The sequence below is a fragment of the Panicum virgatum genome, chromosome 9K (assembly GCF_016808335.1).
Source record: "Panicum virgatum strain AP13 chromosome 9K, P.virgatum_v5, whole genome shotgun sequence".
NCBI lineage: Eukaryota > Viridiplantae > Streptophyta > Magnoliopsida > Poales > Poaceae > Panicum > Panicum virgatum.
In genome coordinates this window covers 17554597-17615544 of record NC_053144.1, presented here as the reverse complement: position 1 = coordinate 17615544, position 60948 = coordinate 17554597, and the positions used below count along the sequence as shown (strand labels likewise).

Sequence of the window (60948 nt, the reverse complement as noted above, 5' to 3'; positions counted from 1 at the left end):
AAGAAAAATGTTAAATGGGCCGAAACTGCAGCTACAGCCATCTTCCATGAAAGCCCAACTTCTCCCGACCATCCATCTCTGATCCAACGACTCAAATCCATCCGTAGACGTATAAATAGGCCAGCAAACCCGTCAGCCGCCCTCCCATCCATCTTTAGATCCCGCCGCCCCTCCGCATCCGCCGCACCCCGCCGCCGCCCCTCCGCATCCGCCGCACCCCTCCGCATCCGCCGCACCCCGCCGCCGCCCCTCCGCATCCGCCGCACCCCGCCCGCCGCCGCCCCTCCTTCATAGCTGCTTGCAAGGGGCCGAGGGTGCAAGGGCACCGCACGCCACGCCCCTAGTGCCTCCTCCCTGGGCGAGCTCCGTGTGGAGGCTGATCTAGAGCATCTCCTCCATCGAGCTCCGACCCCCTACCTCCTCCGCACCCCTACACACCTCGCGCCTCGAGCTCCGTTCGGTTCTACGGGATCGCTACGACGCGGCGCGGCTTTGCCCCCCGGTGGAGAGATCTTGCCGCAGCAGCAGCAGCCGGAGGCCGGTGCTCCGGTGGTCGAGGCCGAGCGGCGCCCGCCGACCGCCATGGCTGGCAGCGACGAGGTCAACCGCAACGAGTGCAAGGTGCGCGCGCGCGGCACTGCCCGCGACCTCCGCCCCCTCCCTGCCTGCCTCGTTGCTTCCACTACGCTACTGGCACTGCTACTCATAAACTGCGGCGGTGCAGAGCCCCTCTCGACCTCCGTCTCGCATCGAAGCGGCCCTCCCCACCTTCCCCTGCTGCTCCGCTGCCTGGCCATGGACGGCTAGTCAGCTCTTGATCCGGTCGCAGCCTTAGATCCGGCCGCATGGGTGGGTGAGGTGCCGGGCTGGCTGCAGCTCCAACTCGCGCATGAGAGGAAGGACATGGAAGCATGGCCCTCCCAAGCTGCTGGCCACCAACCCCGACTGAGCAAGGTACGACCACCTCTAGCAGTTCAGGTATGCATCCATTATGTTCGATGAAATGTATGTGTGGGTGCAATCGTGATTATTAGTAAGCATGCATGTGCTTGGACAACAGCAATTGATTTGTGTTAAACTATTTGCATCCCCATAGCAGAGTCGTGGTGGTGGAGAATGACCACAACAATGACAGCTCCCAAGTCGCAGGATGTCTAGTGGGCAGAACCGAGGTACATTAGATAGATACAGGATAGTTGTTGTCTTCATTTCTGAAAATGAATGGTTAATCATCAGATTCATTTGTAGAACTGCAATTCCATTTTACAGATAATTTCTCTTTTTCTTGATGCAATCCTCCTGTTTGTTATTGCCGTTCAAACTATTGTTTGTTCCCTTGATTGTTGTGTAACTTCATTGATAATAATGGCATAAGAATTTTATCATCAGTGCATAATATATCTTATCTTAAATTAGCTTGTTAACTTTAAGGTTGTACATGCTATCACTGGATACTTGAGTTTGCCTATTGCAGGGTGCTGTTGATGTCCTTTAACTTATTTTGCAAGCATTCAGCAAATTACTTATTGCAGGGTGCTGCTGATGTCCTTTAACATATTCACATATTTGTAAACCCTTGATAAATACAATTGCTTTTGTCTTATATTTTATTTCCTTGCAAAAGTTGGTCTGAGCATTATAAAGCTGTATAGTTGTTACCCACTGATTGTATACCAAGAAGACATAATTGTTAGGTAATCATTTCTTCCTTTTCACCTACGGGCTTTCAGTTATTAGTTCCATTTTTACTTACACAACAATTGTTTGTATAGGCTAAAGAGACAAGCAGGTGTTACAGCAACATGGAGCAGCACTAGCATGGAAGCTAATATGCATTTGTATTAACCAGCTCAAGTGGATTTAGATTGATTCAATTGATACATGTATGTTGCTGGAAAACTTATGTTGTATGCATGTATATTTGTGCTGGAATTGCTTATGGTAATTTCTCGCTCGAACTTTTGTTTTGATAAGTGAGTTGTGAAAACCGGTTATATGGGTTGTGTATAAAGTTAAATTTGGTTAGTTGCTAGTTAATTGTGGGTTGAGAATTAGGCCCAACTTAGTGGCCCATTCTGAATTGGGTCCATCCATAAATGGGATGGGATGCTGATGTCATCATCCATGTTAGCTGCCATGTCATTGCCAAGTCATCTACCATGTCATTGGCCACGTCATTGCCATGTCATCAGCCACGTCAATATGCACGTCATCATTGCTATCCACGTCATCGTCAAGTCAACAGCCACGTCATTCTTTATGTCACCATTGTGTGACATGGCAATTAAATCTGTGACGAAACTTATACTGTTCGTGACGTTAATTTTCGTCATAGAAAACGGGCTTGGGTTGGGCTTCGGGGGCCCGGGGACATTCTATGACGGTTTTAAAACGTCATGGATCAAGTAATCTATGACGAAAATTTAAGGAACGTCACGAGGTGTGATCTGTGACGCTCAATACATGACGTTATTTGAGATCGTCATAGATACTGTTTTATGACGGTTTTTCAGTGATCTGTGACGAAATTCAATCGTCATGGATCAACAGATTTTTTGTAGTGGAAAGACTATTCATATGAGTCTATGACAATGCAGAAAACCCCCTGGACTTGCTTCAATTGCTGCAGGAGGTCCCTGGGCTTAAGTTAAAGCAGAGGAAGCGCTCAGGGGCTCGATTCCGGTGAGAGAAGGCCATAGCGGCGGTTTGGAAGTGGTGGGGAAGCACGAGAGGCTCGAGAACTACCTGTGGGTGGTTTCGGTTGGGATCGGGGATGACCAGAAGTGGGGGCGCGACGGAGCAGTGAGCGGCGGTGCTCAGCGGGGCGTTTCCGCATGCCGGCGAGACCAGGCGGCGGCAGGGCGGCGCGGTCCTGCGACCAGAGCGGTGGCGCGAAGCAGGTGCGCCCGTCGGCGCTGCGCAGGGGCATGCGGAGGCGGCCCACGGCGTGCAGCAGCATGCCGGCGGCGGCATGGCTCGGGAACGTTGTAAACGCGATGGAACAAGGCGAGCACGAGCATCAGTGAGTCGAAGGGAGTCGATTCTTATACCTAGGTTGGAGGGAGAAGGGCCGGAAGGACGGATCGACGTGCAGCCTGAGTTTCGTTGAAGTTTAATGGAGGCCGGCGGTACGGGGGCTGATTTCCGGCCGAGGTAGGCTTCGGCCGGGCTCAGGGAGGGGCAGCGTAGGTGCGGAGTGGGGCGAGACGGTTTGGGGCGCGCCGAATCGGAGCGGGGCAGTGGCAAATGGCCGGTGCGGCGGCGGCGGCAGCGGCGGCGGACATGGCAGCCTATGGCCGCGGCGAGCTAAGCAGAGGGAGGGAGAGCATGCATGCGAGGGGGAGGAGCAGCGCAGGGGCTCAGTCCCAGCCTTATCCGCGTGACAGGGGCGGGGAGCAGCACGGTATGGCGAGGGACGCGCGGCGCTCGGCGTGCGCACGGACGGCGCCGTGGCCAACTTGGCCACGGTGACCACGCACCAGGATGAGAGAGCAGAGAAAGCTACACGTGGGCTTGATATTTTTAACCTAATTTGAATCTTCAAATTTCGTTTAACACTCCTAATTGAGGGCTAATTGATTGAGGGTGTTACAATCCGGTCCGAGAAGATGTAGACGGCGGCGAGCAGCACGAAGGAGCGCTGCATGTAGACGCCCAGCATCTCGTACCGGTGCGCGCCGTACGCCTGCCCGCACAGCGTCTCCACGGCGCTGCCCATGCCCAGCTGCCCTTGTCCGGCCAATTCGAGCAAAGTGATCGATCGATCAAATGACCAATCGGCCGGCACCTAGATAGCTAGCACGACGGCGTACGGCACGTACCATGAGGCCGTAGGCGAAGACCTGGATGCTGACGTTGCCGAGGGAGGCGGCGGCGAGCTCGAGCATGCCGAGCTGGCCGCAGAAGATGCGCGTGGACATGGACATGAGGTAGTTGATCATGTACACGGCGCAGGCGGGCGCGGCCAGCGCCACGAGGAGCCGGAGCTCCGCCCGCGCCGCGCGCCACAGCCGCCGCGCCGGGCGAGCCGACTCGTCCGCCAGGATGCGCTCCAGCTCCGCGTTCACCCCGTGCCCGCCGCCCCCGCACGACGGAGCCGCGCGCGCGGCGGCAGCTTCCGACCCGCCGCCACCGTCGGGAGGCGGCAGGAGCGGCGTGTGCTGCTGCAGGTCGCAGCTCGCCGTGCCCATGGCGCGCGCAGCAGCCCGGTGAGTGGCGGACGTCCAAGTGTCCTCCAGCTCCGAGCCAATGCAAGCACTGTGGCAGGTCTAGTACAGTAGCCCGACGCGTGCTGTGGCCTGCTATAAACATAAGGTGGAGAGGATAGAAGAGGAGAGAGAGAGGAAATAGCCAGTTTTGACACAAGAATTAAGAAATTTGTGAGATAGATGAGTGGGTCATGTATTAATGATGGGGAGTTAAATCACTATACAAGTGGGCTGAGAGATGAGCTGCAAAGAGTCTTGCAATCAGCAATGAGCTAAATTATTAGCCTTGCTCTTATGCGGAATCAGTGAGGCTAGCGGCCGGCCGTCTGCAGATACGGAGATATTCCATGCTCCATCACTCCTCCGTTGGTCTCTCTACGATGGGGAAGTCATTATAGCAAGGACGGGTTTACAAACAAGCAAAGTGTACTTCTTCCACCCCATAAAGATTGTTTATTTAGAAAATTTCAGATATATTACTAGAATTAGAAAATGATCATGTTACCCATAATTAACTATAGCTATGGTGATTGAAAACCACGCTATTTATTTGCTTACTTAGATTCTCAATAAATGCAATGTTAGACTTTGCTAAAGTTTTTGGCACAGTGGAGCATTCTGCAATGTTAAGCATAATGACCCACATGGATTTCCCAGATCAATGGCTGCTTTGGATGAGAATGATTTTTCATCAGGAGCCTCTTCTATCCTTCTTAATGGTGTTCCTGGCGAGCAGTTTCATTGTAAAAGAGGATGAGGCAAGGAGACCGTCTACCCCCGTGCTTTTTGTTCTTGCAGTTGAATTTATAAAATATGTTGTTAATAATGCCTGTAGATAATTTCTACATATCTCAATTCTACATCCTTCCTCAGATTTCCCAATTATTCAGTATGCAGATGACACACTCATGTTTATGCAAGCATAGGCAGCCTAATTGTCTCATCTCAAGGCCATTCTGGATGACTTTGCTCTCTCCACTGGCCTCAAAGTAAACTTCAGTAAGTCTTCAATGTTCTCCATCAATGTTACTGAAACTACCATGGTTAATCTTGCTGCTGTTCTAGGCTGTCAAACTGGATCTCTGCCATTCACTTATTTAGGCCTACCAATGGGTACAAAGCCGAGAATGTCAATCTAACACCTTTTAACGGACAAGGTTGAGAGAAGTCTTTCTGTTGCTCCTCTTTACTGTCTTACACAGGAAGATTGGAGGTGATCAATTCAGTCATCACTCCCATAACCACCTATACCATGTGCACAATTAAGCTATCAGCTGGAGTCATTGAGAATATTGATAGAGCCAAAAAACAATGCCTCTGGAGAGGCAACAATTAATCACTCAAATCGAGGAGGCAACTTAGTGGCTTGGCGCAATGTGCAAAATCCAAAAACCAAAGGGGGCCTTGGCATTTAGAATTTAAGATTGCAGAATGATGCCCTTCTTCTGAAACAACTCCATAAATTCTATATGAAATCTAACACACCGTGGTGCACTCTGATTTAGTCAAAATACTATCAAAACAAAGTCCCATGTGCTACAAAGAGAAGTGGGTTCTTTTTGGCAGAAGAATATTCCGAGACTCAACATACAGAGAAATTGCCAAATGCACGGTGATGGTTCAACAGTGACCTTCTGGGATGATTTCTAGTCTGATGTCTGATCTCTGGTTCAAACTTGGAGTAAAAAAAGTGAAACAAATTATAATTTAGAACGGAGTGAGTATTATTTATCACATTATCTAGCTACTTTCACCTACCTATTTTGAGATTATATACAGACACAATGAATCCTCCAACAACCTTATAATTAGAGATCCAAACAATTCTACTATTTATAATTTATGATGCTAATTCTTAAAAAAATCGTGCAAATAGGGTGTAACCAAACTAAACATGAAAGATATTCAAATCATTTGGTGGTGGGGAAGCATGTTTTTGTATGTGATAACATGGTTTGAGGTGTTGCAAACGACTTGTTGTGTGACCCGAGGTATATTTTTACGCAAAACAATTTTTTTGGAAAAAAAAGTGCCTTGCCCCGATGTACAATATTAATGGAGCCTATTTATTACAACCAAATCATTCACTACAAGGGACAAAGTGTTAGTTCTATTGTACTACCAAGGACAAAAATAATGCAACAGAATTCCTGTCCTGTGGTTGCGATATGAATGATGAGTATGTCATCGTTGCAAGTAATTAAGTAGCTACCGCAATGGTTCAATACTACCATTGCCACGAAACCTAATGTTGTAGGATGTGTGCAGCAACAATTTTTTTACGGCAGTAATTCCTCGGTTCTTTAAATGTACAATTTTGTAGGCTTCTTTACAATTTTTCAAAATATTTTGTCATTCGACAACTTCTAGACAACTTTGGTACGCTTTTTCTAGTATGCACTCCCTCTTTACTTGCAGCATTAATTAACTTATTTTCATATGCATTCGCACATTAGGTCAGTCTTAATAGAGTGCCATGACATTAAATATCAACAATTTTGCTGATATAGTAAGGAGCGAGAAAGATGTAATTTCACGAATGTGAGAAGAATTACATCATCATGAAACTCATCTAGCACGGTTATCTAGTTCTCAGTATAGATAACTGTAGCCATAAAATTCTCACTAAGACTAACATGTACTATATATTGTAAAATAACTCATATGTCCAAAATACTAGCATGCACGTAAACTAGCTCATCAAAATGCGGGAAGCGCAAAATAATGTCAGACCTTGTGAGAGATAGATCCAATCTTATTCTTACCTACTCCGATCAGTTCGCTTTATCTGGCAATTCATCGGTCAGAATCACGCAACATGGACTCATCATATGAACGAATTATATCAGTCACTAAACTGAAGTGACACTGGATCTAAACACGGCCCCAGTCATGAAGATGTGATCTATAATCTTACTAGTACTAATTGGATGCTTCTTTTGAAGCCTCCAGATGAAACCACCTGGAATCCTAGGTGGACTGTCTGAAAAATAGAGAAATCCTACAAATTCTCACAAAAATAAGAAATATACGGCCATCAATTCGACAACTCTAATCATAATAGTCATTGGATCTGTTATTTTTTTAATAAATTACCCACATTTGCCATTATAAATATAGACTAAAGTAACCCCCTAAATATGTATCTAAATTACCCACATCTGCCATTATAAAGAACTAATCTAAAGTAACCCCCTAATCTTCATATAAATTAACCACTTATGCCATTATAAAATAATATCAAATAATGTCACACCCGGTTTTAAGGTCAAAACCGAATGCATATCTATATGTATACCAAGATCAAGTTTCATACATATAGATACATTATAAGTGAATAATCAGTAATAATATTACGAAAAAGAGAACTAAAACACTTAAAAAACAACTATCAGAGTTATACAGCTTATCCTGGAAACGAAGACTTCGAACTTCACAGGCAATCGACTGGGATTGCGTACGCCTAGAACTCAGCAACATCTTCAATAGACTTCATCACAACTTTTCCCTTCTGAGCAGCAGTAAGCAAAGGTGAGTACACTTATAGTTGGTACTCAGCAATGCTACAAGAAATAACCAGAAAATTATTTAATTTCATCTTTAAATTAAATTAATCATGTGAGGGTCCAAGCCGCTCTTAACCGTGAGCACGGCTGATATATCAGTTTTACACTCTGCAGAGGTTGTACACTTTCACCACAATTCGCGTAAAAGTTCAAAGAACTTTAAACCCAACCATGCAAGTGTGGGTCAAGCACCATATCACACTTCCTTAGGTATGACTGCATAGGGACGCTATAAGGCTTTTCCAAAGAATCACTATATATAGGCACTGGTCCCTTGCTTTCTGCGGTACCTCAGAAGACGAAGCTTACTTCACCCGCTCCTCAAATTTCGATAACCCAAAATCCACAAATCAAACACCCTAGACACGACATATAGATCATCTAATTACTTAGCCAAGACCAGAGCCATATGGTATTGTGGTTGTACGGTTTTCTTGGGTGGTTCTCCAAGTTCCAATTAAATCAAGTATTCTCATAAATAAGCATAGATAGAAGTATTGTTAGGGTCACTTGCCTTTCTCAAACGAAAAGCTACTCTTACTGCTCTTCAGCTTTTGTTCACTCGAACAACTTGATCTTCAACCTTCGAACGGCGTTTCTTCTACTCGAAGCAATCAACGAGCAAACATACAAAGCAAACAAGAAGATACGTCTAAGAATAATACACCAAAACAAAAGAAAAGCTTTAAAAGAGCATACTAAAGGATAAGGCTCACTGCTACGGTTACAAGAACGCAAGAAATGCGGAAAACGGAGCTAAAACGGCGATTCTATGGGATAAATGGTGAGTCAGGGATTTATTAGTCACGATTAACTAAAGAGTTAAGGACTAACAGAAAAGATTTGTAAGACACAACAAAGTGTACTCACAGAGAATAACAAAGTGATAAGGCTACTGCACACGTTGTAAGGATCACGTGAGCGCAAGAATCGATGAAAACGGAGCTAAAACGAATAAGTTATGGCTAAAACAAGATTCTAAAGACTTGTTTGCGAAAGATTTAAACTTCCAGGGCTAGCTCTAAAGAAACCAGGGACTAAAATGAGATTAAACCTAAACTACAGGGGCTAGCTTGCAAAACTACGCACTAAGGATGGCGGGTCCTATTTTGGAAAAGCTCAGGGTTCTTTCTGCAAATAAAAGGACTTAAACAGAATTATTTTTGAACAGAGCAGGACGGCGGGTTGGTTACTAGAAAACTTAGGGGCTCTTTTGCAAAACTACCCTGGGTTGATCGGTATTTCGTTTGGTTGACTCGGATAAGATTGGATCTAGACCCTTGGATCGTGATCGGACGGCTACGAGCGGGTCAGGGCGAGCGGCGGAGGCGCTGAGCGCCGGCGACAGGGGTTGATGGCGGCGCGCGGCGGCGGCTTCGCCGGACTTCGCCGAAAACGGTCGTCCGGGGCTCGGCTTCGAGCACGGGTAGGTCGGGGAGCAAGCGCTCAGCACGGGCAATTGATCTAGGGCAGCGGCGCGGGCTAGAGCGGGCGGTGCAGAGCTCATGGAGGCGCACAGCGGGGCGGCTACGCCGGCGAGCGGGCACGAGCGAAACGGAGCGCGAGGAACGGGAAAACGGGATTGGAGAGCTCCTATACCTCCACGCGAAGCTCTGTGAAACCTCGAATTCGCCCTCGAAGCAGTGGAACGGCGGCACGGCGGCGGACCCCGAGCTTCAACAATGGTGCGACGGCGCGCTAGGGTTTGCGAAGCGAAAACGGCGGCTGCGGCTCCTCGATGGGGTTCGAGGGCACGCGGGCCGTTGCTTTTATAGGGCGGAGCAGACCGCCTTGGCGTGCGGGCCAAGGGCAGGCCGTGCGAGCGGGGCGCGACCGGACTCGGACTCAACCAGAGTCCTGGTCGAGCGCGGCGCAGGGAAGACGGCCCCGACAGATGGGGCCCACCTGTCGGCGGCAGAGAGAAAAAGGAAAGGGGCGGCCGCCGGGTTGGGTTGGGAAAAAAAAGAAGTGGGCCGGTGGTGGGGGTTTCTGGGCCACGGAAAAGAGAATGAAAACGGGCCGGCGGGAGAAAAAGAGAAAGGGGAATGGGCCCGCGGGGAAAAAGAAAAAGAATGAGAAAGAGAGTGGGTTGGGCTGAAAACCAGAAAAAAGGAGATTGGTTTTGCATTTTTGAAAAGGAAGCAAACAAGTTCAATACAAATTTGAATTCAGAGAATTCAAATTTAAACTGAAAAACACCCAAAAAATGCAATGCGACATGAGTGCAAAGTGCAACACAAAAAGAACAATCTTATTTAATTTAAAAGACAACCAATTATTTTTTTGTACAAAATTCCCTAAAAAGAAAATAAATATTTGGAAAAATTTAAAATTATGAGAAAATTGTTGATTTATTTTTAATTTTAATCACATCCTAAAATTCAAAAATTTTAGGGTATGATAAAATAACCTCCTAAATTTTTAGATATATTATCCAATGATAACATAATAAAAATTAAAATGAACCCCAAATGTATCAAAATTATGTTATTATAATAAAATATTAAAGCGCATCAATACAAAATTCTAAAGTATCATTCCTATCATTACTAATACATTATTAATGTTATTATTTATATAAGCATACTAACCATAATGTGTTTGTCACCATATATTCATGTATAAGAGAAGAGATAAGAATACCAATTTTATGTTGTTCACATAGCTCAAACAAAGTGTTCAAACATATATGGAGGTGTGATGTGAAGTGAGAAACAATTGTTAGTAACTAAACTTATCACATTTATCACAATTACATAATGATAAATATGTATCTTTGCAGTACTAGATTAGAATCTATTATCTTATTATTTGGCTAACAAATGAAGCCTCCACGTTCGCTCTCAAGGTCTAGAAATTCTCATGTTAATCGGAGAAAAATAGAAAAATAAAAATTACCCACCACTGCCAATATGATAAAATTTTGCCTAAAATATTCTTGTGCCTAATTAAAAATCGCCCACCAATGCCATTATAAAAAATTAAATATAAAATACTATTTAACTATGTATCAGTTACAAATATATACTATTAATAAAAACTAAAGCTAACAACAATCAATCAAAATAAAAGAAAAATAAGAATAATTATCTGCATAATAATATTATTAAAGCTCAACAAATCAAATTATTATTATAGGTAGATCATAGTTGAATTTTTTTAATCAACAATAAGACATAATTAACGATAATGAACAGGATGATGTATGGTAAAAAAAATTTGCAAATATTTGAATTTTCAATACTAGCCGCGCAAATGCGCGGGCTATACGCCTCGTATTTAATTAGTTAAAGAGAGTGTGAGATAGATAATTATTAGATATCTCTAATTAGCCCGTGTGGGAGCACGGGTTGATAAACTATGAGAACAATTTTGACATTAATGACTAATCCACTCAAGTAGGACAAAGAATTGGGACAAGATGCTGACTGCGAAAGTGAAAGGTAGTAGAAGAATGGACGACAAGCAACAAAATATTTATTTCCTGTCGTTTTACCTGAGATGATAAGTATATCTAGAATTCTTCCAACAAAGCTACCTACCACCCTTAGGATCAGATCGATCGATCTCTTTTGTTTTTCCTTCACGACTACATTCTCATAGTTTTGTATTTAAAACTCCAAAACAAAACTTTGAGTTTATGTTTAGTGACGGAGCGTAGCCATTTTCTGAGTGGTCGACATCAAGCTGAGCTGAGCAGGTGGCCAAGCAATCGCATACAAAGCTCGACAACAAAATTAATTAATACTGGTTCAGTGGTTCGTACACAATCATATCGCTGAACAACAGATGGGAACAACATTCTCGAACGGAACAACTACTTCCATTAAGCATTCGACGCAGGAGAATCGCTGGCCACAAGGTCCTCGACGCCTGGAGGCACATCAAAATTCCTTCTTTGCTGAGCAGATCAACGGCGCAACCGTACAGTTCTTATCCCGGCTTCAACTGCTGGCCCAATAGTAGAGGACCCCATCCAAGTCCCATTCTTCGGGTGGCAATAGATGAGGAAGATTTCATTCCACTCTTACTCCAACAATTGAGGAGTTTTATCTTCCCACTTGTTCAATCTTTTCTGCGCTTCTTCCACCTGAAATCAAAGGACAAATGGCATGCATTTAATTATTAATCCCTCTATTCGCACAATGAAAACTACTGAAACTTAATTTCAATGTCTGCACAGAATGCAAATGTGTGTGTGTGTGTGTGTGTGTGTGTGTGTGTGTGTGTTTATAAAAAAACAAGAAGCACAGTTAGTACATACCTCTTTCTCCCAGTTGGTCCTGAATGTCACCCACACCAGGATCAAGGTCTGCATCAGTGTGCCCCCGATCATGCCGCTCCAAATACCCTGCATATTGTTTTGAACAGTAGTCATCATCAGAGGCACGCATCTATCATACATAGATCAGATCAGAGATGCAGTGATCAAGAATTAACAGTGTCCAGCAGGGATGTTAGTTACCGCCGCTCCGAGGTCGAAGTAGAACCCGAGGAGGCACCCGAGGGGGATGCCGACAATGTAGTAGCAGCCGACATTGACGTACGCGACGAACGCTTGCCATCCGCAGCCCACGGCCACCCCTGTTGTCATTCCAAACATTTTTGTTTCTTGTCAATGTGTGCTGTGGAGTGAAGGATTACTCAGTTCTCTGCTCTGCTGGGACACTACACTACTGACCGGAGAGGACGGGCTGGATGCCGTTGAGGATGAGGGTGAGCGCCAGCAGCGGCGTCAGCTGGGACACGGCCTGCGACACGTCCTCGCCCTCGGTGAAGATGTAGCTGATGTAGTCCCGGCACAGGAGGATGACCACCGAGATGAGCACCGACAGGATGAAGGACAGCACCGTCACCACCACGACGGAGAACGCCGCCGACTTGGGGTTGCCGGCGCCGAGCTCATTGCTCACCCGGACACTGAAAGTGTTGCAAAATTAAATTGATTTTTTGTTCTTTTACCATTTGCATTGATCTTCTGGACGAGTTCATCAGTTTGGTTGCTTCAGAATGGAAATTGTAAGAGCTTTACTTTACCTGGCAGCTGCATTGAACCCAACCGAGATCATGAAGACCCACCCTGAAATCGTCATGCTACAATACAAGATGCAAAAAAACATGTCGTCAGTCTTCTGAAGAACAATGCATCACTTATTAGTTCGACCATGCTAAAAGATTAAAGAAAAAGAGAAGGACAAGCATTGTACCAGACAGAGAGTGAGGCCAGTGCAAGCTCAGGGTCCTTGAGGAGGCCGGCGATGAGCACGAGTATCTGGAAGTACCAGGTCTCGAGGCAGAGCATGACGGCGGAGGCGATGGAGAGCTTGAAGAAGCTGGGGAGGCCGGAGAAGGCCTGCCAGGAGAACCCCGTCCAGGTGAGCCTGCATCGCCGGCTGGTGGCGATGTAGACGAACTGGGCGGCGACGATGACCCACCAGCTGAGGCTGAGCGTGAGCGAGGCCCCGAGGAGGCCCAGTCCGAGGCGGTAGACGACGAGGTAGCTGAGGACGAGGTGGGCGGCGAGCGTGGCGGCGGAGATGTAGGCGCTGGGCGCCATGATGCTCTGCGCCTGCATGAACTTCTGGATGGGGAAGTTGGCGGCGTAGGCGAAGATCTGCGGGATGAGGCCGTAGACGAAGACGGCGGCGGCGGCGGCGATGTCCGGGGACTCGCCGAGGAGGACGAGGATCGGGCGGGAGAAGGCGTAGAGGGCGGCGAGCGGCACCCCCGTGGCCATGAGCAGCACCGTGGAGCGCTGCAGGTACACGCCCAGCATGTCGTACTTGTGCGCGCCGTACGCCTGCCCGCACAGCGTCTCCACCGCGCTCCCCATCCCCAGCTGCAAGCACACGGCATGTCCATCGTCGTCGGTCAGTTCCTCTTCTTTTTTTGCTACCACACAGTGATCGGCAAGCAGACAGCAGGTAGGAGTAGTAGCTAGCTAAGCTAGGCTACGATACGAGAGCGACGCCCAGCAGCAGATCCTGTCTGGCGCGGAGACACGGAGTCCATGGACGTCGGCGTCAGGGCGTCCCTGTTCCATGAGCGGACGCCTGCTGGGGAAGGGATGAGGAGGATCGGAGGAGGAGCCAAAGGCCAACTTAGCTTGCTGCGCTGCGTGTGCAGTGGCGTGGCGCGGCTCCGTTTGGAGCGTTCCGGCTGCCGGCCGGGCCGGGGCGTCGTCGCTGTTCGGCCAGGGAGGGCGTCGAATCAGCCGCGGAGGGGCAGGATTCTCTGCAACCTGCGACGCTGGCCCGCGCGGACACTTGCGTTGGGGGTTTTGTGCTTGGAGTATGTGAGCGATCACTTCGCTACTAGCTATCTATCTAGAGCAGCGAGCGAGTGATCTAGGATGGATGCTGGGTAAGAAGATGCCCTGCACCGGGATGCTGTTTCCGGCTACCGGACGAGGGCACGTGTTCTCTTCAGGATCTATCATGTGCTCGTGGACTAAACGAGCTAAGCTAGGAAAAGAACCCAGGGACCGGATCGATTTTATCTACCCACCCTTCATTTTACTGGCATCTGTCAGCAGCTGATGAGGCGTGTCAGATATCTCTTTGTCCCTAACTTGAAATCGTGAGTTCAAATCCAAGGATCAAATTAAACATACAGACATGGTAAGGGTTACCCACTAAATAAGCTAAAATGTACACAACAGGGAGTGAGCCGGGAAGCTAGGTAGCTAGCTAGAAAAAGTATGTAATCTCATTCTCCGGGGCTCCACCAAAGCATCTCGTTTGTGGATTTCAATATTCTGTTGGGCTGGCTGTGGCTGGTGGCCGGTGCTGATTTGCTGTGAGAAAAAAATAATGTTGGCTGGCTAGCTGGTGCTGATTTGGTGTGAGAGAAAAAACATTGTTGCTGGTTACCAACAGAACGGAGCGAATGCGCAATTAGATATTACTATATATATGGATGGGGAATTAGTTAGAACATTAATCCTAGTAATTAATTGTGATCCCTTTTCCCATGTCTCTGCCAATTCAGTGATTCACTCAGCCCCACATTTGGTGGCTCTCCTTTTGGTAAAACCATCTATTTGGCACGATTGCGCATGGAAGGAACTGAAAGAAAGATACCCAATCCGATCGGTACTGCGCAGAGATAGATGGTGCAAGCGGCCGTTCGTCATCCACACCGCATCTCCGATCTAGTATATATGCGCAGTACAGTATGTAGGAGTAGCACGTACCATGAGGCCGTAGGCGAAGACCTGGATGCCGGTGTTGCCGAGGGAGGCGGCGGCGAGCTCGAGCGTGCCGAGGTGGCCCGAGAAGATCTGCGTGGACATGGACATGAGGTAGTTGATCATGTAGACGAGCACGGCGGGCGCCGCCAGGCGCACCAGCAGGCGCATCTCCACCACCGTCGCCGCGGCCATCCGCCGCCGCCACGGCAGCGCCGCGTCGCCGAGGATGCCCTCCAGCTGCCCGCTCGCCTCCTCCCCCCCGCGGCTCCCCGCCGCCGGGCCCCGCAGCAGCGGGCTCACCAGCTTGCTCTCCCCGCCGGCCATCGCGTCGCCGCGATCAGGAAGTAGAAGATCGACGATGCTTGCCTGGCTCTCTCTCTCTCTCGTGCCCCGACGACGACAGCGAACTACCCTTGGCCGCTGGGGGGATCGGTGCGTTGGGGCTGTGCCTGTGCGCGCCTGCGTGGGCTGGTATATAAGCAGCAGGCTCTCGCTCGTGGGGCGGGCGCCGGATCAGAGGAGAGCGAGCGACGAGGACAGGTTGGGTGGACGAAGTGAACTCAGGGTGGGGTAGTCTCCTTTGGCACACGTACGTGGTGGGAGTTTGGTTTGGGGGTAGCTGCTACCTCGCGCGCGCTCCCGGCCGGCCGGCTGCCAATGAATAATGGCCGTTGCGGCGTCTGCGCGCGAATTGAACGCGACGGAGGAGAGCTCCGGTTGCTGTCCCGCTCGATCGGCACTGTTTGCTAGCGGTGGCAGCTGATCGATCTCGTTTCTGCGATCGGAGGTAGCCAGCGAGGAAGCCGGAGGAGGAGGAGGCCGTTGCGAGAGGCACGGCTCGCGGCCGTGTGGTGCGTGGGATCGGGTACGGGTACTGGGGCGCGTCAATGCACGCCCGGCCGGCAGGTCACTCATCAGAGTCAGAGCACGCGCAGCCGGCACGTGCGCGCAGCAGATTGATGGTGAGATAGGGAGAGGCGAAAGGAAAAAAAAAATTGCAGCTTTGCATGGCGAGGCCTTCTTCCGCGCGGGCGTCAGTGATGACTGATGAGCGAGCGCCGTCTCGTCGTCTTGCCGAGGATCTGGATCGGACGACAGGGGCTTGGACGACCGCCAGGGCTGGGGCTCGGAGCTGTAGCTGTAGCCAGCGGCGGCGGTGTGGTCAGTGATGACGACGCTCGGACCTCCCGGCGGCGGCACGGCTCTCGCGCGTCACCTGTGACGTGGCGGCTTGTCTCGGCGCCTGACGGCGACGCCCGGCCTTGGCTTCCCCGTTAGTTGGGATTAGCAATGAAAACGGACGGAAACAGACAGGAAAATCTCATTTTTACTTTTGTTTCTATTTTTTTTTTGCGGAAACGGGATCGGGTTCGGAAAATACGAGTACAGAAACGGGGTCGAGTTACGCAGAAGTACGGAAACGAATCAATACAGATGTTGAACCGGAAAGAATAACGCGATCAAATATTCTCGAGTATATATTAATAAAGTCACAAAATAATATACACGTACGAAGTTATTAGTCCAATATTCACTAGTATACCATGTGTTAACATGTTAACATACACACTTAGTGATTGGTATGTTTTTGAACATATCAATTTTTAGACATATCTTATGTAGATTAAAAATGGGATGAAAAACGGAATAAATACGGGTCAAATCCATATAAAAACGGGATTTCTCGGAAATGGACGGAGAAACCTCATTTTTACTTCCGTAAATACGGAAACAGAATCTCATAAATATGGAAACGGACGGACAAAAATAGAAAACGAAACGGGTCGGAACGGGAATATTTCCGTCCGTTTTCAACCCTAGTTGGGATCGCTGAGGGGCCGTGGTGGTTTCCTCCTCTCTTCGTCTCTGCTTGGGATATTGATTTTTTTCTCTTTTTTTGTCTCAAAAAAGTATGTATCGCGCCACATTTGCGTGCAGCATGATTAGCAGGGGAGGAAAAGTGGTCGTAGGTGTTAGATTCCATTGATGATTGACCACGACGCTTTGACGTGGAATATACATAGATTTTTCTTCTTTTTTTAAAAAAAAAGAGTATGGCCGCCACCAATCAGGCCGCGCCGTTGGGATTTCCGAGGCCGTAGCAGCAGCCTCTTCTGCGGCAGCCAGGCGGCGAAGGGCGCGCCGCACGTTTTAGATTTTTTTTTGTTGAGAAAAGTCCATTTGACCTATGAGCTTGTCACCGAATCTGAAAACCCCTGAACTCAAATACCAGAAATGTCGCATCCCTCATGTCTTCATACCAGGCAAAACACTCCCCTGATACAGGTTTAGGGCGGTTTTGACTCTAGTCGCCGTCCACGTCAGCCTGCCTCGCCACGTCATCTCCTTCTCCTACCTCGACTGCGACCGCCAGCCTCCCTTGCCGCTCCCACCGGCTGCTGCTGCTGCAGCTCGACGACGACGTCGCCACGTTGATCAGGCCAGTCGTGCGCACTTCGCGGCCGCCGCGCGCCATGGTCGGCAGGGCCCCCGCGCCGCTCCCCGAGGACTTCCCATGGCGGCCACCGCCACCACCTCCACCTCCAACCCATTCCTCCCGGCCTCCTGCAGCGCGTACGGGAGCTGCGCGCCCTTGCAGGCCGTGCTGCCGTCGCTCAGCGAGGCCGCGCCGCCTCTACCAGAGAAGCCGCGCCGCCGCTCCCTGCACCAGCCGCTGCGCGCGCTTTTCCCCGCGAGGGCCGTGACGCTGCAGGTCCCTGCCCGGTGGCCGCTCCCGCTCCTAGCTGCCCCTCGTGCTGCCGCAGCCTCTGCCTCCGCCGGCTCACAGCTGGCCCGCGCGCCGCCGCGGCCTCCGCTCCCGCCGGCCCATCGCGGGCCGGGGCCAAAGGGCGGACGGTTCGCCCTTTCAACTGCGGCCCAACGGGGGACCGCACCTAGTCGGCGGCGGATTTGGCGAGGAGGGGCTCCCGTGCGGCGGGGAGGCGGGCGCGGAGGCCGAGCTCGAGCGTGGCGAGGAGGAAGAGGAGGTAGAGGGCGGAGAGGAGCGCGCACTGCGGGCACGGGGAGAGGAGAAAGGCGAGGTGGCCATGGACGGAGGACGCACCGGGCGCTGGCTGGGTGGCGGCGTTGGTGTGTTTCCCCACGCCAAGGTGGCCGACGGCCATGGAGGGCAGGCGGCTCGGGTCGTCATGGAGGGGATGCTATGGCCAACGGCTTGCGGATTCAACGGTCAGGGAAGGCGGCCGAGGTGCCGGTGGTGCTGTGGGAGGTGAGAATCGAGCGGGGTTGCGCCATAGCCGGTGGATTTGACTCGGCGGCGGCGCTGGGTGTTTGGATACAGAGGCGGCGCGGTGGTGTGTGGGGCGAGCGAGGCGTGCGGCGCGGAGGAGAAGTCCGAGGCGGGGGAGGTGTTGGCGGCGCTACGGGCGGTCGAGAGGGAGATGGAAGTGGCGACGAGACCGATTTCGGTGGGGGTCATGGCCGGAGCGAGCTGCGGAGGCAGAGCGGCACGGAGGCGGGCACGAGCACACACGGCGTGGCTCGGTCTGGAGGAGGGAGAAGGGTGCTGATGCGCGGGCCCAACAGAGAGATAGAGAGAAGGGTGATGTGGCGAGGGTTGAGGTGGAGAGCTGAGGTGGACGGCGACCAGGTCAAAACCACTCAAAACGGGTCTAAACCGGCCTGGGGGTTTTGTCACTACTAGAAAACAAGCCTTAGGTCCACCCCAAAAGTACCGGTATGGAGATGAACCGATACATACCGGTACTTTTGGTGTGGATGAAATCTTTGAATGAGCCTTAGGCACCTGTTGGTATTATCAACCGGTACCTAAGGCTCTCCATAGGTACCGGGTGGTAACTTTTATATTAGTACCGGGTGGTACCTCCAACCGGTACCTTTAGACGAGCCTTAGGTACCGGTTGGTACCGTACCTTAGGCTCATCCATGGGTTACTTCAAAAGGAAAGCATCTCCTTCTCAATCAGAAGAACTGTGTAGCTGAGATGGTAAAGGAGCAATGCGCAAGACTAGAGGTCGCGAGTTCAAATCCCAGTCAAAAGAGAATATTTTTTGTGAATTTTGGAGGCCTTAGGTAACTGGTGCCTTAAGGCATTTTTCTAGTAGTGTGTGCCCGGTTTGAATAGTTGGGGGTACCGAAGATTTCTGATTTTCAAATTGAGAGGGGTATTTTAAACTCGTAGACAAGTTCAGGAGGGTCAAACGCACTTTTCTCTCCTTTTTTTGATCGCCGTCACGACATTATTATGCTTCGTGCTTTTCTCTTTCGTTCCTTCACATCTTTTCGCAGAAGCAACAACAATAAAAATAAAAAGAAATGCTCGGTATACCATCAGGTCCAACTACCAGAGCTGGGGCCGCCGCCGGAGACGATGGTTGGTATACTGTGCGCGCCTGCTAGAGTAGTGGAGCACCAGCCGCCGGCTGCCGGGAGCCGGCGCCCTTGGCATTTTTCAGATAATTATTACATGTGCGGGTGCCATTCTATTTTTCATTTGTGGATTTTTGATATCACACTTGAACCTTTTATCTGATAATTCTATATTAAATGAACCAGTGAAGAAAAGGAAAAAATTGCATAGTGGAATCTACCTGGTGCTGTAGTGGTGAGGCCAAGTTTAGTTTTTTAAGTTTCAGTCATAAGTCTCGTCACATTGCAATTTAAACACCAATTAGCAGCACTAAACATAGACCTACTACAAATTGATTTCATAAGTCGTGACTTAATCACGAGACAAATCTATTAAGCATAATTAATCCATAATTTGACCACTAATTACTATAGTAACCATCCGCTAATTGTGTATTAATTATACTTAACAGATTCATCTAGAACTCTAACTGCAACTTATGCAATTATTTTATATTAATTTGACATATAAACATTCGAATTGACATCTGAACATTCGATGTGGGACAGCTATTTAAAAAAACAAACGAAGCCGAAGTGTGGAAGTGCCATCCCATTTAGTACGGTGATGCACATTTGACATGTTCCATTATTAATGAGCACGAGACATCCTCCCTCCGTATTGGTAAAAAAGGTCATTTTGAATTTGTCTTAATTCAAATAGTTTAAACTTTGACTATAAATAAATTCTTGTGGGTTGAGTTTGAAAATGAGAAAGCAATGTAAGTAGATTCAGCTTGAAATTTAGTTTTGTAAAAATATACATTGGCTATATTTTATAAATTTTTTTATAGTAAAAATATAGTAATCAAAGTTGTTTTTAAGACCATGTCGGTATCCAAAATGTACCAACTTGGAGGGAGTGTTGACCTAAGCCTTCGAGATATTTGTGAGCTGGCTCATCAATCATATGGATGCATGGGTAGGTAGAGACATGTTAATCTCCCTAATAAAACCATTGATCTCCTTGTCGGCATTCCCTTGATTAATATCAAGATTTGACCAAGACTTAATTAACAATCCATATACTCATTTGATTTTTGGCCCGACAATAAAAAGACGATATCTCCTTAGTTTAATCCTTCATCGGAGAATACATAAGACTTATTTCATTCTATGGTGCGTCACAATATAGGGGACTTACTGTCTTCCCATTTATTCAATCTTTTCATGGCTTCTTCCACCTGAAATTAATAGAGTAATCACGTGTAAAATCATCTGTATGTTCCTCACAGACTAGAAAGGAATACACTTATTTAAAAGTACATTTATGTAAAAGAATAAAAAAAATGTTAGTGAAACTTCTTCTTTTTTCAAAATGCATGCAAAATGATTGATTACATTTATCCAAGCACTGTTTCACTTATGGATCCCACATAGTATGTTCTAGCGTTATGTATTGTTTTTAAGTATATTTTGAAGAAAAACAGCCTATATTTAAAAAGTGGAAATATAGAAAATAGAGTTATAGGGAAATTGAATTCTAACAATATTTCAAGTTTTGAGAAAGTATTTTCTTATATTTGCTAATATTTTTCCTAAATGGTTTTTGTGCTACTTTGATGAAAGCAGGTTTAAACAATTGAAAGCTTGTCTACACAAAACGAAAATTGGTCTCTTGATAGTAAAACCATAGTCAATGTACCTCTTTGTCCCAGTTGGTCCTGAATGTAACCCATACCAGGATCAAGGTCTGCATCAGGGTCCCCCCAATCATACCACTCCAAATACCCTACATTACAAGGATGTTTTCATATGTCTAAGTTCAAAGACATGATAAGTTCACCAAAATGAACTAAAAACCATGGACCGAGGTTTTACCGCCGCTCCAAGGTCAAAGTAGAACCCCAGGAGGCACCCAAGGGGGATGCCAACAATGTAGTAGCAGCCGACATTGACATATGCGACGAAGGCTTGCCATCCACACCCCACAGCTACCCCTGCTCATAATGAAAACAGGACCACGTGCTGATGCGTAGTGTACTAGTGTGAATAATGTGTGATGGTTTCTGCTTCTGCATACCCGACAGGACCGGCTGGATGCCGTTGAGGATGAGAGTGAACGCCAGCAGCGGCGTCAGCCGGGACACTGCCCGCGACACGTCATCGCCCTCGGTGAAGATGTAGCTGATGTAGTCGCGGCAGAGGAGGATGATCACCGAGATTATCACTGACAGGATGAAGGACAGCGCTGTCACCACCACGACAGAGAAAGCTGCTGACTTTGGGTTGCCGGCACCAAGCTCGTTGCTCACTCTGACACTGGAATTAAGAACACACGCGATCGAACAGTTTGCATGACGTTAGTCTCACTGCAAGTTCAGCTGTATAATTTCAGGAGAATCCTAACAGGCAAAGAGAAAAATGCCTTCTATTTACCTTGCTGCTGCATTGAATCCAACTGAGATCATGAACACCCACCCTGAAATTGTCATGCTGCAATAATGCGTAATCGCAATTCAGTCATCTCTAGCTTTGAAAAAAAAAATCAGTCATCTCCATATGAAAAATGCTCAAATTCAAACACGACATGTTCGTGGACGTGGGAATATTACCAGACTGACAGCGAGGCCAATGCAAGCTCGGGGTCCTTGAGTAGGCCGGCGATGAGCACAAGTATCTGGTAGTACCACGTCTCGAGGCAGAGCATGACGGCGGAGGCGGCGGAGAGCTTGAAGAACTCCGGCAGGCTGGAGAACGCCTGCCAGGAGAACCCCGTCCAGGTGAGCCGGCATCGCCGGCTGGTGACGATGTACAGGAACTGCCCGACCGCGATGACCCAGTTGCTGGCGCTGAGCATGAGCGAGGCCCCGAGGAGCCCCAGGCCGAGCCGGTAGACGACGAGGTAGCTGAGGGCCAGGTGGGCGGCGAGCGTGGCGGCGGAGATGTAGGCGCTGGGAGCCATGATGCTCTGCGCCTGCAGGAACTTCTGGATGGGGAAGATGGCGGCGTACGCGAAGATCTGAGGGATGAGGCCGTAGACGAAGGTGGCGGCGGCGGCGGCGATCTCCGGCGACTCGCCGAGGAGGACGAGGATCGGGCGGGAGGAGGCGTAGACGGCGGCGCGCTGCATGTAGATGCCCAGCATGTCGTGCTTGAGCGCGCCGTACGCCTGCCCGCATAGAGTCTCCACGGCGCTACCCATGCCAAGCTGCAATTTCCATTTTCGACCATAAGCCACGTCTACGCAGTTGGCTATCAGATATGATTTAAAATAATCTAGCCATACGCCCAGACTGAAGTGAAAACAAAAAAGTTTTCTATTTTACGTCTATAACTATTTAAGGTGCGGTGCTTTCCTGTTTTTACAACTACTAGATACTAGATGTATTGGAAGTAGTTGCTCTGCAATACTCCTTCACTGACATGTGGGACCCAATGCACTCGGGCCCACATGTTAGAGGGTCTGTGGGTGAGTCCCCTAACACTCTGTTCGCTTCATCTTCGCTGCATCCAGTCAACATTATTTCTCTCACACACAAAACCAGCACCAGCCAGCCAGCAATATTTTTCTCTCACAAAAAATCAGCACCAGCCAACCGAACATAGCCTAACTGTACGGTAGAAGAGAGTCATCCAATAGTATTATATATCTCTTATGCTACATTGGTCATGAGTCATGACTCATGACTATAAAGTTGACATCATATAAAGATACGAATCCATTGGTACCAATTTACACCTTATATATTACTATTACTAATTGGAGGTTTCTTTAAAATCTCCACCTAGAATCCTAAGTGGACACTCTAAAGAAAATAGAGAAATTCTACAAATTCTTCAGAAAATTAGAAACATACGACCTCAATATGAAAACTCTAATCCATTTAATATGTTATCTTTTCTAATAAATTATCCACATCTGTCATTACGAAAATAACTTCCTAAACATGTATCTCAATTACCCATCTCTGCTATTATAAAAAAATCTAAAGTAACCCCTTAATTTTCGTGTAAATTTCTCATCTATATACCATTATAATAATAATGCGAATAACCCTCTAAATTTGCATATAAATTATTAAAAGTTAAAGTAGCCCCTAAATCTAAATCTAAATTATATTTATAACAAAATATTAAAGTACATAAATATAAAATTCACTAGTTCTATTATTATTAATATATTATTTATGTTATTGTTTATACAAATATTACCCACAATATATGTCACCATATATTCATGTATGATGGAAGAGATAAGGATACCAATTCACAAACAAATGGTTCAATTAAATATATATCAAACACATATGGAGGTGGAGGTGTGATGCAAAATAAAATTTATTGCAATTAGATAATTGTAATATATATTTTAGAGTATGTGTTAGAATATTTAATAGAAAGATGGATAATTATAATTATTAGTAACAAAATTTATTTTTATATTAATCTATCTTATTATTTGGCCAACACGTTCGCTCTCAAGGCCTAGAAATTCTCACGTTAATTGGAGAAAAATAAAAAAATAAAAATTACCCACCACTGCCATTACGATAAAAATTAACCTAAAATACCCCTGTGCTTAATTAAAAATCACCCACCAATACCATTATGAAAAATTAAATATAAAATATCATTTAGCTATGTATCAGTTACAAATATATACTATTAATAAAAACTAAAGCTAACAACAATCAATCAAAATAAAATGAAAATAAAAATAATTATCTGCATAATATTATTAAAGCTCAACAAATCAAATTATTATTATAGGTAGATCATAGTTGAATTGTTTTAATCAACAATAAGACATAATTTACGATAATGAACAGGATGATGTATGGTAAAAAAATAGTAGAACCTTTAAGTAAGGATACAACAACATGCAAATTTTTGAATTTTCAATACTAGCCGCGTAAATGCGCGGGCTATACGCCTAGTTCTAATTAGCTGGTGCGGGAGCACACAGTTGATAGGCCAGTAACTTATCAATGTTTAGACTACTAGTTGATCAAAGATTAAGAAGGCTAAGTTTCGAATTACACGCATGGCTTAAAAGATGTGGCAGTACACACATCACATAAGCATTGTGCTCATACAGCTCGCTGAAAATGGAAAAATGGCATCACAAATCACTAGTGCTTAAATGCCCTGGAGAAGGAGCAGTTCGGTCACTAAGATGTTTGAAGTTGCGGACAAGAGAGTGAGAGTGAAAGGAAAAGTGGAAGACATGCGTGATGACTTGAGGGGGAAAATTCGCTGGACAGACGGACAAGACACCAGAAAAAAACACACAGATGACTGGGAGTGGGTGGTCATCAATTCATCATTGAACAAACCAACTATACAGTAGTATATTAGGCCGTGTTTGGTTGGTTTTCATGAAATTTTTTCCAGCTTTGACCACTAATTTAGAGTATCAAATGAAGTCTAATTACAAAACCACCTCCACAACCCCCGTGTAAATCGCGAGCCGAATCTAATGAGACATTTGACCGCGCGATTAGAGGATGGTTACTGTAGCATCAATGTAGTAAATCATCAATTAATTACCGTCATTAGATTCATCTCGAAAAGTTACATCCGTCTCTGAAAAGGTTTTGCAAATAGACTTCATTTAGTACTCTATGTATATGAGATTTTTTTTTCGAAAAATGTGCACGAAAAATGTACTACGAAAGGCTGCACAATTAGTGATTCACTGCGTTCGGCAGGTGGTTACAGCTCCAGCCCAACAGTATTTTTCTCTCACACCACTCCAGCCACCAGCTCCAGCTCCAGCCAGCCCAACAGTATTTTTCTCTCACACCACTCCAGCTCCAACATCCAACTCCAGCCTGCCGAACACAGTGAATCCGTAGGCGAAGATCTGGATGCCGTTGTTCCCCAGCGAGGCGGCGGCGAGCTCCAGCGTGCCGAGGTGGCCGGAGAAGATCTGCGTCGACATGGACATGAGGTAGTTCACCGTGTACACCAGCACGGCCGGCGCCGCCAGCCGCGTCAGCAGCCGCAGCTCCACCGCGGACGCCGCCAGCGCCCGCCGCGGCCACGGCCGGGACCCGTCGCGCAGGATGCCCTCCAGCTGCCGGCTCACCCCGTGGCCGCCATCGCCGCCGCCAGCTGAGGTGGTCGCCGGCCCAGAGGCGGCGGCCAGCAGCGGGCTCTGCAGCTTGCTGCCGCCGCCCGCGGCCTCGCCGGCGCCGCTCATGACGTTCTCTCTCACTCGTGTAACCGGACAGGGATTCGGTGAGAGCTTAATTGTGGGCTTGCTTGTGTTATGGCGTGTGGATTTTTATAGCGTGTGCAAGCAGCCGGCAGCGAACAGCCTCGATAGCGTGCCTTAAGACCAGTGCAAGTGTACGGCTGGTGCATTATTGTGCAATGTGTGCGAAACTTGTGGATAACCTCTTTTATTTATGTTAATTTGTACTGTATGTGAAAGTTGATTGTACAGGATTACAGCAGATTGGCAAAGCCTCCTTGCAACAGAGAACTAGAATTTTTGGCGCAGCCTTGCTGCGCCGTACTGAGTTGGGCCAGTTGGTGTCCACATTCTTATACAAGATGAACAGTTTTTTTTTTTTACATTTGAGTTGGGCTAGATCTTACTGATTATTTAGTTCCCATGTTGAAGTGATCTGCAGTTAGTAATGATCAGTTTTTTGAAGGTTACTTTTCCAGCATAGTCAAGAGTACTTAAAAACTTGAAACAATTAGAAGAATATAAAACAGAGTGTTAAATTTTGGAGGACATCATTTCCATATATGACGACCAAGGAGAGAGACGAACACAGTAAAACAGATGAGTTACCAAATGATAAGGTGGATATTGATCCTCTAGGAACTATTTACAGCAAAAGATGCACCGAACAGTTCTATCGGTGATGATGGCAGTTTTGTTGTCCTGCTCTGACCATTCTTCATAGGAGCTGCTATATACAACAAAAGGTAGCTCCTGTTTGTTTATATTTGAGAAACCGTTTACAGCAAAAGATCTACCCAACACTTGTATGGGTAATGATGGCAGTTCTGTTGTTCTGCTCTGACTATTGTTCATAAGAGGTGCTATATACAACAAAAGCAATCCAGCCAACATAGCTGGTAGTTTGTACCCAAAAGCAATCCACTTCATATGTAGTTTTAGATTGTGAAGGACGATATATCCTGAAAAGGATTTCAAATAAAATAAAATTGAAGTCAGTCTAATGTTTTGAATTTAGAATATAGATAACGTTAGTGTAGTATGTGATAATATGTAGATTAGCTGGTTGAGAGGTTAGGTGAATTTGCATACCTTACTGTTTGCTCTTCCCTTGCGAGTGTGTTCTTTTAATTTGTTTCAAAAGGGTATTGTCGTCATTGCTATCGTTGGAGTCCTATGTGTAAGTAAACAAATAATGAGTGATACATAGCACGATATTTTCTGCAGTTCATTGCATAGAAACAAGTTTGGGCAAAGATATTGTACCTGCTGATTATCTTCAAAGTCTTTAAAATTCCTTTTGTTTGTATTTTCATTCTCACCCCATGTGCTGAAAATGAATGTAAGTTTCAAAGTTATAAGAACTGCAATGATTTTCATTTCATCATTGTGATCATGGAAATATTTAGATTTGTATAGACATACCTAGTTTTGTCTATTTCCATATATTGGATATCTTCTGGTAGCTGTGATTCAAAAGGTGAGTGCTGCAAATTAATTAAAAATTTAAATGCAGTGGTTATATAGGGTTATATTAACAGAAAATAAATGGATTTGTAACTATAGTCTAGAGCATACCTGTATCTCCATTTTGTTTATTGCTATAGGGACCAAAGGTGGTAGATTAGCAAGTTCAAAAGTTGAGGTTGAAGTGGTTCTGAGGTTTTCCTCCTTGCTGATTGCTGGTACATTAGCTTGTCTGCCAAACCTCTGTTTGATCATAAGGACTTCAAATGATGGTTCTCTCTTTTGGATGCTCTTGTTGGACAAAACTCTGATAATGAAGGTGAATTTTTGCCCAACCAATGAAGTTATCTCTGGTGGTGTTTCATTTTTACCATAATCATTTAAGAGTTTGTCTACAGATTTTCCAATTAGCTGCAATGCTCTTTGCTGGAAAAGCATGAATTCCAAGCTGTAGGTGTTATCGGTTCCAATAAGAGGTATTTTGTACCTGAAAAATGGTTATATTCAAATGTAAATCTGTTTTCTTTGTTTTTTTTCTTTTTATGAGCAGTAAATTGGCATGTAAATTAATCTTACTTGTACTCATATTGTGTGCAGGGACATCCTGGCTTTGTGCACTCATAACTCTTTCCATTGAATCTTTGTCTTGAATTACAGATCTTGCAAGCGTGATAATATCAAGATTGCCTCTCTGCAAGACCAGTAATTGTAACAGTGCATTCATACCTTTGTCCCTAATAGGAAATATGAGATTTGTTGTTATGAGCATTGTTGAAAATATAAATTAAATGAAAGTACGAAATTTAAAAATAGGAAGGGGCTATTGCGTTCTTACCCCTGCTTTGCTCGCGAATTGTGATTTTACCCCCACTTTACGCAACTTTGTGATTTTACCCCTGGTTTTTGAAAACGAAGATAGACTTTACCCCTACTATGTTAACAGGACGTAACGGTGTTAAATGGACAGGTAAAATACAACTATACCCTTGCATTTTTGCCCCTATTGTTATGAACAGTTTGTGATTTTACCCCCATTTTGACATAAACCATATAGCTGTAAAATTTGACTCCATGGACAACATTATATCAGACACCACAATAATTTTCCCATAATTTTATCAACATAAATCAACAAGATTAAAACTGAGCAATAATTTTGACAGCATCGTAACATAACTTGCATTTATAAAGTCTGGATCACATGCATAGATAAATAAGATCCATCATAGGTGCAGCAAAAGCAACATCATAGGTTAAGCAACATCATAGGTTCAGCAAAAGCAACATCATAGGTGCAGAAGTACAACACTAGATGGCATCCACGTGCATATGCACCAAAAGCATCAAGGGACCCAAGCATCAACTACTAGAGAGGTATTACATGCCCATTGAGAATAAATTTATGCATCTATCCCTAACAATGCAGCCAAGCTTCTGGATCTCCCTCTTCCTATTGTTCCACCTCTTCCAGCATCTCTTGTTCCTGTTTCACTTGTATTGGCCCTTCCCCTTTCCCTTCCCCTGCCTCTTCCCCTTCCTCTTCCCCTTCCCCTTCCCCTTCCCCTTCCGGATCTAGCATCTTCTGTTTCTGTTTCACCAGCACTTGCACTTCCCCTTCCCCTTCCTGATTCAGCACCTTCTGTCCCTGCTGCACTTGCACTTACACTTGTACTTCCCCTTCCTCTTCCTCTTCCCCTTCCCCTTTCACTCACACTTTACAAGAAAAAAAAGGAAAAAATGGTTCAGTCAACAAGTACAGTAACTATGTATGCCCAAATAAGTAAGTAATTGCATGACTCACGTTAATACTTGTGAAGATAATTCAGTTTGTGAAGATAAGAGCTTTCTCTTTTGACTAGCTGTGAGGCCTCCTTGGCAATGCTTAGCTGTGTGGCCTAGTTCATTACATTCAGAACAAAGCCTCTTTTTCTTACTTGTGCTTGCTTCATCATAGGACTTTTCTAGAGTTTCTTGGCCTCCCTGGTTTCCTTCTCAGTATAGGCTTATGGATTTTGTAGTCTAAGTTGACACGTGTCCATCTATCCTTGGATGTCTTTTTTTTTCTCGAATACGCAGGAGAGCTGCGTATCTTTGTATTAATAGAGAGAGAATAAGTCGGCCCCTTACAAGCAGCACACCTCACTCCGAGCCGAGCTGTGAGTGGCTGAGATACAGAAAGTTAGGTTTCTTACAAGTAAAAGAACACTTGACCACGAGACCCACTCAGGACAAAAATAAAGAAACTTATCCTAGCCCACTGGCTTGACCAGCACTCAAGGAGTTAAGGCTCCGAGCGCCTGCAAGACACCATAAATGGTGTTCATCCTTGAAAGCCTGAAACAAGTTGTCCAAGCTCGGTCTGGCACCCTCAAAGATGCATGCATTTCGATGTTTCCAAATGATCCAAGCACCCAGCACAACCAATGTATTGAAACCTTTCCGTTTGTCTTTCTGGATCTTTTTGGCACTCTTCCTCCACCAATCTGAGAAAGAGAATTCATGTCTTGAGGGGACACAGAGCTGCCAACCAAAACTTGATAGGACGCGAAACCAGAAATCTCTGGTGAATACACAAGTGGTGAGTATATGTTGGATATCTTCGGCTTCCTGATCACAAAATAAGCAGCGTTCAGGATGAGGGAGATTTCTCCTAGCCAAACGGTCTGCTGTCCAACATCTATTTCTTACAGCTAACCACAGAAAATTTTTGCACTTTGCGGGTGCCCATGTTTTCCAGATTCTGCGCCAAGGTTCAAATGTAGTTGCTCCATTGAAAAAGGCCAAGTATGCCGACTTAGCTGTATACTGTCCTGAGACATCGAATCTCCAAATGTGAGTGTCATCCTCTTGAGTAAGCACGAAATCAGATAGAATGTCTGTCAGCTTGAACAATTCATATAGCCCGATTAAAGATAAACCTCCTTGTATGTCATGCGCCCATCTGTGGTCAACCAAAGCATCTGCAACTAGGCGTATGTTGCGAGCACGTGTCGGTACCGCAGCAAACACCGTTGGTGCGAGATCATTGATCGAGTTACCATTAATCCATCTGTCTGTCCAGAATTTAGTAGTAGATCCGCTACCAATTGTAGTTTGCAAAGCAATCTTAAAAAGTGCAGCCACATTGGCGTGTATAGGAATATCCAGGGACAGCCAAAGTTTGCTTGTATCAGTTTTTCTGAGCCAAAGCCATCTCACCTGTAATGCCCAGCCCATGATCTCAAGATTCAGAATCCCCAAGCCACCCAATTCTAGTGGTCTTTGCACCTTTTCCCAAGCTACCAGGCAACAGCCACCCTGTACTTCTCGCCTTCCCTTCCAAAGAAAAGCTCTCCGAATCTTGTTAATCGCTTTGATGAACCATTTAGGGACATTTAATGCAATCAGGACATGTATTGGCAGAGCTGAGATCACAAATCGTACCCAAGTTGCTCGACCCGCCATGTTCATCAGATTAGCCTTCAAACTAGGCAACTTGTCACCGATCCTTTCCACCCAAGGCAAAAGGTCTGTTTTCCTTAGTTTCTTGTCGGATATTGGTAGGCCCAAGTAGGTACATGGGAATTCGGCAACTGAGCAGGCCAACGTTGAAGATATCTCTGTGATTTCAGTTTCTTCACATCTGATGGGAATGGCACAGCTCTTCTGAAAATTGGTACGGAGCCCTGATGCTTCTCCAAACACATCTAAAGTTTGCGTGGTCAGTGTTAGAGTAGTGTATCTGGCCCATGTAGGCCTTTTGGCCTATAGGCCCAACCTGTGTATATGTAACCCTAACTCTGAGTCAATCCATTGTGTCAGTGTCCTGTAACATGGAATCAGAGCCGAGATCCACTTTTTCCGCTGCCATCCATCCGCTGGCCGCCGTCCGCCCGCCGCGGCGGTGACTCCCCCCGTCGGCGTCGTTCGTCCTCCTCAAGGTCGGCGTAGCCCGTTGCTGCTGTCGCGGGTCGGCATCATCCCTCCCTCCCCTACCCTACTTCGCGCCGCCGGTCGGCGCGGCGCTCCTCTGCTTCGCGCCGCAGATCGAGGGGGCCCGTCTTCATCTCCGCCGCCCGTGGAGCCGTCCGTCCGCCGGCTCTCCTCCGCCCGTTCATCCTCGTCTCCGCTGTCGCGGATCCATCGGCGCGCGGCGGCCCATCCTCATCTCCGCACGTCGCGGAGGCCGTCCAGCGCCGCCGTCCACCTCCCGTCCGCGCGTGCGTCCGCCGTTCGCACCGCGCCGTCCCTGCTCGTCGCCTCTGCTCTGCAGCAAGGCACTGGGGGGCGGCGCTCCCCTGCTTCGCACCGCCGCTTGGGGCGGTGTCCGTCTGCTCCAGGTGTCGTCTTTTTCCGCTGCCGTCTGTCCGTCTGCTCCGGGTCGTTGAGTACACTCTCCTTCTTCTGTGTTGCTACCATGGGGTCCTCTGCGGCTGCTGCTCCTTTCAGCGGCCTTTCGTTTGGGTCTCCCGGTCTGGATGTGAAGCTAGATGGCTCCAACTACAGAGAATGGGCCTTCTCCCTCAAGATGCTGTTGGAATGGGGTGGTTCTGCTTCTCATCTCACCGATGCTCCTCCTGCAGCTACTGCTACCAATGAGAAGGAGATACAAGCTTGGAATCTTACTGATGACCGTGTGATGGCCATCATCTGCATGAGTACTGATCTCAGTATTCGCTCTTGTCTTGAGGATCACAAGACTGCCAAAGAAATGTGGGATTACTTGCAGAGTCGCTACCAACAAAGCAGCTCAGCCATTCGCTATTCACTTCGTCAGAATCTTCAGCATCTTCAGCAGCAGAACATGTCAATTGAGGAGTACTATGCTGCCTTCAACAAGATATCAAGTCAAATTGCCTCCATGGTACCCAAGCCCTCTTCCTTGTGCACCACTTGTACTCCAGCCTGGACTGCTAGGGAGGCATATGATGCGCAGGACACTATGTTTGATTTTGTGATGGGTCTGCAATCTGATTTTGAACCTATCCGTGTTCAACTTTTGGGGCAACCAACCCTTCCCACTCTCTCTGAGACGTTATCTGCTCTCATGGCTGAGGAAACCCGGCTTAAGTCTCTTGCTGCACACTCCATGGTGTCTGAGCAGCACTCTGTTCTGGCTGTTCCTCCTTTACCTGTTGAAGTTGAAATTGCCGCAGCAACCTCCTCTAAGAAGGTTTCTCAGAAGACTCTCTGTAGTCACTGTGGGAAGACCACTCATCCAGATTCCAGGTGTTTCAAAAAGTATCCTCACCTCCTTGCTGAAATGAGAGACAAACGTGCTGCTTCCCGTAGAGGATCACATGCAGCATCTTCCAGCACACCGGGGTCTTCACTTCAGTTCTCAGCAACAGCTGCAATGCCTCAGTGTCTACAACCCCAATACCAGCTGTTCCCCCAACACTTAGTGCCACAACAATCAGCAGTCAGTACTCCTCAATTCCAATAGCAACCCAGCAGTACTATGCCTGCTCCACTCAGTGCTTATACGTCCCAAGCATCCTTGTCATCGACATCACAGTCAGGTACTAATTTTTGGGTGTTGGATTCGGGTGCCTCCTTTCACATGACTTCAAATTCCTCTATCTTGGATTCTTGTCGGCCTCTTTCACATTCTCGTCCTGTTCAGACTGCTGATGGTAACCTTTGCCATGTTACCCATCAAGGCAATCTGAACAGCTCTCAGTTTTCTGTCTCTGATGTTTCTCTTGCGCCAAAACTTTCCATGAATCTAATCTCAGTTGGCCAACTTGCTGACCTGAACTGTGTCGTTTTTTATGACACTTCTTGTCATGTTCAGGATCGGCGCACCCGAGCTCTTCTTGGTACTGGCCGTCGCCATAAGAGCTCATCCGGTCTCTACATCCTTGATCATCTTCAGCTGCCACCTTTTGCATCGCCACCAGCATCTTCTCCACCATCATTCTTCGCTTCTGCTGCAGCCACCTTTCCTCAATGGCATCACCGTTTAGGTCATTTGTGTAGTTCACGTCTGTCTACCTTAGTTAAGCAGGGGGTCCTTGGTCATGTATCTGTAGATTCTTCTTTTGAATGTACTGGCTGTAAACTTGGGAAACAGATTCAACTCCCATATCCATCTAGTGATTCTAAGACTACTCAGCCTTTTGCTCTTGTACATTCTGATGTATGGGGCCCTGCTCCTTTTGTTTCCAAAGGTGGTCACAAGTATTATGTCATTTTCATTGATGATTATTCTCGCTATACTTGGATTTATTTCATGAAGCATCGTTCTGAGCTGTTGTCTATTTATAAATCCTTCGCTCAAATGGTTCATACTCAGTTTACCTCTTCTATTCGCATTTTTCGATCTGATTCAGGGGGGGAGTATCTATCCACTGCTTTTCGTGAATTTCTTTCTTCTGAAGGAACTTTGCCTCAGCTCTCTTGTCCTGGTGCCCATGCTCAAAATGGAGTGGCTGAGCGTAAACATCGCCATATTCTTGAAACTTCACGGACTCTTCTCCTTTCTTCTTTTGTGCCAACTCACTTTTGGGCTGAAGCTGTTTCTACTGCTGTTTATCTCATCAACCTTCAGCCCTCCATTCGTCTTCAAGGGAAAAGTCCTGGAGAAATCTTGCATGGGTCACCTCCTAAATATGCTCATCTTCGTGTCTTTGGCTGCACCTGTTATGTTCTTCTTCCTTCTACTCGGTCCACAAAATTGACAGCTCAGTCTGTTGAGTGTGTTTTTCTTGGTTATAGTCTTGAACATAAGGGCTACCGCTGTTATGACCCCTCCGCTCGCCGTATTCGCTTCTCTCGTGACGTCACCTTTCTTGAAAACAAACCCTACTTTCATTCATCCACTCCTCCTCCGTCATCATGTAATGCACCTCCGTCCTTTCTTTTTCTACCACCTTGTGACTGTCAATCCACATGAACCAACTCCACCTCCTGTTTCCACACCATCAAGTCCACCTGAATCAACAGCACCACCTCCACTTCCCTCTGTTACTCCTTTTCCTTTTCATTATCGTCGTCGTCCCCGTGCACCTTCTTCTACCACCACTCCTCTCTTAGCTGATGATTTTTCTTCTGGCTCACATTATAATCTCAGGGATCGTTCTGCTATTCAAATCCCTGATCGGTATGGTTTTCCGACTGCTGGTGTAGTCTGTGAGCCATCTTCTTATCAGGAAGCTCATCAACTTCCTGCTTGGCGTGATGCTATGTCTGCTGAATTACAAGCTTTGCACCGCACTGGTACTTGGGAGATTGTTCCATTACCTTCTCATGTCGTTCCCATCACCTGTAAATGGGTGTACAAACTTAAGACCAAAGCTGATGGCTCCATTGAAAGGTACAAAGCCCGTCTGGTTGCTCGAGGTTTTCAGCAATCCCATGGTCGCGATTATGAGACATTTGCTCCTGTTGCCCACATGACCACAGTCCGTACTCCCATTGCTGTGGCTGCCAGTCGTTCATGGAAAATCTCTCAAATGGATGTTAAGAATGATTTTCTTCATGGTGATTTGCAAGAAGATGTCTATATGCATCCACCACCAGGGGTTCAACTTCCTTCTGGCTATGTTTGTCATCTGCGGCGTGCTCTTTATGGTCTCAAGCAAGCCCCTCGTGCATGGTTTGCACGTTTCAGTTCAGTGGTTATTGCTGCAGGTTTCACTCCCAGTGACCATGATCCTGCTCTCTTTGTTCACACCTCTTCTCGTGGACGTACCTTAATTTTGCTTTATGTTGATGATATGCTGATCACTGGAGATGATCCGGACTACATTGCTTTTGTCAAAGCACGCCTTTGTGACCAGTTCATGATGTCTGACTTGGGCCCTCTCAGCTATTTTCTGGGCCTTGAGGTTGAATCAACTGCTGCTGGTTATTATCTTTCTCAGGCCAAGTACATTCGAGATCTTCTTACTCGTTCTGGCCTCACTGATACTCGGACTGCTGCTACTCCTATGGAACTTCATCTTCATTTGAAGTCATCAGATGGTTCTCCTCTGGATGATCCGACAAGGTACCGTCATCTAGTTGGCAGTCTTGTCTATCACACTGCTACCAGACCGGATATTGCCTATGCAGTCCACATTCTCACTCAGTTTGTGAGTTGTCCTACCACAGTTCACTATGCTCATTTGCTTAGGGTATTGCGGTACTTGAGAGGTACAGCTTCTCATCGTCTTTTTTATGCCACATCCAGTCCACCAACACTGCATGCTTATTCAGATGCTACTTGGGCAAGTGAACCTGTTGATCGACGATCTGTCACTGGTTATTGTATTTTTCTTGGTGGCTCGCCAGTGGCATGGAAGTCCAAGCGGCAAACTGCAGTTTCTCGGTCTAGTGCTGAGGCTGAACTACGAGCCCTTGCCACAACAACTGCAGAAATTATTTGGCTTCGTTGGCTGTTGGCTGATTTTGGTGTTGATTCTGCTCATCCTACTATTCTCCGCTGTGACAACACTAGTGCTATTCAAATTGCCAACAATCCAGTCAAGCATGAACTCACTAAACATATTGGTGTTGATGCCTCCTTCATAAGATCACATTGTCAGTTGTCTACTGTTGATCTTCAGTACACACCTTCTGAACTTCAGCTTGCTGATTTCTTTACCAAGGCTCAGACTAGGGAACATCAATTTCATGTATTCAAACTAAATGTATCTGAATCTGTAATTTCACAGCCACCTTTAGTTTGAAGGGGGGTGCTAGAGTAGTGTATCTGGCCCATGTAGGCCTTTTGGCCTATAGGCCCAACCTGTGTATATGTAACCCTAACTCTGAGTCAATCCAATGTGTCATTGTCCTGTAACAGTCAGAATCATCTCGTCTTCAGTTGGCCGAATGAATAATGCAACATCATCCGCGTACAGAGAAATCCGATGTCCATTATTACCTCTTGTAAATGGCTGTAACAATCCCAGCCCCTCCGCCTTGGTGAATAGGCTATTTAAGACGTCCATAACCAAAATAAATAGCATAGGCGATAGAGGATCGCCTTGCCGGAGGCCACGCTGATGTCTGATTACTTCCCCAGGTTCCCCATTAACCAAAATTCTTGTGGATGCCGTTGTGAGCAGTCGAGAGACCAAATTGCACCAAGCAGTACCAAAGCCCAAGTGTTGCAAGATTTCCAACAGAAATGACCAAGAAACTGAATCAAATGCTTTTGAGATATCAAGCTTCAAGAAAATGCTTGGTACCTTCTTTTTGTGCAGCAGCTTAATGGTTTGTTGTACCAGCATATAGTTGTCGTGGATGCATCTTCCTTGCACAAAAGCACTTTGATTGGTAGCCACTAGTTCCTTGAGCATCGGCGTCAAACGATTAGCCAATATCTTAGTAAACAATTTTGCAAAACTGTGCACTAGACTAATAGGTCTGTAATACGTGGGCAAATAAGCTTCCTCCTTCTTTGGTATTAATGTGAGATAAGCCGAGTTAAGAAGCCATAATTTCCTCGCGTCACCCTGTTGTAGGGTGAGTATTGCCGCCATCAAATCTGACTTGATTATCTGCCAACAGGACTTGTAGAAACGTCCAGTATATCCGTCTGGACCAGGAGCTCTATCTGCCGGAAGATTCTTGATGGTTAGCCAAACCTCATCTTCAGTAATAGGAGCATCCAAAGCTGAAAGATCAATGCCTTCCCGATGGAAAAAATCAAGATCCAAAGTGGAGGCCCTCACAAGTGGAGTTCCAATTAGGCCATCAAAATATTCAAAGAAGGCACCATGCTTATCCTCCTGACTAGTGAGCACCTCTCCATTTTGTATGAGTTTAGAGATGAAGTTTTTCCTCTTACGAAATCTGGCTTGACTATGGAACAAGGCTGTGTTTGCGTCCCCATCTTTTAAGAACCTAATCCGCGATTGCAGCCGGGCCACAGTTCTTTCCAGGGAAGACAGGACCAAACAATATCTCTTTGACTCACATCTCAACCAATCTTCTTCTGGAGTCAGTGTACGGCTGTCTTGTGCAATTTCCAGTTGATGCAAAATCTCCCGAGCTAGACCTAACTGTGTTCTTACATGACCCACTTGTTTTTGACTCCAAGATTGTAGAGCCTTAGTGAGCCTTTTCAACTTCATGGCAATCTGCTCCATGGGACAAGAAGCTGAGACTGGCTGTTCCCATGATTGTGCAACTGTTTCATGGAAATCTGGGAACTTAGTCCAAAAACTCTCAAAGTGAAATCTCCGCTTACCACGGTTCCCTTCTCTGAGGCCAAGAAGCAAGGGACAATGATCTGATATTTGAGATGCCTGACTCTGAAGAATACAATCCGGGAAAGTGTCCTCCCAATCTGAAGTGCAAAGGATTCGATCAAGTTTAACTAGAGTCGGTGCCTCTCTTTCATTCGACCACGTATATCTCCTACCAATCAGCGGTATCTCCTTCAACTCAACATCGGTATCTCCTTCAACTCAACATCGTTTACAAACCTTCGAAATCGCCCCATCATAGCACGGTTTAAGTTCTCGTTATTCTTGTCCTCGGCTGAGTAAATCATGTTAAAATCACCCCCAAGAACCCACGGACCGGTGCAAAGACTTCTGACCTCCGGGAGTTCATTAAGAAAGCTAGCCTTTTCTGCATCTTGGTGTGGCCCATAAACCCCTGTAAACCACCAATCCGGCTCATCATCGATCCTGAATCTAATAGAAATAGAATGACGATGCACCCTATATTGATCCGAGGTGAGAATCCCCTGTCTCCAAGCAACTAGAATTCCACCTCGAGTGCCTTGAGCTGCCATATAGACAAAATCTTGAAAATCTCGACCCAACATAGAGATAACATCTCTGTGTGTGATGACCGCCAATTTAGTTTCTTGGATACAGACCAAAGCCGGCTTACAAGAGTCTACAACTTTTCTAACCGAGTCTCGACGTGCACGATCATTTAGACCCCGTGCATTCCAAATGAGAAAATTTATATTATCCATTGGGAAACCAAAAAAGAAACATGACCCAGAAAAACATCAAATGTTAGACCACAACAATAGCACCAGATGCCTGCACCGGGAGTTCTTCCGGCAGCTCCTTGTGCAACATGGCTGCCATTACCTTCACGTGATTCCTCTCAAGTGGTGTGTTGAAGAAAACCTGATACTTCTCCATCATGGCCGCTGATACCCTTGAATCATCCTCTGTGAAGCCCAGCTCCCGGCACACCGAAGCGGCAGCCGGATTATGATTTTCAGGCGGTAATTTAGCGATGCGACGGCTCCTCCTTGGAGGTTCGGTCCCCACATAGTTCTGACGACGGCGTTGTTGTTTCACGGTTGGTATAGGGAGGGCAATATCCAGTGGCTTTGACACCTTCTCAATGAAGGTAGAGCTTGCAGCTGGAGGAGGTGGTGTTCTTGGGGGGGACTCTGGTGGCTGCGTTGCATGTTGTACACTTGATTTAGGCCGCCTGACATAGACCTTGGACAGCTCCCTGTTAGCCGATGTTGTGAATACACAGGGTTCAGCCAAAAATTCAGCGGGAAGAACTTCCTCCGCCGGCCGCCAAGTAACTGGAGAAGAGGCTGAAAGCGCAGGAGGCTCCAACAAAAGCTCTGCAGAGGTAGACTCCACCCGAGCAAGGTATGGAGGCAGATCGTTGTGCTGTGGTTGCAGGGGACTTGCTGAGGTAACCTCGGTATTGCAGTTTACTGGAGCAATGCCATGCAAATCGATCGGGTCGCAGTGGTGCCCTTCTTGCTATACTGCCGATTGTACACCTGAAGCAGAGCTGGGAACTGCAAAGCACACCATGGTTGGGGACTCCATAGAAGGGGATGCGTCTGTCACCTGTTCCTGGCAGACCTGTTTGCACGGGCTGGGTTCCAAAGGCTGGGAATCAGCCCGGCCCACAGGAAGGCCTAAATCCCCCTCCGCGGAGCCCAAATAGCCATCTGTTGTTGCAACGGAAAACTCCTCGTGATCGCTGTTGCCTCCTTCGAAAACAGGCGCCGGCTCCTCGGGCGATGGGGCAATAACTTCAACCACCATGTTTTCCACGGGTAGAGGATCGAGGCGCGTCGCCTGGGAAGAGGATCCATCCGCCTCAACTGGGTGCGCCACGTAGCTTGCCCCGGAGGGGTCCGGTCCCAACCTATCCCTGGCCGACGGCCTACCCGTCGCAGCAATGGCGGCCGCACCTCCATGGGAGCTCGGCGAGGCCGCCCTTCTCCGCTGCCGTCGCCGGCTGCCGTTGCCATCCTCTTCCTCAGCTTCGGAGGCTGCCCCATCAGTACTTTCAGCCCCTGGCTGTAGGATCTCGGTGACACGAAACGCAACTGTATACTTTAGGGATGGCTTTCCTGGCGGGACCAAAATTTCTCCAATGGGCGGCTCAGCGATGTGAAGATCACGTGCACTAGGTATCTCCCTAGGATTGAAGCACCAGGCTGTCAAGCAAAACGCAGAATAATCCTCCCTGTTTCGTGTCTCTGGCTGAAGGAGGTGTGGCCATCCATAGGGGCTGAGCAAGCTCTCTGCTGTTGACATCTCCCACGTGTGTTCTGGGATCCCCCTGAGCTCGATATTGGCCAGCACAGGAAGGGCGATGCCATCCGCGAATGCTTGGCGGGACCATCGTCGGCAGTGCAGCTGCAGGTTCCCTGGAGCTGGAGTTGGCCCAGCATTAGTGAGCCTTGAGATCGTAGCTTCATCTTCGACGAACATGATGTAGTTGTGGTCGCGGCTGGAACGACGAAACACCAAGGTAGCAGGATTGAGGACAAAGGCATTCGCCACCACTGCCTTGAGATCATCGGTGGCAATCCCTGTGATATTACCGACCACGGTCACTAATACTACCCTTCGAAGATCAGCTTCGGCTCTCGCAAGCTGCGCAGACCAGTCGATGATGCACGGTGGACCTTGGGCCGGGGGAACGCCATCATCCGGCGCCAGGGGTGCAAGAGAGGCATCCCTACCGTTGCCCATTGCCGTGTTCGAAGGATTGGGAACCGGAGCAGCGCTGCCCAGGGGGCCGCGGCGTCTTCTGTGGCGCGGCCTACGACGACGGCGACCGCAGTGATCGGAGTCCGGCGGTAGCGCCCCAGACTCCACCGCACGGGCCACGTCGGAGGCCACACCATTCGCCGCCAGCGAGTCGGCCGTCTCCATGGCTTGAGGTGATCCCGTCGGGTCCTGCTCCAGCACCGATGCAATGCGCCTCCAGACGGTGGCTCGTTTGGGGAGCACCGCCGAACTTCTGGCACCTTCAGAAGCGATGGGCACCCGTCTAGGGCAGACGAGTGACCGGTGGCCAAGAGCTCGGCACCTGAAGCACCGGGTTTGAGACTTGCACTGCGCGGCCCGGTGTACGCCTGAGAAGCAGTTGAAGCACCGGCCCCGGAGGTCCACAGGGACCGGACGACGAGGACGTCGCGAGAGCTCCACACGCGCCCGGCGCTTGGAGCGCGATTCCACTTTCTCCCAGCCGTCCGCGTCTCGGGAGCGCCAGGCTAGCGGCGGGACGTGAGCAGCCGGCCGGAGGACGATACGTGGCGGCGGTTTCGCGGCCGCCGGCGACAGCGATCTGGAGGGCGCCGCCGAGATGCCCGGGGTCACCATGACGTCGCGATAGGAGCGCCTCGCAGACGTAGCGGCCGTCGACCCGCCAGATGAAGCCGACGCCGGGCAGTTGTCGCTCCAACGTTGCTCCTTGGATCGACCCGCCGGAGGTGACGAACGGGTGTAAGGGTGGGGAGGCGGGTGGGGGATGATGGCAGGCGCCGGGGTAGCAGGGTTCGCCGGGGCGGCGGGGTCGGTGGCCGACGGGTCCGGAGTGGATCCCGGCGTGAGGTTGGTGGTAGGGGAAGGGGCGCCTGGGGGAGGGGGAGGGGAGGCGAGCGGTTCCATAGTGCCTCGTGAGCTCAGATTGATTGTTCATTATCCTTGGATGTCATTGGGTTGAAAGTGCATTCATATGTCTTTTTGAGCCTATCCACAGAGAAGTACTCATGGACAAAGTCATCCATTTGTACCTGCCTACTCAGCTTAGCAATGAAAGCTAAAGCATGGATGCAAGGCTTTCAAGTCACTTGCCAAGCCCTACAAGTACATGTATGATGCTCCAAGTTAACTGCATGTCTAAATCTGTTCACAGTCACTTCAGCACATCCAGCACCATATATTAGTACCTCATGGTCCTTTATACTCTTAACTTTAGCATTTAGGGCTGCTATGATAGATGGGATGATTGTTCCTGTCACGTTACTAGCAATCTTAGCTCTCAAAACAAATTTTCCAATGATCATCTGTCTTATCTTATCATGCATATCCACAATTTGAAAATCATTTGTTTTTGACACCCAGCTATTAAAGGACCCAGAGAGGTTGTTGTTGATGTAATCTACCTTGCAATTTTCAAAGAATTTGCTTCTACTCCACACATATGGATGATTGTCATCCAACCAAGCAAGTGCACTAGGATCCTTCTCCTCTATCTTTCCCATAAAGTAATTGAACTTGTCAATTGTGAAGCTCTTAGCTGCAGCCCACATATTCTTACAATAAAGCTCACCAGTATAACCATTTTTCTTCATGTTCTTCCACAAATGCCTCAGGCACTCTCTATGCCACAAGAGAATCAGTGTCAGAATGTGTGCCCTCCTTATCAATTCCTACACATTCATCATCATGTGCACCTTTGCTTTTGGCTTTGGTGGCTCTTTTTTTTGTGTGGTGGATGTCACTCTCTCATTTTGGGATCTCTCATTAGTCTGTGACTCACTAGTGCCTCTCTCATTTGCATGTACTTTATTTCTAAGAGAAGGGTGACACCTACGTTTGGTTGGTGAAAATTGCAGTGGTCCTACAAACTCATTTACCTAGGCATTGATTTGGGCTACTCCCTTGTTAAGGTTGCACTCAAACCACTCAAGCATATCCTCATCTGATTTTATCTCAATAGAATCGGTCTCCAACTCACGCGAAAAAGTTATGTACTGCTTTGATCCCCACGTGTAATGCCCGGCAATGAAATCAACTAATTGCTGCAGACCATAGGCATGTATGTCAACAATTTGAGTTGGCAATGTTTTGCCCTGCATCCATGACTTTGGACCACCATCAGGCAAACTGAAAAACGACAGTACTCTAACAACAAGATTTATCTCTCTATGATTTGACCTACAAATCACAGTGGTGAATACACAGTTAGCTAAATCATCCTAGATGTCGAGGTTAATTCGTCCAACAAATCTACAAATCGATTTGCCCCAAAATCTAACATCAGTACCACAGCCACAGGAACAAGAGAAATTACCTAGGGTTTTCTCCAAGATTGGACAAATCCATCGCTCCGGCCACCGCGAGCCTCAGGCCGGGTCGCGAGCTCGGCGGGTGCGCTAGCCCCACGCCCGCGCCGGTGCTCGCCAGGCCAGCGCGCGACCCCGAGGCCACCGCGAGCCCCAGGCCACCGCGAGCCCTAGGCTGGGTCGCGAGCTCCACGGGGGCGCTAGCCGTGCAGCGCGCTCGCGCTCGCCAGGCCTGCGCGCCCCTGGATCCGTTGAGCCGCCGCCTTCTCCGCCTCGATCCATCGGACCTGCGTCCGCTGGAGCCGCCCGAGCCGCCTCCGCCTGGATCCGCAGCCACCTGGACCCGCCTGAGCTGCCAACGCCGCCGCCTGGACCCACCGTCACCGCCGCCTGGACCGGCCTTCAGCCGCCGCCGCCACCACGAGACTGGGAGAGAGGGCTCGAGATATTTGTGACTCAGGAGAGGCTCTAGTGGAGCACGTAAACAACATAAAGGGTACCAATGTCTTTCCACCTTATTTCCAAGGGGTTTTCTTTTTCTTTTAATTTGTTTATTCGAGATCCCACTGACTGAGTTGAAAGAAGGGGCAGACGGACGCTTCATTTTGGTAAAACAGGGGCAAAATCACAAAGTTGCGAAAAGGGAGGGTAAAATCACAATTAGCTTGTAGAGTTGGGGTAGAAACACAAATTCCCCAAATAGGAATGTGTGTAATCTAAATTTGACATTACCAGTTTGTCGAAAGGATCAATATCTTTAAGTTGCAGGCATGTGGTCTGCTCAATATGCTTTTCAATGTCATCTGCACTATGAAGGTCAATTTTCTTTACAGCTTGATCAGGTATAGTTGGTAAGCTGCAGTTTAGAAATAATTAGTATATTGTAAAAGTTTGTTCTGAAATTTTGGAGAAATTTTATTGCATATTTTTGTACCTCTTTTGGAATATTTTGATTTCTGGTATATCATTTTCATTGATGTACCAACGACATGCTGCTGTGCCACTTAGAAAATAAGAACTTTCTTTTATGCATTTCATAGAAGTTCCAACAAAAATAGCTATAACATGGTTCTTCTGACCAATGTTGTAGACTGATTCTCCCTGAAATTCCAGAGCTCTTGGACCCCAAAGTGATAGCTCGATCATGTTTCCACTTTGTTTCATGAAATAAAAAGATAACAGTGTGAGTGGGAAGATACGCAAGTAAAATTTAATTATACAACTTGAAATTGGAATAGTATGTCAAGGTTTTTTTTAGAACTTAGAATATATTTTTATTATGTACCTCAGATCCCCTAGATGAATGATTCTCTTCCATTTTAAAGTTCCAGAACTTGTTAGTACTCTTGCTGCATTTGACACAGCTAGAATTCTACCAATGACATCTGTGTTGAACATAAGGAGTTGAAAATGTTAGATTTAAAACCATAAGATAATCAGCAAGTTGTTGTAGAAAATATATGTGGGTATGCAATAGCTGTTACCTAGAAATTTCTCTGTATTTCCTCCGTGTTGATATAGATTAGGAAAAGGCGCTAATGAGAATGCATATTTTGGAAAGTCTGATGGCTCATCTTGAAGTTGTGCAATCTGTGTTCTTATGTTGAGCCTGATCATGTAAGGGCTTTCAACAGGTCTGTATCCTTGTTTTGCATTGTGGATTGTTATCTTTGTCATATAAACAATTTTCCCCTCTTGTAGATGTGATTGTAGTAGTGGTATTGCATCTGGTGGTATTTCAGCATACATGGAATAACCCTGCAGATAAAAATATAGTGATGTAATTTCCATGTAATTGAATCTACATATGTTGATATGTAAAAATATAGTTGGGCTATTGCAATATTCAAAATTCGGTAAAGAGATGAAAAGCTTGAAAGAGATTTTTACCTTTTGATCAATAGTGCCTAATCTCATTTTCTTCATCTCTTCCCCTAAACTCCCACATTCTTGAGACTCTGACACATATGATGTAGTTCAATGGTCCTGGTTTTACGTTTGCTAGGAAGGTGATGTTCATCTGCATTTTTATAAAGAGAAGCGTTAGTATAAAATATAGATATTTTATATTAAATTGATTGTATTGTTGTCCCACATGTTCCATCTTCATTTTCAACTAATATTTTTAGTCCCCTTTTATTTGTTACACGTGATATAGCTACATTAAATTGTCCATGTGTAAATACTGGTTTCTTTAAGTATACTCCAACATTTGTTAGAGTCTGCCCTTGACTTTTATTTATAGTCATCGAGTAGCACACTTTTATAGGAAATTGTCGTCGATTTAAAGTAAAGGGCCAGCGGCACCCTCTTGTTGTCAAATTCATTCTTGGTATATATGCGGTTTCTCCAACATGTGTCCCTGTTATTATAATAGCTTGTATTATGTTATCTCCTAAATTTGTTACTATTAGTTAAATTGTACATTTTGTTTAGAGCATACCTTTTGTGGTTATCTCTAGCCTTCACTTTTGTTTGCTCCTTATTTTGCAGGCCTGTAGTGGAAGTACAATCTTTTGTCAGAAAGTATACAATATGTATTTATCTAGACAGTAAACTTAGTTTTATAAATCATCTAGAATATCTTTATTGTTAGTAAACAGACAGCAAAAATAAATACATTTTTAAATTGAAGATTCCAGAATATGATATTTCCTAGATTATTTTAAATAAATAACTGTTGTTTCTTTTAATATATACCCATCAACAAGCTAGTATAGAGAACTCCATCTCTTACGCCAGGCTTGCAAAAATAAACTTTTGTTGAATTCATTTGCAGAGCAGGAATAGAAGAAGACAGGTATCTTCATGAAGGACCAGAGTTTCATGCTAGTAGTACCAATGGTGTTGAATGATATGCTACGCTTAAATTATAGTCGCTATACTTATGGGAGCTTGTAATTTATGAAGTGCAATGCCAGCATGTTTGTGATTATCAGATAGCACTGTAAAATATGTTAGAATAGGTTGGGCATTTTGTCGAGCATGTTCTAGGCAGTGGAGGCAACGTCAGCTACGACCACTGCAACCTTGGAGGGATGGCGTAGGTATAGGAGCCGTGGCTGGAGCTGCTGCTCGTACCACCGTCACGTCGACTTGCAGGGGTGTGAGAGGGGGGGGGGGGGAGGGGGGGACGTCGCGGCGAGGGGCACCGCGCCGACGACGTTGTAGGCGGGCGCTGGGGCAGGGACCTCGATGGCGGCGGCGGCGGACCGCACGAGCACGGCGGCCAGCAGCGGCGGCGGAGAGTTGAGAGACGCGCGCAGGCAGGAGGATGGTGCCCGGGGCGAGAGTTGTACAGAGGAGGCTAGGGTCGCCTGAGAAGGGGCCTGCGAGCTTACCTCCGTCGGTAGGGAGCCGTGGCAAAGAAACGGCGGCGAGGGTGATCCGCTGATGGCCCTGCGTGACGGGAGAAAGGAAGAGATTAGGCCTAAAACGGGTCGCAGAAGGGGCAGTCATGCCGTGGGTGCGAGGAATTGTGGCGGCACTTACCAAGGAAAGCGAATTTGGCCTCTTGGGTGTTGGATGGAAGACGGCAGGGTGTGCGACGCTAGCAAGAGTTACGCTGGTCTTGGTTGTTTTCTACAGCCTTTGCACGGAAGATTTTTTACAGCCTTCGCACGGAAGACGAAGAGACATTGCATCAGGGAAGATTAGTCTGGAAGCCTGTGGAGACGTAGAGAAGGCGCACCATCTGCTACGGGCGGCGGGCGGCCGGCCGGCGGCACGCAGGATTCACTCGTCGGAGATCGGACGGATAAGAATTAGAGTCGACGTGGCCCAATAGTTGCTCGAAAATTTCACCGCAATTAGGTCTTTAGAGATAGAGATTGGCTCGCAGGCCGACACCCGACAGTTCAGACATCAGAAGTTCAGAGCTCAAGGTCTCTCAGCTCCTGAGAAAAGGATTCTTGTACTACTTAGTGTGTGTTTAATTGGTGAAAAAGTTTGAATTTTGGTACTGTAGCACATTTCGTTGTTATTTAACAAATAATATTTAATTATGAACTAATTAGGCTTAAAATATTCAGCTCGTGGTAATCAATTAGACTTTGTAATTAATTATTTTTTTCAACTGCATTTAATGCTCCATATATGTATTTGAAGATTTGATTTGATGGATACTATGCAAAAAAAATTTAGAACTAAACGGGGCCTTACTACTGACTGAAGTCAGACAGCGCGCCTACTCAAACAGGTCAAAACATTCAGCAAGGGATCGAGTTCTCCGACTCAACCATACAATACACCTCTGTTCTGTTTCTAAAATCTTCCTTTCAGTTTCACTAAAAATTTGCGACGTGCGAATAAATTTCTCAGTGCATGTAATTTCACAGCGGCTCGGTATCACTGATACCGTAAAAAAATGAAAAGAAAATCTGAGCACTCCGGAGAAAGGCTTGCACTTGCAGGGTGATGGATGGATGTGGAAATAACTGTTTGATCCTCATGGTTTCAGTTAACTGCCATTGCTGACCCCCGCGAGAAGGGGCTCCGTCTTCTTATCCTCCCATCTGTTCATCCTTTTCTGTGCTTCTTCTACCTGAAAATTTACCCAAGCAGAAACAACAGTAGCAGCAGTACAGTTAGCCGTCTGACAGGTGTAATAGTAATATATAACATGAATTTATGTCTCGTAAGTCATGTGCAATACTACGGTACGGATAAATCAACGTTCTTCAACAATCACCACAAATCGACAACGTATCCAATCTGGTAAATTGCATCATCCAATGTTTTATGTTAGAGCCATGAGTGATCTGACGACCACCGATCCCTACACTGAAGCTACTAAAACTTTTGAGTTCTAAACCTCCTGCGGCTGCATAATTAATTTATAAGACAAAGAAGTTTTACTCTGTACCTATGGTCCTAGCCTGTCCAAACATTTTAAACCGACTTAGATTGGTTAAAATAGAGTAGTGCCCACTACATAATTTATTATAAATACAGGCCTGTAATAAGAGTCCTTGTACCTACTACATCTGGGAGTAAAGGGCACTGCAATATTTATCCAACTACTAAATTTATTATTTTGCCACCAAGAAAACTAGTTCAGATCTTGGGACCGAAGGTAGCTAAAGTTTGTAATTGTGGATCATGGATACTCTATACAGAATGAAAATGAAAAAAAAATATCTTTCTTCTGTCAATTTCAGTAATGGCTACCTCTTTGTTCCAATCGGTTCTCAAGGTGACCCACAGCAAAATGGCCGTCTGCATGCAGGTTCCTCCAATCATACCACCCCAGATACCCTGCCAGGACACAAATAGCGGCTTTACAGTTGATAATCTGGAACGAGGTAGAAACATTGTGCCTGTGATGATTCCGTTACCTTTACGCCGAGCTTGAAGACGAACCCGAGAAGGGCGCCAAGGGGCACGCCAACTATGTAGTAACAGCCGATGTTCACGTAGGCCACGAATTGTTGCCATCCACATCCGACAGCGACGCCTATGCGAATTTAATTTGCACTTGTTAGAAATGTTCAAATTAAATCCCCATCTATCAATAGTCAATCAACATGTCGTCCATCTATTTCTGATCATCACGGTGCTATTGGCTCTGCTCCACATTTACCACTCAAAGTTCAACTAAGAATGAAAGAGATGGGAAGCAACTTGTGTTTTTTTTCTTGAGAATACACGGCGTGGCCACCCTATTTAAAACTGATACACCAAGTTGTCCTCGGTGCTTTCTGAGTATAGGTATTTTTTTTCGATAGAGGTAAAGCAGTGTTTATTTCCTGCTCTGCTTACTAAATATTGACTACTACACAAGAATTAAATTAAAATGTGATAACATGGTATATGCACATGACAAAATGTATCTGAAACTAACCTGACAGAACAGGTTGGATGCCATTGAGAATGAGCGTGACGGCAAGCAGCGGGCAGAGATCTGCCACCGCGTTTGAGACCACCTCACCCTCCGTGAACAAGTAGCTGACGTAGTTGCGCAAGCAGAGGATGACAATGCCAAGGATGATGCTGATTAGTGCAGAGAGCGCCGTCACGACCCACACAGAGAAGTGTGCAGACTTTGGGTTGCCGGCGCCAAGCTCATTGCTCACTCTCACGCTGAAAAAGTGTTCAAACGTCAGGATAAACACCAGTTAGCCGAAACTCCCATACTAACTCATGCAAAAAATTTCCAGTTGTTAAGTTGCTTACCTTGCAGCGGCATTGAATCCTACCGAAATCATAAACACCCACCCTGAAATAGTCATGCTGCATGCAGAGATGTCACGAACGAACAAGTCGTCACAAAAACTTGCTGATTTCCAATAACCGGAGCTGTGTAAATAATGACAGCAGGGAAGATGATGAGACGAACGGCAATGCTCCTCACCACACAGAGAGCGCATCCAAGGCGAGCTCCGGGTTGGGGAGCAGCCCGGCGATGAGCACGAGGACCTGGAAGTACCAGGTCTCGAGGCAGAGCATCACGGCGGACGCCGCGGAGAGCTTGAGGAAGTCCCCCAGGCCGGAGAAGGCCTGGCAGGTGAAGCCCGTCCACGTGTGCCGGCACTGGGGGCTCGTCACGATGTAGGCGAACTGCGCGGCGACGATGACCCACCAGCTGAGGCTGAGCACCAGGGAGGCGCCCAGCAGGCCGAGGCCGGCCTTGTAGACGACGAGCCAGCTGAGGAGCACGTGCAGCGCGAGCGTGGCGGTGGAGATGTAGGCGCCCGGGAGGACGATGCTCTGCGCCTGCATGAACTTCTGGATGGGGAAGTTGATGGCGTAGGCGAAGATCTGCGGGACGAGGCCGTAGACGAAGACGGCGGCGGCGCGGGCGATCGCCGGCGACTGGCCCAGGAGCAGCAGGATCGGCTCGGAGAAGGCGTAGATGACGGCCAGCGGGACGCCGGTGGCGCACAGGAGCACGGCGGAGCGCTGCAGGTAGATGCCGAGCATCTCGTACTTCTGGGCGCCGTAGGCCTGCCCGCACAGCGTTTCCACCGCACTGCCCATGCCCAGCTGCAGGTACCAAACGTACGTCACGTTACTATTACAGTAGTAACAATTTTTGTTTTAAATCTTTTGTTAATTAAGTAGTAAGGTAACAAAAGGTCGATCAGGGTTTACAACTCGTGCTATTTTTGTGTAAGCATTCCAAGAAAATACGGACGGTCAAACAATCATCAGTGAAGTCATAGAAAGCTCAGTCTGTTTTCTGAACGGACGGATGACGGCGGCATCCCTCACGCCGTGCCGTCACCTTGCATGGCCGTCCGCTCTTTGCAGTAGGTGTGGTCTGTATCTTTTCTTGCTGTTACTTTAGTTTCGGGTATCAATTATTTTTGAAATGGAGATTAGACCTACTAATAAAGATGTATGATTACGCCATCGTGGTGGTTAGAAGCAGTAGTCTAATTTTTTTTTAGAAAAGGAAAAAAAACATTCGGAGCTTTGATTCCCTTGACCCTGAATAAAAAATTATCACCGAGCTGGCGAATCCTCGTGTTCATAAAAAAATCCTAGTTGAAAAAGTGAGGAGCATTTGGAGCCAACAAAAAAAAATTAAAGTGGGCCAGCCACGCACTGCGCGAGCTGGCTAATGAAAACCCAACCAAAAAAATAAGAGAAATATAAAAAAAATCATATCTAGTCTTAATGAAAGCCAAACAAAAAAAATCAGAGAAATACAAAAAAATATAAAATCGCAAAATGTCAGCCACGCGAAGCGCGAGCTAGCTAATCTTCCGGAGATTCTTCTTTTAATGCCCCCAAAACTCATCAAACTAAAGTGGGCCCCATGCCGAGGTGGGCTTACACTTACCCCGGTGGGACCCGTGGTGTGCGTGAGGGAAGCGCAAGGCAACAATGCAATCATCTAGTATCTCTGTATGCATCTTCTTGTTCCACTTGGACTTTTTTTTTTTTGATAATACGTATCTGTATTTCTAGATAAGGAAAACGTACATGAAGATGTAGAAATACAGACGCGTACACAGAGGATACAAAGACAGGTGTCCCAGCCAAACTTCACGAAGGACCCCAAAAAAGATAAAAATTACATCCAAGCCCCTAGATCCTTCGAGATCCACCAGAGTTCGACCACCTCGTCGCCGGCCGCCGCCGCCAACGAAGACGACGAAAACCACCATGAGCTGGAGGAGTCCCATCGCGCACTGGCTTTGGAAGGAGTCGAAAAAGATGAAGCCCTCGGCTGTGGTCCATCGACCGGGGACGCACCCCAACCCCACCAGCTCCTGGACCTGAGCTCGCCGACGACGACTCGCGCCGCCACGGGAAGACCGACCCAGATCCAGCCGACCACGATCCGCCACCCCAATACCCTGCTTCGCACCCTTGGATAGGAAGGCCAGCACCAGCATCACCTGACCAGGATGATGAAGCGCCGGGCCCGGACTCCTATACAGATCTCCACGACCCCGCCATTGGCGCCGGAGTGGAACGCCGCCGGGGCGAGGAAGAGGCCTGGAGACGTTATTCCCCTGCGCCGCCGACACCATCGCCTCGCCGACGTCGCCCGGAAAAGCCAGCCGCGGAGGAACACCCTCCCGGCTAACCCTAGCTCCACCGAAATCCACCACCGGCGAGCACAACCCAGGACAAGATAGATAGCCAATCCACCCAGTTCCGCCGCCGCTGTTGATGCCCAAGCCGCCGTCGTTGACGTCGAGGCCGCCGTCGTGGACGCCGGCAACACTGCCAAAAACGCCGAAGCCACCAACAAGGACGCCGGCGCACCGGGGGAAGATTATTAGCAGATGAAGGGGGCTCACCTCCTTCACCGCAAGCAACCTCACGAGCTCGCCGCCGAAACCCGTCGCCGCGCCATCGCCGGACACAGCTCGGAGGAACAAAAGCCCGCACGGCCAAAGACTTGGAGCCGTGGGCACCGCTATCTACACAGGAAGGAAGCTATCCTAGTAGAAAACAAGACAGGCCGCCGGAGGCCAGCCCGCCCTCCTCCCCCAAAGCCGGCGAGGCCGTCGGAGGAGGTGGGCCGGCCAGATCCGCCGCCCGAGCACGCTCGCCCTCTTTTCGCCTCTACAGTAGCAAAAGGGAGAAGAGTCGCGAAGCCCCCCGACGGCTGAAGAAGTCGGGCGAGAGAGAGAGAAAAAAAAAGGGGTCGTCGTGGGAAACCTCAAGATGCCAACACAAGTAGTACACAACACTTGGGCCATGTTTGTTTTTCCCTAGCATAGCATAGCACACAATTCCCGAGAAAAGAATCTTATATGTATGGAGCACTAAACGAAGTTTATTTGCAAAATCTTTTCACGGATGGATGTAACTTTTCACGATAAATCTAATTATAGTAATTAATCGATGATTGGCTACAGTGATGCTACAGTAACCATCCTCTAATCGTGCGGTCAAAGGCCTCGTTAGGTTCGTCTCGCGAAGTAGTACAGAAATGTAGAGTTAGTTTTGTAAATTATCTTTATTTAATATTCCTAATTATTGGTTAAAATTTTTGTGCTACTTGTGCTACTCTCATCCGTGCTACTCTCATCCAAACAGGGGTGCGCAGCGAGGGTCGACGCGAGCCGCTGGAAACATCGACGACCTTCGGATTCGCGATGGCGACCGCCCCCGGCCGCCCGTCGGTTTGTACCTATCCCGGCCTTCGTCGTCGCCGTCCGTCACGACGCGATTGACGCGGGCGCCGCCGGCCGGGTCTGACCCGGCACGTCCCCTTGCCGATCGAGCCGAAATCCGAGAGGCCGGCCCTCTGCTAGAGACGAGCGCGCCCCGACGGATTCCGGCGGGCGCTACGAGAAGGCCACGGCCCACGGAGCCGCCGGCTGATGGCCGACTGGTCGAGGGCCTCCGCGCGCCTGCAGCTTCGTAGCAGACCGCTGCGGGATGGCATTGATCGGCGCCACTGGCGGATCCAGAAATAATTAAAAGAGGTTGATTTCTTTTTCCTTTCTTCTTCACTTCTTCTTTCTCCTCCTTTCTTCTAAAAATGAAAGAGGAGCTCAAGGGCTCCATGGTGCTGCCTCCGCCACTGGTTGGCGCCAGCCGGCCGGCCTGCACTGGGGTTTCCCGGCGGCCACAGCCACGCGATCGACCTTTGTTTAAGCTCTAGCAGGTTGGGACTAAGCATGTGCAAGTGCCATAGCCACGCGGCCAGAAAGTCAAAGCATGCAGCCTGGGATTGGCTTAGTCGTCTAGCCTCGGTCTGAACCGGAACCAGAGCTCACACAATGTACTCTAGTACTATAGTTGTTAAATATTAGGAACGTGACGACATGCAAGCGGTTAGTTGAGAAGAAAGGGATTCCCTGTCAGTTCAGTTAGTTTCGTGTGCAGTTGTGCGATGATGGGGGATGCAACTACTGGAACGTTCCTTTTCCTACCCTGTCGCTGAACCTGTGAAAAGATTGGTTTTCGGGACTGGCATGGGGGCATGCGTGCATGGAGCAGGTTTCACCGCTTCAGGCAGGGGATGGGATCATGGGAGGAGGAGGGGGATGGACATGGACAGGGGGCGGCGCGTGGGCGTACCATGAGGCCGTAGGCGAAGATCTGGATGCCGGTGTTGCCGAGGGAGGCGGCGGCGAGCTCGAGGTTGCCGAGGTGGCCGGCGAAGATCTGCGTGGACATGGACATGAGGTAGTTGATCATGTACATGACCACCGCCGGCGCCGCCAGGCGCGTCAGCAGGCGCAGCTCGATGGCGCCCGCCGCCCACGCGCGCCGCGCCGCCGGCGCCGACGCGTCCGCCAGGATGCTCTCCAGCCGGCCCCCGGACCCGCCGTGCGCCTCGTCCCCGCCGGCCATCGTCGCCCGATCGGCGGAGAGGCCGCCGCGCGCGGCCCTTGGGTGGGTAGGAGGAGGAAACCGCGGCGGCAAGGAGGAGGAGGATTGGATCGCTGGGAGGGGCGGGCGGCGAATTTATTGTCGCGTCGCGCGCCACGGGGCCACCTGGAATGTTTTGCACCCAACCAAGGCTCTCTTTGGTTGCGTGTAGCCCAAGTAGCATAAAAATTTTGATCGCCCTATTTCATAACCCTATGCTATTTCGCGAGACGAACCTAATGAGTCCTTTAACTGTACGATTAAAGAATGGTACTGTAGTATCACTGTAGCCAATCATCGATTAATTATTGTCATTAGATTTGTCGTGAAAAGTTACACCCATCCGTGAAAAAAATTTGTAAATAAATTTCGTTTAGTACTCCACGTGTATGTGAGATTTTTTTTTCGAGAATTACGTGCGCTACTCATGCTACAAAACCAAGCAGGACCCAAATGGCAGCTACCAGTAATGGTGGTGGCAGCACACGACTGTCAGTCAGTGACTCCTCTCTTCCACCGTGGAGACGCCCGCGGTGACCTCAGCCGGACGTGGGTGGTGACAGCCGCCTCGCCTCGCCTCGCCGGCGATGTTTTCCGGTTAAAAAATTTGCTCGTCGCGATGTCTGGGTCGCCCGGGGAATGGTTACAGGTACTACATGGCAGAGAGCGAGGAGGGCAGATGCAAATTCTCTACTCCGCCGGGCGTCTAGAAGGCTACTGCAGCTGCATGCGTTGTCGTGTCTGCGTCCAAGCTCGGACTCGGCCATGATCCGAACAACGGGGGATAATATAAAATGTCAAGCTCAAGCAAAACGGTAATCCGTGTGCAGGCAGAGTTGGTGGTCTTTTGACTCGAACACGGGACCAAGCAGCGCACAAAATTACGGAGTTTCTTCACTCGCGCAACGGTTGCTGGCGCGCGACGTGACAGCCACGATGCACCCGTCTCCTCCACCCACGTGATGGCGGCTAGGTATTCATTTGTTTTCTCTTTTCATTTCTATGCTAATTTTTATTTTTTATTATACAGTACAACTCAAACACACAATGCACACATACTCAATCTTGTAAACACACACGCAAACACTACTCCTATTCATATATTTAAAGACTGAGCCGACAAATTCTCGAAATTGACACGTCGCCTACCACTAAAAGCACAACGTCTTAAATCCTAAAATATTCGCTCCTACAAGAAGTCTAACTTAGAACTTGGTGAGGTGCTACCGAGGCTCTTGTAACCACTAGACTACACGCTCTTTCGCATTTCTATAATATTTTTTCCACTACGATTCCATAATAGCAGGTGCTGTCATTTCTTTTCCTTTTCAAATTTTCCCTTTAACCTTCTATTATATTTAAAGTTCTCTTAACAATTTTTTTTGATAAATATCATACTGAAAAATATACCGATGATTTATACTTAGAAAGTATGATGAACTTGAACGTGAAAAGTTGTGCAAGAAATATTCATGATAAAGATAACAATTTTGTAGAAGCTGTGCTAAAATATTTATCCTCTAGAAATTATTTAAACAAATTATGTATTAAAATTGTATACATATCGTAAAAGTTATGCGAAGAAATCATTCTTGGCAGAGTTGTTAGGAGAGGTCATGTTTAGTTCCAAAAAAATTCTTACAATATCTGTCACATCGAATCTTTGAACACGTGTATGGAACATTAAATGCAGTTAAAAAATAACTAATTACACAGTATAACTATTTCATACGAGATGAATCTTTTAAGCCTAATTAGTCTATAATTAGATATTAATTATCAAATAACAATGAAATGTGTGCTACGATACCAACATCCAAACTATTTCGCGAACTAAACACGACCTTATGCATAAAAGTAATGCGTATAAAAAATTATCTTTTAAAATTTGTTTGTGAAAAATTTTATGCGTAAAAGTCTTGTTTATTACATATTATAATTTTCATAAAATGAAAGTCACGGAAAAAAAAAACTTTCCAAAAAAAAGAGAAGATCGAGCGCTACGAACGCTCCTCGCGCGCACGCCAATTAGTTTTTCTTCTTCTTTTTTTTAGGGGAGCGCGCGCCAATTAGTTTTTTTTTCGGACCGGCTCACGCAGCCCAGAGCCCACAAGTCGTGATAAAAATAAGGAAACAACAAGAATTAGAAGCCCGTCTTCTTTTCTACAGCATTTGACGCCTTCAAAAGAAGGCCGTTGGGCCACACCCATTCAAAAGAAAAGACCGTTGGGCCACACGATTTTTACGGGCTGTCCTCGTCGACCTGCGCTCAGAAATTTGTTACCGTTTGTTATTCCGTGAAACTTTGTGTCTTTATATGCATGCAAAAACTTAAACAATTGGTTCAATAATTTCTCCAGAATAATTCAGCAAATTAGTACGGAATTCTCAACATTTATATAATATATTTTAAACATCACTTTTCAAATATACAACCTTTTTTCAAATTATAGTTTGTTTGACTTTTTTGAGCTTAAGTTTGACTACTTATTTTATTCAAAAAATTTGTGGTAACGTTGTCAAATTTAAGTCACTCTTGAAAACATTGTATTGATAAATCAACTTAGAACAAAATAAATAATATTTTGCACAAATTTTTGAATAAGACGAGTGATCAAATCTAGAGTCACGACCTCTAATTTTAAACAGACAGAGTATATATTAGCTAATATACACATGTGGTGTACGAGTAGTAGAGTCCTCGACCTCGCACCCGCCGCGGCGCCGGTTCGCGGGGTGGCCGTTCGATTTTAATCTGCACCAAAAAAGCATGTGATCTCCGGGCTGAAATGGGGTCCATCGTAAACTTGTTTGAACGGGCCAAAACAGCAGGTGACTCCTGGGCCCTCACGCCATTTCTGCGAGCTCATGCGAAATAGAGACCACCGAGGCCCGAACTACAGAGGGGCCCAGTCTCGCACATGTATTAACAGGTTTAAGGTTTAGAGTTTTGTATCGATCGGTAGGCAGGCATGTTTGGTCTATTTCTCTACCTGAGGGTGTTTATAACTCTTATTCCCTAGCAGCTTAATAATGGTTGAGAATTTAAAAAATACATGTTGTAAAAACAATTCTCTCTCGTTCCTCTGCTCCTCTCTTACTTCCTAACCATCTCTCCTCGCATAACAATCAACCATCCATGCTCCCATCGTATGATTGCTATTTCCTCTATTTGAATTATAGATCATTTTAATTTTAAACTACATATTCAGCCTAACACTTAGAAATACTAAAATGATTTATAATTTAAAACGAAGGGAGTACATGAGAAACTACTAATATTCAGAAACCGCATCAATGTCAAAATCTTGATAAGAGAAAGTAACAATGGAGCTGACGGGGCATAGCAATATTATCTTCATATTTTCTTTTTGTCTTTGGCAAAAACAAATCCAGGAGCGGAGACACGTTTGCCGACGTTGCACTGAAAACGTCCGATTTCCCTTGATTTGAGCGGTAGGATGAAATACAAAAAAAAGGATTATGACAAAAGGCGTGATCAGTCTCACCACAGCAAATGATAAGAGGACTAACTCGTTCATGCATGCTTGCAGTTGCGTATGATGGTGCATACTGATCAAGATAAATCTTTTAAACCCTCTACAAGAACCCAACAATTCACCGATCATCAGATCAAACGGCCACCACCTTGCGGTTCGCGTTCCTCGCCGGCTCCACCACTTCGCTGCGCGACGACCCGCAGGCCGACCCCATGCACCCCAGCAGGCCGCCGCTCTTCTTGTTCCCCTGCCCGCCGCCGCCGGCGGCGGAGGCCTTGCTGGCCGCGCCGTCCGCCGTCGCGAAGCTGACCCGCTTCTTGCTCCCCGTCATCGCCCCGCCCGCCGCCTGCTTGGCGCTACCGCCCGCGGACGACGCGCTCCGCCGCACCGGCGACGCCGCCCGGGCGCTGCCGCCGGCGCCGGCGCCCGGCGACCGCACGGCCGGGAACTGGTGCGCCCGGAGCTGGCCGGCCGAGAACACCATGCTGGCCGGCGACGACGAGCTGTAGCTCACCACGGCGCTGAACTCGAAGCTCGTGTCCGACGAGGCCTCGGCCGCCGCCGCCCCCGGCGGCGGCGGCGCGCCCTTCCAGCCGCGGCCGCGGCCGTAGCTCGAGCGCCACGGGGCCGTGCGCTGCTTGTCGGAGTCGATCATAGGGACGTCGACGCGGCCGGCGTCCACGGCCATCATCAGGTCCTCCAGCGCCCGCGGCTCGCTCATGCTCGCCGCAGCTGCTGCTTGACACACACACACTGCACGCCCTTGGTCTTCTTCCACCTCGATCTAGTGGCACGCTCGTACGACTGCAAGCTAGCTCGTGCTGAGCTGCGAGCTGACAGGTGATTTTAAATACGGGGCGGCGGCCATGTGGATCCAAGGATGCGCGGGGCCTAGGCGGCAAGGGTGGTGATAACATCAACGAAGATCAGGTGGCCGGGGGCTCGGGATATCCGACAGCGATGTGCTTGTCGAGTTCGCCGGCTGCCGATGCGGTCGCCGTCGTCACGGAGGAAAGGCGCAGCGGGGATCCCACCAGTTCGTCGTTTTCCATATCCACAAGCGCTAGGGTGCGCGCCTTGGACGCGCGCCGCCGTGGTTTCCGGGTTGTCGTCGCGGGGGCAGAAGTGGCGGTGGCGGCCGCCGGCCAGCCTGTGCGGACGCCGATTGACATCGAGGATTCTGAGCCCAATCACGTTCGGACGCCTGCTGCTAGACAGCGATATCTTGTTTTGAGCGTAAGATGACCGGATTACGATGGAAGCTTACACAGTCAACCAAGCCAACGGTATTTTTGTGCTTAGGATAATGCTACTATGTTCTCAACTTAATCCACCTCTGATTCTAGCTAAAAACAATTTAGCCACATATGTTCTTTGATACGTGCTTGTTCTATTTTTTATCTTTGTTGAAATGAAGAGGATTTTCATAATGTATATTTATTATCTTTGTTGAAATGTGATACTATTTAATTTAGCAAAACCAGCTCCAAGGCTAGCCTTAAATGAGCATTGGGCTAGTCAGAAATGCTTATTAGGTCTAGAGATCCAAATGCACTACCTCAAGAGTTCCTCACATGATTATATTTTTCTATCTACTGCCTTTCAAGTTCTTCTTGTTTTAAAGAATTTCAAAATTCAAATCAAGATTTCAGATAAAGGTTATGGCATCAAAATTAATGAACCAGACTATTGGATATGTGTAAGGAACCTTCAAATTATTTTGAGGGCTTTAAAATTTTGATTTGGGAGTTTAGAATCCATAAATTAATTTTAATAAAATTCAGCTGGGGATTTAAAATTTTGATTACTACTGTACCACTTAGAAAACTCAGTAAAGCTTGCAGACATTAATTACAACTATCGAAATTTTGAATAAACTTTAAAGACTCAAACGGAGCATTCAAAGTTCTAACCAAACTTTTGGAAACAACTGGTTCTGCATAGTTTCGTTCAAAGTTCTGCATTTTTCCAACAATGGTGACCCCTTCTCCCTCTCCCAACGGCGACCACTACTCTGACCCTTTCCTCTGATGATCGGCCGGCCCCTTGCTTCTCTCAAGAGACCACACTAAAGCGGCCCATGCAGAGCGATGTTATGAGAGGGGCTATTAAGGAGGAATAATTTCCAAGTCTAGTTGAATGCTTTCAAAACTTTCGGTTGCAGTTGAAATCTTCTGGATTTTTCATCTTGAGATGAAAATTTCAACAAGGGAGGACGGAGAGAGAGAGAGAGAGAGAGAAATGAAAATTTAACACAACTAATGACCTGACGTTTTCCTGGAAACTCAATGGGGGATTGACGGCGACATGCGTTTTGGGTATTATTTCCTCCATTTTGATAGGCGGGTTAGCCAATTATTTGGGTACCTGCTCTGCTACTTGGTAGTAGGATTGTAAGTCATAACTATTTAACTTTGGCCATCAACTTATAAAGAAATTAACTTCATCAACTTATATATAGAAAAAAAATGTAGATTGACAACGTAAGATTATTGATGTTTCGATCATGAGAAATAGTTTAATACACACACAATTCTTTCAATTCTATATAAATTGCTAGTCAAGGATTTTATATTGAAGACCGTGTCAAATACCCATACAAAGGATGGAAAAAGCAGTGCAAATTAGCCACTGTGTTCCCTAAAAAAAAAAGAAATTAGCCACTGTGTTTCTACATCACCTCCATTTCAGCCAACGGCTGTTTGTACAGTTCGGCTGTCAAATCAGCCCAATTAAGCGCACACTTTTCTTTTTCCTAGGCAGGAACAGGCCAGCTAATGTTACCATGCTGGATCATGAACTTTGCAGGGTATCCTCCATTTTTCTGCCCAGGCAGCCCAACAACCATTTATGTGCACCTTCCTACTTTCAACTTGAATTGAAGATGTTGTCCACACAACTCTACTCCGGCGACCCTTTCGCAGCGCGTACGTGCACGCACGTCGTCCGGCCACCGGCGACTTTTTATTTTTCTTTTCCAAACAACAGCTGCCTTTCCTCCATTTCTTCCAGCAAACAATTGCTTCCGCTGATCATCGACCACCGACCACCCGAGCGGTCCCGCCAAAGAACACGCCAGGCAACCACCCAATGGCGCCGCCGCAGCCCGCCGGGACGATGATACCGTTGCCGTCCGCGGCGGGATGGTCGGCGTCCGCCTTCGTCGCCGCCGCGCTCGCCCGCCTCATCCGCAAGGGCCTCGAGCTGCTGCCCGAGCTCGACGAGGGCGCCGTGGGCCACCTGCGCCGCCTCGAGGGCCTCCTCCCGTCCGTATGGCGCGTGCTGGACGCCGCCGACGCGGGCGCCGTGGACCTCGGCGGCCGCGCCGTGCGGGACCTGCTCGACGCCGCCTACGCCGCGGACGACGCCCTCGACGACGTCGAGTCCGCGGCGGGATACGGCGGCGCGGGCGCCGGGGAGGCCCGCCAGCCCGCCACCGCCGCGGCGCGGAAGCCGCGCAGCCCGCTCAGGTTCCTGCTCTGCTTCAGCCCGCCGAGAAGTACAGTTGCTGGCAGCGGCGGCGGCCATGGCCATGGCAAAAGCTCCTCCAAGGCGAAGATCAGCGGCGTCGATCTGCACGGACTGCGAGAAGCACTCGAGACCATGGCGCAGGCTGCGTACAGGTGCGCGTCCATGTACGAGCACGTCGCGCCGCCGTGGAACTACGCCACGGTCGCGTCGGGGAAGACGGAGGATGCCGCGGCAGGGGAAGCCGAGCAGGACGACATCTTCGGGAGAGAAGCCGAGGTGGAGCAGATCTTGCAGGACGTCAGGTTCGGCGACGACCCGCACTACCGCCTCGGCATCGGCGTCCTTCCTGTCACCGGCCATGCCGGCGCCGGCAAGACGGCGCTCGTGCGGTTCGTCTTCCACCACGAGGTCACCAGGGCCGAGTTCGCCGTGCGGGTGTGGGTGCACGTCTCCGGCTCGTTCCGGCTACGGGACCAGCTCATGGATCAGATGATCCACGCTGTTGCCGGCCGGGATCGTGACGCCGATGACGCCGGGGAGCTTCTGCGCAGGGAGCTGAGAGGCAAGAGGTTCCTGCTTGTGCTTGATGGCATCACCGACCTCGTCGAAAACCAGTGGGGAAATCTGATGGAAGTGCTGCGACCGGCGGCTAGGAGGAGCTTGATCATTGTGACAACTCAATCTGAGACTGTTGCGACAGCAGTCGGCACAATGCCGGTGTTAACCCTGGGCCCTCTTGGATCTGATGATTACTGGAAGATGTTCAAGCATTTTGCATTTGGCAGCACAGAGGATACCGAAGAATGCACTCTGTTGGGGGACGACTGGGACGACGTCGAGGAGGATGAGGAGGAGTTATCACCGATGGAGCAAATTGCTTCAGAGTTAGCCAAGAAGATGGCCGGCCTGCCGCTACCAGCGCTGGCGATCGGGCGGGCGCTGTACTTTCGGCGGGATGATGAGGATCACTGGAGAAGCGTGCTGGAGGACGAGCTGTGGGAGAGCCAAGAT

General features: G+C 47.8%; 5 protein-coding genes and 1 long non-coding RNA gene across 9 annotated transcripts in view; 2 read left to right on the top strand and 4 right to left on the bottom strand.

Moving 5' to 3' along the window:
* The first annotated feature begins 466 nt into the window (after positions 1-466).
* On the top strand, positions 467-2053 carry LOC120650508. Of its 4 annotated transcripts, none has more exons than XR_005665641.1 (4): positions 467-621; positions 725-954; positions 1100-1694; positions 1773-2053. It is a non-coding gene; the product is annotated as an uncharacterized LOC120650508 (long non-coding RNA). The 4 variants fall into 4 exon arrangements; XR_005665640.1 differs by having other exon boundaries at positions 1097-1694; XR_005665643.1 differs by having other exon boundaries at positions 725-978.
* A 1518-nt stretch (positions 2054-3571) lies between these two features.
* Positions 3572-4264, bottom strand: LOC120647775 (protein DETOXIFICATION 40-like). The gene is made up of 2 exons (XM_039924619.1): positions 3822-4264; positions 3572-3724 (listed from the first exon to the last, which is right to left on the bottom strand). Exons 1-2 carry the CDS (start codon positions 4188-4190, stop codon positions 3572-3574), a joined length of 522 nt encoding a protein of 173 aa, XP_039780553.1. The 5' UTR covers positions 4191-4264.
* Positions 4265-11486: 7222 nt separating this feature from the next.
* LOC120650507 (protein DETOXIFICATION 40-like) lies at positions 11487-15768 on the bottom strand. The gene is made up of 7 exons (XM_039927659.1): positions 14970-15768; positions 12982-13613; positions 12812-12868; positions 12456-12694; positions 12240-12358; positions 12039-12125; positions 11487-11864 (listed from the first exon to the last, which is right to left on the bottom strand). Exons 1-7 carry the CDS (start codon positions 15288-15290, stop codon positions 11802-11804), a joined length of 1518 nt encoding a protein of 505 aa, XP_039783593.1. The 5' UTR covers positions 15291-15768; the 3' UTR covers positions 11487-11801.
* Positions 15769-20298: 4530 nt separating this feature from the next.
* Positions 20299-25575, bottom strand: LOC120650506 (protein DETOXIFICATION 40-like). Its single transcript, XM_039927658.1, has 7 exons — positions 25144-25575; positions 21911-22506; positions 21735-21791; positions 21379-21617; positions 21177-21295; positions 21001-21087; positions 20299-20539 (listed from the first exon to the last, which is right to left on the bottom strand). Exons 1-7 carry the CDS (start codon positions 25501-25503, stop codon positions 20480-20482), a joined length of 1518 nt encoding a protein of 505 aa, XP_039783592.1. The 5' UTR covers positions 25504-25575; the 3' UTR covers positions 20299-20479.
* Positions 25576-46436: 20861 nt separating this feature from the next.
* On the bottom strand, positions 46437-53101 carry LOC120650504 (protein DETOXIFICATION 40-like). Its single transcript, XM_039927657.1, has 7 exons — positions 52673-53101; positions 48534-49165; positions 48356-48412; positions 48024-48262; positions 47518-47636; positions 47351-47437; positions 46437-46724 (listed from the first exon to the last, which is right to left on the bottom strand). The coding sequence occupies exons 1-7, from the start codon at positions 52946-52948 to the stop codon at positions 46641-46643; spliced, it is 1494 nt and encodes a 497-aa protein (XP_039783591.1). The 5' UTR covers positions 52949-53101; the 3' UTR covers positions 46437-46640.
* Positions 53102-59371: 6270 nt separating this feature from the next.
* The window catches only part of LOC120650503 (putative disease resistance protein At3g14460), a 4090-nt gene continuing 2513 nt past the window's right edge, over positions 59372-60948 (top strand). The window contains exon 1 of the mRNA XM_039927656.1: positions 59372-60948. This exon is cut by the window's right edge and continues 2513 nt beyond it. Within this exon, the coding sequence (XP_039783590.1) occupies positions 59557-60948 (1392 nt within the window). The 5' untranslated portion in view covers positions 59372-59556.

Bases quoted from the DNA above. Each gene is read 5' to 3' on its own strand.
- LOC120650506 (XM_039927658.1), bottom strand. From the start codon at position 25,503: ATGAGCGGCGCCGGCGAGGCCGCGGGCGGCGGCAGCAAGCTGCAGAGC. The intron at 22,507-25,143 runs GTGTTCGGCAGG...TGGAAATTGCAG, and splicing joins TCTTCGCCTACGGATTCACT to CTTGGCATGGGTAGCGCCGT. The intron at 21,618-21,734 runs GTAAATAGAAGG...TCTTAATTCCAG, and splicing joins GGATTCAATGCAGCAGCAAG to TGTCAGAGTGAGCAACGAGC.
- LOC120650504 (XM_039927657.1), bottom strand. From the start codon at position 52,948: ATGGCCGGCGGGGACGAGGCGCACGGCGGGTCCGGGGGCCGGCTGGAG. The intron at 48,413-48,533 runs GTGAGGAGCATT...CTCTGCATGCAG, and splicing joins TTGGATGCGCTCTCTGTGTG to CATGACTATTTCAGGGTGGG. The intron at 48,263-48,355 runs GTAAGCAACTTA...ACACTTTTTCAG, and splicing joins GGATTCAATGCCGCTGCAAG to CGTGAGAGTGAGCAATGAGC.
- LOC120647775 (XM_039924619.1), bottom strand. From the start codon at position 4,190: ATGGGCACGGCGAGCTGCGACCTGCAGCAGCACACGCCGCTCCTGCCG. The intron at 3,725-3,821 runs GTACGTGCCGTA...GGACAAGGGCAG, and splicing joins TCTTCGCCTACGGCCTCATG to CTGGGCATGGGCAGCGCCGT.
- LOC120650507 (XM_039927659.1), bottom strand. From the start codon at position 15,290: ATGGCCGGCGGGGAGAGCAAGCTGGTGAGCCCGCTGCTGCGGGGCCCG. The intron at 12,695-12,811 runs GTAAAGTAAAGC...CAACACTTTCAG, and splicing joins GGGTTCAATGCAGCTGCCAG to TGTCCGGGTGAGCAATGAGC. The intron at 12,359-12,455 runs GTCAGTAGTGTA...GAATGACAACAG, and splicing joins CATCCAGCCCGTCCTCTCCG to GGGTGGCCGTGGGCTGCGGA.